The sequence below is a fragment of the Cimex lectularius genome, unplaced genomic scaffold (assembly GCF_000648675.2).
Source record: "Cimex lectularius strain Harlan isolate CLEC.00 unplaced genomic scaffold, Clec_2.1 scaffold62, whole genome shotgun sequence".
Lineage (NCBI taxonomy): Eukaryota > Metazoa > Arthropoda > Insecta > Hemiptera > Cimicidae > Cimex > Cimex lectularius.
Window position 1 is genome coordinate 1836160 of NW_019392785.1, and position 72089 is coordinate 1908248.

General features: G+C 34.9%; 2 protein-coding genes across 3 annotated transcripts; one reads left to right on the forward strand and one right to left on the reverse strand.

Annotated features, from left to right (window-relative positions):
• Positions 1-1659: 1659 nt before the first annotated feature.
• On the forward strand, positions 1660-27631 carry LOC106666433 (voltage-dependent calcium channel type A subunit alpha-1-like). 2 transcript variants are annotated; one of them, XM_014393632.2, is made up of 7 exons: positions 1665-1920; positions 13651-13773; positions 15046-15145; positions 15362-15501; positions 15577-15677; positions 27328-27375; positions 27474-27631. In XM_014393632.2, the coding sequence occupies exons 2-6, from the start codon at positions 13667-13669 to the stop codon at positions 27336-27338; spliced, it is 459 nt and encodes a 152-aa protein (XP_014249118.1). In that variant the 5' UTR covers positions 1665-1920; positions 13651-13666; the 3' UTR covers positions 27339-27375; positions 27474-27631. The 2 variants fall into 2 exon arrangements, with proteins under 2 accessions (XP_024083611.1, XP_014249118.1); XM_024227843.1 differs by lacking the exons at positions 27328-27375; positions 27474-27631 and adding an exon at positions 21697-21758 and having other exon boundaries at positions 1660-1920.
• Positions 27632-31440: 3809 nt separating this feature from the next.
• On the reverse strand, positions 31441-31956 carry LOC112127227 (heat shock protein DDB_G0288861-like). The gene has a single exon (XM_024227845.1). It carries the CDS (start codon positions 31954-31956, stop codon positions 31441-31443), a length of 516 nt encoding a protein of 171 aa, XP_024083613.1.
• Positions 31957-72089: the final 40133 nt, after the last annotated feature.

Consider the following 72089-nt stretch of genomic DNA (forward strand, 5'->3'; position numbering starts at 1 on the left):
CCTGAAAGAATGGAATCTGTCCCCCGGACATAGGAAATCGAAGGAGTTTCTGAAGGAAATCAAACCACCGGGGGACCGCGGTAGCCGAGTGGTTAGAATGAGAGACTCTCACGCCGCGGTCGTGGGTTCGATTCCCACCGTCGCCTCTGGCCCTTTTTTCACGATAACCCCCCCCCCAATTTGAACACATAAAAATTGTCACATGGCTAATTATGCATAGATCATAACGCCAAAAAAAAAAAAGAAGCGAAATGGTTATTCTCTAACTCAAGGAGGGGAATTAGGAGGCTGATAGGTATCCTAACGGGCATTGCCCCTTGAGAAGACACCTCTGCATAATGGGTATCCTACCAGACCCCTTTTGCCGCTTCTGTGAAACAAAAGAAGAAACGGCTCGACACTACCTCGCAGAATGTGATAGGTATGCCAGGGATAGATTTGAAACTTTTGAAGGAGAGGACATTGACAAATCACTCCCCAAGATAAAATGGTCCAAAATCTTGGGGTTTGTAAACAGGTCCAAGAGGTTTATGCAGGACTCGTGAGCCGACCAAGTCCCGGACCTTTTAGGGATGGGGTACGGGCCTACCTAGGCTTTTAACCCCTCGGGTCTTGGTCGCCCACCCTGCATAATATATATACTTTTAGCCTTTATTTTAATGGTTTATTGGTGGTTGATGCAGAGTACAATTCTTTCCACCTCAGTGACCTAAACAGGTCTATTGTGGAACCCTACAGCTTACGGCCATACTTTGGAAAGTGCGCTATTCCTTGGTGCCTCATCGTGGATTTCTTTGGGTATAAGAAATGTTCTACCGATGTGGCTGTTTAATAGTACATCCGCAAAGGATATTTGGCGATGTCTCTGCTTCCTCCTGGCAGAGCCGGCATTTTTCCGTTTCAGCCTTGCCCGTCTTCTTAAGGTGATAGTTAAGAGATTCCTGCCTGTTGAGAGAGAAGAGTTCTTGCCTTCAGTTTTGAGATGTTCAGTTTTCCACCTTAAGAACACATGCTCACGCTAATAAATACATCTTATACAAATGTCTAATTGTACACAGAAAATAATTTCTGTTTTCTGTTCAGGTCTCACTGCGCTCGTTAAGTTTAATTTAATTTTTAATTAGTATCAAATGTCATTGCCATTCTTAATGGTGGCATCGGATTTGAATTCAACTAACGCTTTCTCGAATTGTGCATCGAAAAATGAGTTGTGAAAAAAAACCCTATGTGTATAGTACTATAATTCTTATCTAAAATGGATGGATCTAAAATAAGGATAAAATTTTATGATTTTGTAATCTCTTGTTTGATGATAGTGGTTTTAGCCCATTCTATAGTAATAAAGACTCGTTAACACTTTACCACCCGTATTTTTGTAATATATTTTCCTTAGCTTTCGGACATGACGAAAATAAAGGGGTAAGGGGGCAGAGTGTTAATTTATACCTCCGAGTGCGCTGTAATGGCTCATGACCGGATCGGCCGTGGAGGGTGCCATTTGCCAAAACGCCATTTAAAAAAAAAAAAAAAACGGGGCCGACGAAATTCCCGGCAATTACGATCGTTCCTCACTCCAGACACGCTTCTAATTCAGCGGGATCAAACGAAAATAGAAGAGGGAAAAAGTCGGTCTTGTAATTGGGGCCAGTTGGCGGAGTCAAGGAAATGACATAAGTCCGAGGAGCAGTCTCCGGATTGGGCGTGGGAGGGAAACAAGTAGTGGGGAATCGTGAAGAATCAAACGGCCCCTCAGGATTTTCTGCCTTTTTATTATTTCATTGTTCTCTTCATCATTCATCCAGTACAGTCTTCCTCGAGGACGGTCTCGGCGTTCTTTTGCCCCTAGAAGCTAAAAGGGACGCCTTCTGGGAAAGTTTCACTCCGTCTCTGGAACTCAATATTTTTCTTAGGCCCTACCAGGTAGGTCTTCCTTTGGGAATCATAAAAAATCGTTTTTAAAACACAACAACCAATAAATCTATCAAATCAAATTTCGAATAGAAACACAAACCGCATTTACCGCCTCATACAAGATCGCAATACCGTTCGCAACATTTGTTTATGTGTCAACCTTACAAATATAATCGATTTCCCTTAATTTTTGCTGTTATTTTATTAAGTTAAAAAAAAATCATTATAAAAACAGGTAGAGACGTTTTTAAACAAATACTAGCAATTTTTTGTCTAGAAAAAGATTTTTAGGGAACATTTTTGACTTTGCAGAAAATAAAAATTTTTACATTTCAATAACAGATAATAAGTAAAGAAGTCTATACATTAAAATTAATAATTATAAATTATAAACGTAAAAAATGCCAATATTTAACATCCATTTTTATTTATTTAATTTATTTTGTTTCCAATAGTTTTTTGGTTGGCAAAAAAAAAAAAAAACAATATTCTAAACTAAATAAAGGCTTGCAAAATCAGTATAAACACATTAGTAGTAAAAAAATGTAAGTAGTCAAAAAATTAAAAATGGTCATAATAAATTAATATACATTTGACAAAAAAAATTTCTGAAAGTTGAACCAATGCAACATGTAATAGAAATCTATAGCTTTGAAAAAAAATTAAAAACTGATCTTTATAAATCAATTTCCATTTGACAAAAAAAACCTTCCTAGGGTTGAACCAAGCAACGTATAATATAAAGCTATAGCTTTGAAAAAAATTAAAAATGACCGTAATAATTAATTTTACATTTGACAAAAAACATTCTAAATGTTGAACCAAAGCAACATGTAATAGAAAGCTATAGCTTTGAAAAAATTAAAAACTGATCTTTATAAATCAATTTACATTTGACAAAAAACATTCTAAAAATTATATCAAAGCAACCTATAATAGAAATCTATAGCTTTGAAAAAAATTAAAAACTGATCCTTATAAATTAATTTTTGGATTCTAGAGGAGCGGTCTAGAATGAAGTAGTTTAGAAAAAAAACCTTTTCAATTTTTTGCCGACGTTTCGAACTTTATTCGGGTCATCTTCAAGGCATAAAGTGTAGTGCCATTCTTGAGGTGTCATATCGGTGTTGTGTGAAATAATTGTACCACTCACTAAAAAAAAAACACAATTATAAATCAATTTATATTTGACAAAAAAAATTTCTAAATATGGAACCAAAGCAACCTATAATAGAATTCTATAGCTTTGAAAATAATTAAAAACTGATCCTTATAAATTAATTTTTTGGATTCTAGAGGAGCGGTCAAGAATGAAGTAGTTTAGAAAAAAAAACCTTTTCCATTTTTTTTCCGACGTTTCGAACTTTATTCGGGTCATCTTCAAGGCATAAAGTGTAGTGCCATTCTTGTGGTGTCATATCGGTGTTGTGTGAAATAGTTGTACCACTCACTAAAAAAAACACAATTGTAAATTAATTTATATTTGACAAAAAAAAAATTCTAAATATGGAACCAAAGCAACCTATAATAGAATTCTATAGCTTTGAAAAAAATTAAAAACTGATCCTTATAAATTAATTTTTTGGATTCTGACAAAACAAAAAACATCCTAAAAGTTGAATCAAAGTAAGCTGTAATAAATATATATTTAAGAAATTTGATTTTTACACCCTTAAAGGCAAAAAATGCGTAATTTCGTTATTTGGACCAAAATACAAATAATTTCGCTGATTGTCAGAACAATCACTTGAAGATTGTCGAGGCTCAGTAAGTTTGGTTGTTATCCAAAGGATCACATCAAAATTATCAAAATAAAATGAAGACGAATAACATTACTAAAAATTTGACCTAACAAATACCGATTGATCATTTTTTAATAAAAATTAAACAATGTACAAAAATATGTGTATGCGTGCGCGCGCGTGTATGGACAGGTTTGAACAAGTCCGATGCCAAAACTTTTGAGTGAGTGGTAATTAATTGCTTGTGGTTGTTTTTATTGGCTTGTCAGGTAGGTCAATATGAAATCCTTTCTCGGCTAAGCCACTGGAATGGAAGGAATGACGGCTCCAACTGGTTCGAGTCGGATGTGGCGCACCTCAATTTTATGATTGAAAGTCGATCACACCTTTTAATGTCGTTCCATTAGCGTGTCAAATGGCCTGGACACTCATGCGTGCCGCGTTGGAAATGAGGGGATGCGTCCCGAATAAGATAACGTCGATCTTAATTAATCTTAAGTTTATGTTAAAAAATACAAAAGTTTTATTTTTACTTCATGATTTTGAAAGTTTTGTCGGTATTTTACATCGGGATTTGTTACAAGTCCAAAAGGTCTTTTTAGTCTTCCTTTTTTCTAAAAAAGGCGCTTCTTCTCGGACGAATAAAGTCATTTTCGTTTGAAGCAGTTGTAGAACAAGCTTGTGAAAAAATCTCAAGTAAATGAAAGCTGAAAGTTAAAAGTTGTTCATCCTGCAAGCAGGAGGGGATATGTGTCTAGTTATAGCACAGATTGTCGTTTTGATTTGACTGTGCTGTTCATTCGTTTACGTGAAAAGAAATCAAGGTGGACGCGATCAAAAAGGTTTTTAACGCTGGCGAAGCATTTTAAATTAACCATTCGTTTTACTTACTTAAAGATGACCACACTGGCCACAGTTTATATTGTTTCGAGAAGCTGTTTTTTTTAAATGCCCTAAAATTAACATTTAATTTATGAAAATCTTCCCGCTTAAAAGATCGTATTTTTATTTAGTATTATATTTGTATAAAAAAAGGAAAAAGAAATATGAATATCGTAACGTGAACAGTCTTTAAAAATCATCGCTCCATTGTTTTGAACAGATTTTGCCCCTTAGCGTGTCATGATCCGCCTAGCCTCGCTGCTTGTCATGGCCAGAGGCCTGTTGAACGCACGCCAAAATACACAAAACTACGGCCAGGCGGACGACGCGAAATGATTAACAGGCTGATATTAATTTCATTAATCGTAGACGGAAATGGTATTCCTAAAAATCATCAACGGAAACTAAGTCAGATGCAAATCCTGGAGAGATTTTGATATCGAATTAAATAAAACGTTTATATTATATTATTTATTACATAATGGATTTATATATATATATATATATATATATATATATATACCGTGTGAGTTTTTATAAAAGCCATGGCCTTTTATTTTTACGCTGCCTATTTTATTGTAAAACAGTACTGTTTCAAAGGTAATTTTTAACTTTGAATCTGTTATGTCCTATTTTTTCCACAGTTTAAAAGTCCTTTTTATTCTAAAAAAATGATAGGGAAACACAGAAGATATGTGTCAAAAAAAGCGATCCTGAAAAATTCATAGATTCATTAGGAATATATATTTCGATTTTTTTCTGAAGGAAAACTTCAATATCCCCAGAATGAATCGATAAATTTTTGAGAATGAATTTTTTCACGCATATTTAGCCCTTTCATTATAAAAAAACGATACTAGAAACTCAAATCGTTTGAGATATTTTCGAAGAAAATACTTAATATCCCAGAACGAATTTTGAAAGCGCTTTTCTTTGTAAAAAGATGATACTAGAAACTCAAAAATATATAAATTTTTTCTGAAGGAAAACTTCAATATCCCCAGAATGAATCGATGAATTTTTGAGAATGACTTTTTTCCACGCATATTTAGCCCTTTCATTATAAAAAAAATGATACTAGAAACTCAAAATTTTTTAAATATTTTCGAAAAAAATACTTAATATCCCAGAACGAATTTTGAAAGCGCTTTTCTTTGTAAAAAGATGATATTAGAAACTCAAAAATATATCAATTTTTTTAAGAAGACCGTCAATATTCTCAGAGCGAATCCATGAATTTTTAAGGATGACTTTATTTAATACATTTTAAAAGTCCTTTCCATTCTAAAAATAATGGCACAAGAAATTTAAAAAAATTGTCGATGTGTTCTGAAAATATTTTAGTCTTCAGAGCTCGATAATTTTAACTTATCGTCTTTTTGATTTTTTCCATTGTAAAAAAATGATACCAGAATCTCAAAAATATATCGATTTTTCCTGAAGGAGAACATCAATCATCAGAACGAATCTATGAATTTTTAAGGATGAATCGATGAATTTAATACATTTTAAAAGTCCCTTTCATTCTAAAACCAATGGCACAAGAAATTAAAAAAAAAAATGTCGATTTGTTCTTAAGATATTTTAGTTTTCAGGATTCGATAATTTTATTGATTTATCGTATTTTTGATTAAAGTTATGTTGAAATAAATAATCACAATTTAAATTTTAATATTTTATTCAGCTAAATTTTCAAATTTCCTTTTTTTTAACTGGTTACACGATAAATTGAAATCATCGAGTTCTGAAGGAAAAAACAAAATCTCAAGACTAAATTGTTGAATTTTTCAGAAAGAATTGTTTTCACATTTTTTGAAAGCGCTTTCTTTTGTAAAAATATGATACCAGAAATTCAAAAATATATAGGTTTTTCTGAAGGAGAATATCAATATACTCAGAACGAATCCACCAATATTTAAGGATGACCCTATTTTAGACATTTTAAAAGTCCTTTCCATTCTAAAAACAATGGCAGAAGAAATTGAAAAAATTGTCCATTTGTTCTGAAAATATTTTAATTTTCAGAATTCGATAATTTTATCGATTTATTGTATTTTTGATTAAAGTTATGTTGAAACATATCATCACAATTTAAATTTTAATATTTTATTTAGTGAAATTTTCAAATTTCCTTTTTTTTAAGTGGGTACAAGATAAATTAAAATTATCAAGTTCTGAAGGAAAACAATATCTCAAGAACAAATTGTTGAATTTTTGAGTATGTATTTAGGAAGCTGCCCACATTTCCAAGAGTAGAACTACATGATGGTTTACTCCCTTTTTAATTCTTAAACCCGAAGATGAGGCTTAAAATATAAATATATAACAATATTTCGATCATTTTATTATAAGAATATTTACAAAATGAACGATTTTTACTCAATTAATTATACACAATTTTTTCCGAAATGAAAAATTTGTGTCACATGCGAGATTCAAACCCACGATTTTAGGGGGTCGACTTTCGATTTTTAGATATTCAGTAGGCAGCAATAGTTTACTTAATACTATCTATAGCAACGATAATTTTTAATTTCCTCTTTGTGCCACACTGCTTGCCTTACTTTTGTTGTTTTTATGAAAATTAGTTATTAATCAATTAATTATTCTTTCTAAGGTCTTGGTTGAGATAAAAAAGTTAGTGTCACGAGCGGGATTCGAATTTTTTATCTCAACCAAGACCTTAGAAAGAATAATTAATTGATCGAAAGAAGTAACTTGGTCAATTGACTACGAAAACGTAAATGGATTATGTGTGGTGATTAGTGCAGTCTCGACACGACAAGAATGGCACAATTACACAGTAGACAAACACTTTGAGCCCTGAAGATGATCTCCATAAAGATCGAAACGTTGCCACGATAAAGAAGATGTTTTTCTGAAACCTACATCACACTGCATCTCACGATTTCTAAATAAATCGTAAATGGATTAGTTATTAAGCTTAAATTTATTTTCATAGATATCATTTTAAAAAGATTATTACATATTTAAGTTACCGCTTAATTTTGAGGAACCATTTATACATATGCATATCATGTGGTTCTTGTACAAGCCTATTTAGAAAGCCTAGTTACTACAGTTTAAGATTCCTAAGGGCTGTTTATTTTATGCCGTCCTCAGGTTAATTTTTGAAATATACACTGACAAACAAAACATCCCGCCCACCAGGAATATAACTTGATTTTTATATATTTTTGTACATTAATCAAAGTTTCACGTTTTTTAACGGTTAATTATTGAGTCTTGGTCTAAAAAAAGTATTTAAAAAAATTTAAATAGCTGGAAGCTTAAATAGGAAAATGAAAAAATAAACATAAAATTTTAAAAAAAGACGGACATAAAATTTGTTTGAATTTTGTTTTAGATTTTTAATTAACATTTCAATATCGCTAATTTCCTTCTGTTGCCTTAATTATATCTCGAAGAAGCATCTGTATACTTTCTACCAGTCTGGAAATGTCTCTTTGCTGGAGGTTAGCCCATTCTTCACGAAAAGTCCTTTCAAGATCGTGGAGTGTATGAGGGAGTGATGAACGTGGTTTTATTCCTCTTTTGAGGTTATCCTATAAATGTTCGATGGGTGTTCAAGTTTGGAGAACCGGCTGGCCAGGCTAAGACCCTGATGTTATGCTGTTGAAGGTACGTTTGTACTATGTGAGGGACATGTGGAAGGGCATTACTAGAATAGGATTGTCGCTGATTTCATGGAGGTTAGGCAACGCATGATGTTCCGAAAATTTCATCCACATAGCGAATGGTCGTCGAAGACCCTCCACGAACAACAACCAACTCTGCGACTCTCCATTGAAATTCCCAACCACACCATCACTGGGCTACGTTCAAAAGGTTGTTTCTGGGAAACGTTTCAGGCTTCGTACCTTTCATTTCGTCTTCTTCACTCCTTCACGCCCATCTGGAGATCGTAGAGCAAATCTACACTCATCTGTAAAAAGTACAGCCGACCAATCTTCCAAAGACCAATGGCTGTGTTCTCGAGCAAATGTGACTCGTGCAACTCTGTATAGTCTGTTCAATTATGGCCCTTTTAAGGGGCGAAAAGCCATCAGTCCATACAAATTGAATCTTCTTCTAGCAATGCGTTGAGAAATTCGGATACCTCAAAATTCCTGGAGCTGACGAATACCTTGAACAACGGTAAGGTGCCGGTTTCGCAAAATTCTAAAAATAAAAAAACGGCCATCCTTTGGTTCTGTTATCCTAGGGCATCCAGAACCGGGCCTTCCACGGTAGGATCCAGATTCTTGAAAACGTCTAATGGCGTCTTGCAGTTTTTCGTAGGGAATTCCATGGCAATAGCCGCATACCTGATGGAACGTCCATTACCAATGCCACACCACGCGCAACATCCTCAGCACTAACTGGCATTTTTAAGTTTAAAAATTCAAATTAAGAAAGCAAAGATAAAACCTAAACGGTTTATTGCTTTAGGATTCAAATGAAACTGAATAAACATTTTAAATTCCGTAAAAATTAAACATTGACAAATCCTTTATCCTTGTTTTAGATTAAGGATTAATTGTGTTTACGTCTAATTGACATTCCCAATTTAAAATATAGCATAAACAAATATTTATTCATAAAAACAATGAGACAAATTAAGGGTAGAATTTTCTTTTATCGAGAAAATGAAAAAAAAATCAATTGGGTGGAATTTTTTGTCTGTCATATTCAGTTCAAACGAAGGGGTGTCTTATAAAATAATCAATTTGATTGATCAGGGGAAGTTTATTCCTTAATATTTTTGATTAACAGTGCTCGAAAAAAGTTTCTTTTTAGGGGATAAAATGAATAAAAATTGATAAAATATTAAATCCATTGAAGTGTCGATTGCATATAGAATCTTTTTTGATCATAATGAACCGAGTAAAATTGAAAACACACGAAACATGATCATATAGCCATACAATTGTATAAAATGCTTGTGCAAGTGTGTTAAAAAGACAAAAAATTGGAGCTAATTGAGACATTTATGTACATTAAACCATCGGCATGTCCCGAGTGGCAAAAGGCTAGTTGAGTCCAATTCAGGGAATACAAAAACAAGTGAAACATTTATCCAATCTACTCTTTTAGTAAAGCTGACAACTGAAAGCTTTTTCCAAGGATAGTAAGCAAATTTTGTAAGACTCAGGATTAGTTTAACTTCTGTTCCTTCATATATAGTTTTTGTTTTCGGGAAAAACCTAGAGACACTTTTATTTTTTGTATAGTGTTTTTGCGTTCTACGAAAACGTTTTGATCTAATACTCATCAATGTGCATGTTTGAAAACTGGTTTACACGCTGGTTTCGACGGTGCAAACAGTTTTTAATTTGGATCAACTGTTCTCAAGTTATTTGAAAAATACTGTTTCCAAACATTGACTTGCGGAAAAACGAAATCTTCTTTAACTTGTTCAACCATGAAACAATTAACTTTTTTCATTTTAATTTATGTAAATTAATTGTTTTACATGTTAACTAATATTGAGATTTGTACCAGACTGAATCGTGCTTTGATGAGCTACATCCAGAGCGTATTGTTAATCGACGTTACTTGAGGAAATTGTTGCGAAATTTTTCTTTCGGTAACTCCACCAATTAATTTGCTATCAGTTAAAATGACAAATAAATAATATGGCTCTGGGTTGAATAAGGTGGAGGAGAAATTCGTATTTTCGAAAATCAATGTTTGGAAATTGTTTTGTTGCAAAAACTTGAGAACGGTTGGTTCAAATAGAAAACACAAAATCTACCCTGGCGAGTATGTTGCTAATAGAAATAGTTAAGCTTCTATTCGTATACCACTATCCTGGAGAGTTAGATCAAAACTTTTTGATTTATGAGAAACTGAAGAAAAAATAAAAGTTCATTTTTTTTAAAACGCTTTAATAAAAAATAATAGGGGAGAGAACAGAAATAAAATTCACCCTGTAAACTATTAAGTATTATAGAAGGAACCAAAATTAATAACGAAATTGACCAACCGTTTCACAATAAAATAATACAAATTATCATATTTTTATTTTTAAAAAATTAACAGCTATGAAGGACATTCAGCTTAATTTAAGTTATCTCATATCAGTCAAATTGGCTCATTTTGTTTTACTTTTTACTTCTCACATGAAATAATGAATATAACGTTAACAGAATAAAAAAAATTAGAAAAAATACAAAGGCTTAAAATAATTGAAAAGAAATCTGACTGCTACAATTGACCAACCGTTTCACAATTAAATAATATAAATTATCATATTTTTATTTTAAAAAATTAACAATTACGAAAAACATTAAACTTAATTTAAGTTATCATATATCAGTGAAATTTGCTAATTTTTGTTTTACTTTTTATACTTCTCACATGAAAGCATGACTAGAACATTAACCGAATTAAAAAAAAGAAAAAATAGAAGAAATATAAAGGATAATTGAAAAGAAATCTGACTGTTACAATTGACCAACCGTTTCACAATTAAATAATATAAATTATCATATTTTTATTTTAAAAAATTAACAATTACGAAAAACATTCAACTTAATTTAAGTTATCACATATCAGTGAAATTTGCGAATTTTTGTTTTACTTTTTACACTTCTCACATGAAAGAATGAATAGAACGTTAACTGAATTAAAAAAAAAAATAGAAGAAATATAAAGGCTTAAGATTGAAAAGAAATCTGATTGTTACACTTGACCAACCATTTCACAATAAAATAATATAAATTATCATATTTTTATTTAAAAAAATTGACAGCTACGAAAGACATTCAACTTAATTTAAGGTATGTCACTCAGTCAAATTTGCTGATTTTTGTTTTACTTTTTACTTCTCACGTGAAAGAATGAATCGAATGTTAACTGAATTTAAAAAAAATTAGAAAAAATATAAAGGCTTGAATCTGATTGTTACAATTTTTTAACTGCAGCCTTTTTGGAGGGGTTTATTATTTAGATTTTTTTACAAATTGAGGAAACGCAAATATTTAATGATTTAGATCCGCACTTAAACACAATTGATGGCAAATTCTTCTTTTGCGCATTTTACCAAAAGCATACATCAATTGAAAATATGATTTATGCTCTTCTATTGTGCCCAGTACAGTTTAATAGCATTTTGAAGAAGAAAAATAAACAACATAAACAATAACACACAATTATGTTTTAACCTTAGCAATTGATAAAACGTTAAAACACTTTTAGTACGAAATTATGCCTTTCATTTTTAATTGGTAGCATTAATAAAAGTCGAATATAAATAAGTTTCCTATTTTTCATCCTAAAGTACCCCGTCAGCAATGTGCATTTGTCTAACAAAGCACCTAAAGTTACTGTGGCAAGTTTATCATTTAAAACTTGACATTTCTCTTTTTTCCAGCGATAAATGTGGAAAAAACCGAATACATGTTTGTTAATATTTTTTTATTAAGTTAACTAGAAATAAACTGAATGAATATTAACTGGATGTTATATCGGGTTGTCCGGAAAATAATGCAGGATTTTAAGTTTTCATTAAAAAAAATCTATATAAAATATTCTGTTTACGTTTACAGGATTACTCATTTGTATGAATGTCAACACTTATTAATCCTCTTCCAAATGATATTGTTTGTTTACCTCTGTAGCATTCCGCTACTTGGAAATAATTCAGTCATCCTTATAATGTCAAAGCGAGATTTTCGTACGATTTTCTTTTACGAGTTTAAACTCGGCCGAAGCGGAGCCCAAACGGCTAGAAACATTAACCAAGTCTGGGGCGAGGGTTGTGTTAATGAGTGCTCTGTGCAAAGGTGGTTTAAAAAATTTCGGGAGGGAGATTTCAGCCTTGAAGATGAAGAAGGTCGTGGAAGGCCTTCCTCTCTTAATGATGATGTTCTGCGATCAGTGGTGGAAGAAAACCCCAAAACAACTGTTCGAGAACTTGCAGAGCAACTCAAAGTCAGTAAAACGACCGTCGCTGACCACCTCAAGGCGATTGGAAAAGTGAAAAAACCCGAAAATTGGGTTCCACACTCATTAAACGATCGCCAAAAAAATCAGCGCTTTGATGTTTGTGCATCACTTCTTTGTCGAAACAAAAATGACCCATTTCTGGCCAGAATTGTTACATGTGACGAAAAGTGGATTCTCTACGATAACACTAGACGTTCTGGACAGTGGCTCGACAAAGGAGAAGCTCCAATACATTTTCCAAAGCCCCCAACTCATCAAAAAAAGGTAATGGTTACGGTATGGTGGGCTTCATTTGGTTTAATACACTACAGCTTCTTAAATCCTGGCGAAACCATCAATGCTGAATCATACTGTAACCAAATTAATACCATGCATCAGAAATTGGCAGTAATGAAGCCCTCTTTGGTCAATCGGAAAGGGCCCATTTTGTTGCATGACAACGCTCGACCACATGTGTCACGTGTAACGTCACAAAAATTATTGTAGCTTGGCTATGAAACTTTGCCTCACCCACCCTACTCTCCGGACCTCTCGCCTACTGACTACCATTTTTTTAGACACCTGGACCACTACTTACAACACATAATATTCAAAAATCAAACGGAACTGGAAAATGCATTTATTGACTTTATCAATTCTAAAAATTCTGAATTCTACTCAGACGGAATTAATAAGTTACCAACACGTTGGGAGAAATGTATTGAGAGTATGGGAAATTATTTTGATTAAAGAACATTGCTTTAAAGTAACTAGTTTCTTTTTTTTTGTTTAATACCAAAATCCTGCATTATTTTCCGGACAACCCAATAATATTGTTAATTATAAATTGTACATGTACGCAGCATTTTTTGTGTGAAATTTTAATATTAAATGTTAGCATGCAGATGACCTAGGTGTTTTGGTTTTCTTTTTATAAAACGTAAATAATTTTTCAAGTAGGTATAAACATTTTTCATACCAACACAATTTTGGCCGACACTTTCTCTCTCCATAAATAATATATTTCAGGCAAATTCGGAGGTTCATTTCAGGGAGTCAAGCGAGCGGACTAAAAGCCATTGGGCACGGATGAACTCTCTGAAACTGTTTACGCCCGGTTTGCTCGATCTGTCCCAAGTCGAAAAGTTGACATTTCATACATCGATCGTTTGTTTTGTTGCAGATTCAACTGGATCGTTATGTCGGAAGGAGCGAATACTGATCCGTCGGCGTCGCACACGGCCCTCTTCCTGTTCAAAGAAGACAACCCGCTGAGACAGAAGACCAAAGCTATTGTCACATGGCCGTATCTTTTTCAAAAATTTCGAACATCAATCGAAAAAAAGCCTATATCTCTTGATTTTTCACTATAAAGGACACGTTTCGCACACATACAGCAAACCTCAGATCCAGCCACGTCCTGACTCGTATTCCTATCAATAATACAAACATATTAATTTAATTTTAATAAATTGTAAACACTATGTTTTTATAATACAATAAAACATAACAAAAACTATATAAAACAATTTGAAGCTATTTCAACGCGTAGTAGGGGATGAATGATGATAATAGCAGAATAAAGTAAAATACATAAATAAAAAAAATAATTTATTACAATTAATTATGGTTTTTAGTTGAGATGAAAAAAAGTTAATGGCACGAGCGGGATTCGAACCCACGATCTTCGGCTTGATACGCCGCTCCTCTACTACTTGAGCTATCGTAACTTCGATCCACTCGGACACCAAACTCCCATCTCAATCACACCTTTTGAATTTTCCCTCCTTTTTGCCATTTTTCAAATGTCGTTTAATCAATTTGATTCTCGGCGACAAATCCAACGTATATAAACTATAAAACACATTTTTCACATCCTATATGAAATGTATGTGTATTTGTATAATTTAAACAATGTTTATAAATCCCAGGCCCTGAAGATGATCTCAGTAAAGATCGAAACGTTGGCACGATAAAGAAAATGTTTTTCTACAACTTACGTCACAACCGACCGCATCTCACGATCTCCAAATAATCATTAATTAACGGTCACTAAACACCACGCACTTTTAAAAAAAAGTTAAATCCTAAAAACTTACAATCTGTGGGTAATATCCAACTAAAAAACAGTTTAAACACCATACTTAATCCACGTTTATCATTTATTAGACGCATGTTTGTATTAAGCAATTTTTGTTATTAAAAAAAATAGCAAAAATACTTTCCTTTCAGCCTAATCGAGTTGCCAAATCCTTATCCAACAGAAACCACCTTCATATTTCCGCAGACGACTAAGGAGGCGATCGCCTCGCAATATAAATATCTCGCCTATAATTGTGAGAACAATGGTTGTTAACTCCCCTCACGACATATGATCCATGCCATTACATAATATAAATATGGTTACGGATTGTAATAAATATATTAAATTTAAAAAACTTCGTAGTTTTTAACTGCTTGTTTCGTAAGAACCTCTACGTAGATCTACGATTTTATGTAATCTAATTGCATTACGTAAAATGTGATATGTTTAATACACGCATTTTTAATATATTGACATATCTTAACTGAATCTTAGACCATTCGAATACATCATTCTCGTAGTGATCGTCATCAACTGCGTTATCCTCGGGTTCGGACTCTACTTGCCAGAAGATAACAAAACTGCACAAACTCTGGTAATAAAACGGATGAGTATAATAAAAATTAAGATTTTATTTAGTGGGAAAAGCTTTTAGCTAGTCAAAAATAATCAGATATAATGATTTCAAACTATAAGACTGTAGATTTTTAAGTCAATTGTTTTAATTCATTACAAGTTAAAAAATCATAGTTTATAATTATTTTTGTTATATTTTGTACATACTTACATATGGATAACGTCAAATTTTCAGGAAAAGACAGAGATCTACTTTCTTCTTATATTCATTTTTGAAATGGTGTTGAAATGCGTCGCATTCGGTTTCTGCCTTCACCCCGGCTCGTACATCCGAAACCCCTGGAACATAATCGACTTTTTCGTCATTGTCGTCGGGTACGGAAAAGGAGAAATCCTTGCAATTTGACTCTGAAATTTTTAAATATATTTGTTATTTTTTTAATCTTTCAGAATCCTTTCGTTTTTCCCGCTCGGGATCGAGCTCAGCGTTCTCAGGATGCTCAGGGTTGTCAGATTGCTCAGGTTATTCCGCCTCGTTAAGATCCTCCGTAGTAAGTAACATTTATTTATTTGCAATAAAAGTAAAAAAGATAATACTGTAAACGTTTCGTAATTGATAATTTTTATGAGTCATCATTCAACGTTATTTAAAAATTACAATTAATTAAGGTTTTTAGTTGTGATAAAAAAGTCAATGACACGAGCGGGATTCGAACCCACGATCTTCGGCTAGATACGCCGCTGCTCTACCAGAGGTCACGATAGCTCAAGTGGTAGAGCAGCGGCGTATCTAGCCGAAGATCGTGGGTTCGAATCCCGCTCGTGCCATTGACTTTTTTATCTCAACTAAAAACCTTAATTAATTGTAATTATTTAAAAAAAAAGATAATTTAAACAAAACTTAAACACCGTCTAAAATCACATTTATACTTCTTCTCGTATTTAGTTATTTTAATATAAACATTTCAAGTTTGTGATATATATTTGAAGGTTCAGACCGATTGAATAGATCATACAAAAATAACATTTTCGCCTAAGTTAGTTTACTTCGTTATGTTTTTACAAATGAGCAGTAATTTTTCAAATAAGTATGTTTTTGAATAACCGCCACGTACATTTTTTCCCCCGACTCACGACCTTACATGTTCCACATCATCACCAGCGTTTCGTCCCATTTCCCGGCGTTCAACATGGTGTCATTAGATCTAATACTCCTTGCAACATACACTCACAGGCTCAACTGAAAATAAATCCAAAAAAATCCTATACGGAAAGTAAGATTTTAAACATTCTTATATTATAAAAGAAATAACGACAGTGGCGTTTTCAATGACGTTATAGTTCTTCTCAACCAAACTTTAATAAAGTATTATAAATTATATACATATGTTTTACATTAGAAATAACAATAAATTTTGGCATAAGGATAACTACAAAGTGTGATTAAGCGGACCATAGATAAGTAGATAATTATATTAGGTTAAGCATGACTCATTATAAATTTATAAAAAGATTCATAAAAAAAACAGTGAAATTAATTTAAAGTGATCATTATTTCATTATATATCGTGGTCCGATTGACCAAATAACTTCTTTCAATTAATTAATCTTTGTGTAAGGTATTGGTTGGAACGAAAAAGTGTCACGAGCGGGATTCGAACCCACGACCTTCGCCTCAACGTTTTTGTTTTTTTACTGTTCAGTATTAATTGTGATGATTTTGCTGCAGCCAAAACGTCAACGTAGTGTTTGTAGAATATTATATTCTTTCAATTAATTAATCTTTATTGGATTTAAATATTACTTATTTAATGGATTTAATAAGTAAAACGAAGTTTATCTTCACTAAGAGCTCTCCGTCGCCATTTTATTTGTCGCCGAGAATCGAATCCTGATTAGAAAAATGGCAAAAAGGAGGGAATATTCGAAATGGCTGTGGGTTGAGATCGGGAGCTGGTGTCCGAGAGGATCTTATTCACTCAAGTGGTAAGAGCAGAGGCGTATTGAGCCGAAGGTCGCGGGTTCGAATCCCGCTCCTGACACTAACTTTTTCATTTCAACCGACACCTTACATAAAAATTAATAAATTGAAAGAGGTTATCATTATTTTTATGATTAAAAAAAAATCAGAGGATGGCAATGAATTTTTTTTTACAAATAATTTTATTCAGAGTTGTCGGGGGTGCAAAAAAAAAAACAAAAAAAAACAATATCAATGTTATATCTTGCTAAAAAATATTTTAAGTTTAAAAAGCAACAGATATATATATANTTTTAATTGAATATATTTTATTTATTTCTAGGATTTGTTGTTAATGTTTCATTATATTAATTTCGTTATTAACTGTGTTTTTTTAAAAGTTGCTTGTTTGAAGATCTTGCCAGTTTCTTTTTTATGAAGAACAGAAAAAAAAACAGTTGTTTTTTGGTTGTAAATATTTCGAAGTACCCGCATTTCTTCTTCAACATACAAATATTTATTATTACGCTATTTTATTTATTTGTATGTTTTGTTCGTACAGCTTCATTCAATTTTATTTACACCTGCGCCAATTGCTGCGCTTATAAATTTCGTAACATGTTAGAAAACAATATAAAATTTACACACAAAATACACATAAGACAGAAAAAAGAGGAACTACTAATTAGTAGTCACTCTAAAACATCAGCGTTATTCACTTTCACTGGGGCGTCAGTGGCTGCAACGGTTTAGGCGTTGACACGGCGCTCATCACTGTAAGGTAAAGGACCCGGGTTCGAATCCAGCGTCCCTGCATTCCAACCCGACATACTTACAAATGGCAAGGGTGCGGTTTCCGACATGGGGGGTTGTGTGACTGGTTAATTGCTTGTGAAACTTCTTGTAGCGGTTTTTCGCTATCTCACGTATATTGGATATTAAGATCATTGTGAATTGAAAGAGTGGATAACTTTAGAAAAGAACATTGACGATGTTTCGAAGGATTTTTGATCGTAGGGATTCGTTGGAGGTTGGAACGTTTTGTTGAACACCAACGTTCAATCCGTTTGTCTCAAAATAATTAAATGAATCTTTTGTTTTGTTCAGCAATCATTTATGAAGCCTGAAACGTCTTTTCAGCTCTTTTTTTAAAATAGCGTATGAGGATGAGCGTAACTCGTTTGTCAATGTACACCTAAAGTAACGGACTACATTGTATGGTGGGAGAGGAATTCTATTGTAGTAAATGGGAGCAGTATACTTCTCCGAAGGGTGAAAGTGACATGTTCACATTTCTGTATATTTATTGTCATCTTCCACTCCTTGAACCACTGCTCAAGAGATGTGACATGAGCTTGCAGGTTTCTGGTTGAGATGACAGGATCTTTATTAGAGAAAAGGATGGCGGTATTATCCGCATAGGTGGTAATGATTCAGGAAAGTAGATATATCTGGGTATATACAGGGTAGAGAACGGGTCGTTCTTTATGGTCTGTGCGATAGAGAAGGGCCACTCGAAAGTATCTGTCGGATAGGTAGGATTTTAGAATCAGGTAGTAGGCAAAAGAGAGGACTCGCTAAAGCTTCCAGAGATACTCGATGGGAAGCTTCCTTCACATCTAGGAATACACCGGACCAGCACTTCTTGCGCTCCAGAGCGGTAGGGATGATGTATAAACGCAATGGCACTGCTGAATAGTGGAATGAGAACGTCTCAACGCAAACTGCTGGCTTAAATTAACTTTACTCTAATCTATCTAACTTATCTTTAATCGGACTAAAACCGAAAATGGCCCATTGGCTATATACGGCAGTAATAAGACCCAGAATAACCTACGGATCACTAATCTGGTGGAACAAAGCTCAACAAAAAGTAGCTACTCAAACATTAGGCAGCTTACAAAGATTAGCAAACCTATGTATCACAGGGGCGATGAGAACAACCCCTACAAACGCATTAGAAACCTTGCTAAACCTACCTCCACTTGAAATATTCATACAAGGAGAGGCTAGGAAAAGCTCATTTAGGCTCCAAAAACAATTAAATTGGAAAGGAACCAAACAATTCGGGCATACAACCATAATCAATAAGATCAGACACCCATTATTAGAAATGGGGGCTGACTACATGATTCCGGAAACAATCTTCACAACTTCCTATAAAGTCTCAACAGACTATAAAGGAGAGGAAGAACACAGGAAAGCACCAGATACAATGATATGGTATACGGATGGCTCCAAAACAAACGAAGGAACCGGATCAGGCGTTTTCTGTACAAGCCCAAAATATGAGCAATCAAACTCATTAGGGAAGTATACTTCGGTCTTTCAAGCAGAAATACATGCCATCAACGCTTGTGTCCTGGAAAATCTTAAAAAAGGTTACACTGACAAAAAAATCCTCATAAGATCAGACAGTCAAGCAGCTATTAAAGCATTGGCATGTAAAAGAATTACATCAAAACTAGTCAGTGAATGTATCCAAAATCTCCAAAACCTGGGAAAACACAACAACCTGATGATATCTTGGGTGCCAGGGCACAGGGGAATTCTGGGTAACGAAGAAGCGGACAAACTGGCCAGAGGAGGATCTGCAAGACCATACATAGGCCCCGAACCTATCCTTGGGATAACAAAAACAAACATAGAATCCTCCATCGCAGAATGGATCCAAACAAAACAAAGAGAGAAGTGGATAAACTCTAGCGGTGCTAGACATAGTAAACTTATGATGAAACAACCCTCACCAAAATTGACAAAAACACTGCTGCAATTAGAGAGGGCAAAACTCAGAGGAGTGGTGGGACTACGAACCGGTCACTGGTATCTGAGAAAACACCTACTCAACATGGGTATATACAATGATGATCCCATTTGCAGATTATGTAATGAGGAGGAGGAAACAGCCACTCATATCATCTTCGAATGCGAAGGAACAGCTCAATGGAGGTTTAACCTAACGTACGAAAAAGACTCAGGGAACCAAATTGCAGCAATAACAGTCAATGACCTGATACTTCTAAGAAGAAGGATTGAGTCTATTGACTAAACTAGGGAACTGGGAAGGTACAATAAGCCAGAAGGCTGCAGTGCCTGGGGAACACAAGCCCCGCTTCCCAGCATCCCTTCCACCATACCATACCATACCATACTTTAATCCATTATATTTCGTGGTCTGATTGACCAAATAACTTGTTTCAATTAATTAATCTTTATGTAAGGTATTGGTTGAAATGAAAAAGCTAGTGTCACGAGCGGAATTTGAACCCACGACCTTCGGCTCGCCGCTGCTCTACCACCTGAGCTATCTTGACTTCGATCCACTCGGACTCCATTTGTCGTCGAGAATCGAATCCTGAATACGCATTTGAAAAATTCCAAAAAGGAGGGAAAATTCGAAAGGTAGGTTGAGATGTTGATGTCCGAGTAGATCGAAGTCACAATAGCTCAAATGATAGCGTTTTCATTTCAACCAATACCTTATATAAAGTTACTTTTCATTATTTTTGCATTATCTCCAAATCAACTCTCAACAAACTTTTAAAAAATATATTGGCGAGCACGTATATAACTATTTGGGAATCTTCTATTAGATTCGGCCAAATTTTCGTAATCTGCAGATCTTTAGCCATGTGGCCCAGTTATTGAAACGGCGTTTTAATTAGTTTTAACTCGATAAGATTTTAGATCAGTATCCTGCACACGCTTGAACCAAGTTTTGTATTCCTGCTAGGTGTAATTAATCATATAATTCGTAGGAATTTCCGATTTTCCATATTTAACAGCCAAAATTAACATTTAATGACACAGTCTACCGGGCTGCCGTGGTTTGCAGGATATCGTATATCTTATTAATTTGTAAATGTTTTGTTTATTATTGATGCATGAAAGATTATATTACAATTATGAGAGGAAGGCTATATAATTTATGTTTGTCAATAGAAAGAAGTAATAATTAAATCGTTAAAACAAGGATTTGAACCAAACTTTAATCTATCCATTACAGTGCTGATTGTGAGAATAAAAATAATTAAAATCTGTTCACTTAAACAATTTTTTTTGCCTAAATGTATTTTTCATTATTTAATAGGTCGATAAGACTAAAAAAATATTATTTATTTGTTTGACGCTAATTGTCTAAGCGGATCATATTTATATCATCAGAACGTTTTACACTACAGTGCAATAACCGAGAGCGTTTGTTATTTCTCTCAGCTGTCGGCGATAGAGTTCAGAAAATCTTGAATTTGTCAAATACTAGATTTAGTCTCATCTGTGATACAAGCTGCGATAAAAACCTTGGCAGAGAGGACCACACAGGTGTTTCCCCGGATCCGGTGCCAATTTTTTTCTTGACACTAAACTATGACTACACAGATCTACGCTTTAACCACAAAAATAAAAACAAATTCTTAGTCTTTAGCACGCAACTTTTATTGGAAAACATCAAATGAACACTATTAGAAACAGGTTCGCCGACAAGGGCAAAAATCGCAGAAGTTTTTAAGCGATAAAACAATTGATTATCTGTTAAAAACTACACGGGATTATAACTTGTTTCAAATGTTTATTTTCCAAAACTTTTATTGCAATTTTGAATTATTTTTCAGCTTCCAAACATCCCATTATTGCAAACCTTATGTCAGAGTTTGCGTAAATGTAAGTAAATCTGGGTGTTAAAAACATTTTCGATTGTTTTTTGAATTTGCTGATTTGTGTTTGTTGAAAATAACATTAGATTTTGAACATTTTATGTAGTTTTGCACATTACGTCTTGATTTCATGTTTGTCTGTCGGCTCGTTAAAATGTTGTTTTAGGCATAATTGGATGTTGCCGCCTTAATGCTAATTTGCTCTATAATATTAACTCCTAGGTCTATGTTTGTTGAGTTAAACTAATTGTAATCATCTATAAAATTTAACGATTTTTAAAAAAATAAATTTTTATATTATTATTATATTTTTAATCTTGCTTGTTATGCAGACATGCTGAGTGTAGGGTTTTAATAAACGGAAACAACCTGGTTCCTGAAAATTCACATTAAATGCAGTTTCGAACCTTTTCGGGCTTTCTCTTCAAAACTATAAAAATTATTTAGTTTTAAATTTATTATTATCAAAATATTTTACCTTGTTTCAATCATTTCTGAAACCTAAACTTTAATGTTAAATTACTCAATTAATTATACACAATTTTTTCGAAATGAAAAATTTGTATCACAGGCGGGATTCGAACCCACGACTTTCGGCTAAATACGCCGCTGCTCTACCACTTGACCTACCGTGACTTCGATCTCCCATGCAACATACTTCTCATTTCTACTCGAATTTTTTCAAAATGAAAAAATTGTGTTTAATCAATTGAGTAATTATATAATTAAGAGTAAGTTGATAAAATTAATTCAAAAGTTAGTTTTAATTTTAAATGAGAAAATATTTTATTAATGTGTAGAGATTAGTGATCGTTAATCGATATCTGAATAACTGTTTTATTAATGTTAACTTTAGCATTAAATTGCTTTTATAGTCCTCAGGAAGTCCGAAAGGCTTTAGAATGTGTTATAAATGCGGTCCAGAAGCTTAGGAGAAGAGCCTCCGTGGACCCTTTAAAAAATCTAATAAATAAGATAAGAGTTAACAGGGATAACAGTGTTGGCATGAGTTCACGGTCAAATAGGGATAGCCGGGAATGAAGCAGAAGACAGGATGGACTAAGAAGAAGCCGGAAGACCGCCACGACGTTTCCCATCGTTTACGTCCAGCGGATTTAAAACTGTTAATTTAAAATATACTAAAAGGAGAATGGAAAAACTGGCGAACTCGTAAGAATATAAATAAAACTGCCGAACTGTGCCAGATTAAGATGACGGTCTCTGGTCCACGCAGAACTGGTCGAAAAGGGTTTTCACATACGGACAAGACTGCGCATAGGCCATATAAGAATAACTCACGGGCACCTTCTGACCGGAAAGTGACCGCGTAGGTGCCCATTGTGTAAGGAGAAAAAACAATCGAGAACATTTTCAATTGCGTACGGCTCGTTTGTGGCAATATTTTAGTATATCGTCTTGAGCGTAATCTTGGGGAAAGGCGGCGATCACCAGTTCCCTGATCGTGTACCTCAGGGCTTTGGGGACTTGTAAATATAGAAATTTATGGTGTTTAGTGACCGTTGGTTAATGATTATGTGAAGATCATGAGATGCGGTCTGGTGTGGCATACGTTTTAGAATAATGAAAACCATTACCATGGTCGAACCATTACCCTTTTTTCCCATTGTCGGCTCCTTTCACTTCAAAAGAAGGCGACTCCTCATATAAAAATTTCTGTCTATCCCGACTTCCTTCCCACCCCTTCAAAATCCAACATGTATAAACATAAAATATCAATACTATCAAATAAATTAATTTTTTCACATCCTATATGTATTTGTATAGTTTAAACAATTTTTATAAATCTAAGGCCCTGAGGATGATCTCAATAAAGATCGAAACGTTGGTACGATAAAGAAAATGTTTTTCTAAAACCTACAACATTCCAGACCGCATCTCACCATCTCTGAATAACGTACATAGAGTTTGTGTTGTGTCTGTGTTATGGTTATATTAATTTATTGTATTGAATGTAATTTATTAGCGTAAAAGAAAGAGGTTGTTTAACCCCACCCCGAGGAATATCGAGACTCCGGGATGAATGCGTCTGTAGGTAAAAGTAACTTATTAGCGAGAAGGGAATGTGATGCGACCAGATTTCTAAGTTTATATATATGAATATACATAGTATTATTGTTTAGAGTCTATTCTGTAGTTGAAAATCTGAGGTACAAATGAGAGGCTAGCATTTTAGAATATAGACTTAGTTTTCCGTGAAAATATGTGTTTAATATTTTTTAGTCTAGTTTCAAATTTTTACCTTTTTTTGGAGAAAAATTATACAGGGTACCTCAGGCCCGGTTCAACTTCAAAATTTTGAATAAGAAACTTATACACACTGACACATTTTAAAAGATCTTTTACGCGGATATCAAGTTTAAGTTGATCAAAAAATGACAAAGTGATAGCCGAAAGTTTGCAAAAACGCATTTAGTTTGATTCATTGTTAATTCCAATAATTTGCTTCTTCACTTAGGTAAAAATTAATTGACTTTATTGTTTACATTCATGTTTGTCAAACATTTCGGATATGCCCGACTGCTTTATTGATAGTGGTGGCATCGTGCAGTCGTATTGTACTCCCAGAAGTTTCCTGATCGCCCCAGTGTAAACCATAAAACGATTTTACGGATCAGTTGCTGTTTCATAGCCAAGAAACCAGCAACATAGTTTCGAGAAGGAGCTTCATATTTATTCTATATTCGCGAAAATTCGAATTCCTCTCTCCGGACTTACAAATTTAAGCCGTATCGCTTTCATCTTCCAGGGTCTTCGGGACTCTGATTGTGACAACGTTCATTGCACAAAAGTCGATTTGAGAAGCCTGAGAAAACGTTCTTCCACACATCCTAGAGTGTCTTATGGCTTACTAAACCGTTGGAATTTTCGAACGTGGGAATAGGAAAATCCGAGAATTTCGTACTTTTGTCATTTATACGAAAATAAGTTTTGTGCTCAGTTACTCAATATTTTGAGGGAGATTTTACAAACTCTATTATATGATGTTCCTCTGTAACAACGACAAAGAATGATTCTCCAGCTTGATGGATGCCCCGCGCACAATTCTTTGCAGGTGAGACGTTATTTGAATCGTGACTTCCGGGTGGATAGGACCCCACAGCCCGATCTGTTGGTCTCTTCGGTCACCCGATTTAACTCCACTTTACTATTTTCTATGGAGCCATTGAAAAAACACTGGCAATGCCAACCCAGCAACCTCAGTTCAAGCACTGCGGAATAGAAAATCATTCTCAAAGTCAATCCATCTTTCCTGACTATCTCTCTGAGCACCGGTGAAACGAGGTTAAAAAGAGCAAATCTTTACTTCTTTACGCAAGGCAGGCAATTCGAACATGAAATGTGATAAATAAATAGGAAACCAATAATGACTTATTTTCTTCCAGATTTCTACCATAACTTTGTCTTTTTTTTTACCAATCAAAAATCCGACTGCACCATTGCTTTCAGCGTAAAAATTCCTTTAAAATGATGGTTCAGAATCTTTAGGGTCGTACATGAAATTTATAAGTTGAACTGGTGTGGTATCTTGTATAATTGTTCTATAAAAAGGTAAACATTTGAAACTATACTAAATAAATATTAAAAACGTAATATATATCATTATTAAAACCTCACACTTAGCTTTTATAAATGTGACTATAATTGCTAACTTCTGATATTAAACTTATTTTATTTTATTTGTACTGATTAAGTACAACTTGAAAAAATAATAAAAAACCTAAATTTGTTTATATTGACACATTCTTTCTTTAATAAGTCAAATTGTAGTATGATGCTGTTTGTTGGTTGTTTTGCCGGTTCTGTCTGATGATTAAAGACCGTATTTTCTTGTAGGACGAATCCTCAAAGCGTGCAATAAAAACATCGAAATATGCAAAAACGTGAAAAAAATCCTTAAAACCGTGCAAAAAGTGTAATAAAGATAAAAACTCTCATTTAACACAGTAAAAATTTTGTTTACACAATAAAATTAATTATTGCGTTTAAAATTGTTTAAAATTGATTCTTTATTTTATAGTCAATCAATGATGTCCTTTTTTTAAACTCAATATGTACAAATGTACAGTTAAATTTAAATTACAGTAAAATAACTAAATTTAAAAATATACAACTAGATTAAAAAGCTAATATTGTGATTTATATTATAAATTTAAAATATATTTTATTCTTATTTTTCTCACTAAAATTTATTTTTTTGCTTTTGGTTAAAAAAATTTGTTTTTTCTTAAAATCCACGGTTTGTAGTAATTATTATCCAAAGGTTGAAAAATCCCAAGTTCTCCGTGGTTGAAATATTTAATTTAATTTTGTCTATTACATGAATGTTTCGGGCTTACGGCCCATCATCAGCACCTAAACATGGGAAACCTTATGGTACAATTGTCATCGGAAGATGTACACATAAGTAATTTACAATTTTTTAAATAAAAATAAATGTACCAGGACTATGCCATAGATACATATATATTTCCATCCCATTTTGAGGGGGATGTCGTCAAAATGGTTAATAATAACAATAATTTTATTCTAGTCCCCTCATGGGTTAAAAAATGTTTGCCATTGGTCTTCGGTTCCCGGTAGTCCTGTAGTACCAGTACGAACATTAGACAACACTACAAACTTAACAGAGTTTGTTTTTTAAGTGGTTCTGCTTTGCTGCCAAGCCGAAGAAAGATTGAGAAATGAAAAGTATGAAATACGCAAATGATGAAACTTTTTTTTTGCCTTATGATCTTGCATATTAGCCATAGTACGAATTGTTGTGTGTTCAAATTGGGGGTTATCGGGAAAAAAGGGCCAGAGGCGACGGTGGGAATCGAACCCACGACCGCGGCGTGAGAGTCTCTCATGCTAACCACTCGGCTACCGCGGTCCCCCTTTTCTATTACTTTCAATTAATTAGTCTTTCTATGTAAGGTTTTGGTTGGGAAAAAGTCAGTGTCCAGAGGGATTCGAACCCACCGAGAGGATCGAAGTCACGGTAGCTCCAATCCAATCCGATTACACGACATTTGAAAAATGGCAAAAAGGAGGGGACATTCAAAAAGTGGGGTTGAGATGGGAGGTTGGTGTCCGAGTGGATCGAGGTCACGATAGCTCAAGTGGTAGAGCTCCGGCGTATTTAGCCGAAGGTCGTGGGTTCGAATCACGCTCGTGACACTGACTTTTTTATGATGAAACTTAAAAGATTTCTTGGAAGATTTTTGGATTTGAAAGTTGAAAACTTCGACGAAGCGCATTTTATTCTCAATCCGTTTACCAAATACTTTAAACCCATAAAAATGATGTATTTTTACGGGGTTTTTTCTGCAAAACAATAATAAAAGTAAAAAAATTATAATTTCGTGCAGTAAACCATAAAATAAAAAGTAAGTACATGCAAAATAAGAAACGACCTTTTCAAGATACGAATTTAAGTCTTGTTTTTACTGCGATCCGATGAGCAATGAAAAGATGCAATTCCACAGGAATACAGTCTTTAGTGATCATAACATTAGCTAACATTTTTTCCGCTGTTTTTATTTATATATATAACATAATGTATAACACTCCCGTTATAATTTTCAGACAAGAACTAAACATTCGGACTGGAGGGCGGCGAACAACTGCACAGAGGTAAATCTGGAATTGGAGAAAACCTTTTCTGTTGACCCACTGCAAAATGGTTAAAGCAAACATTGTTAACGTACACGCATTATCATTTGCTGTTTCAGATTCGCAGATGGTACAAATTCTGCTTTGACCCGCTTTTTGCAATGTACTGTATTTTGTTATGACAATGTATTTTATTATTATTGTTGCATTATTTTGTTAACGTAATGTGTTCAACAGTGAGTTGATTTATGTAATTTAATACATATGTACTATCATACTTTCTTATATAATATATATTTTAGGTAAATTATTTCGCCTTAAATTTACCCCCTCTCTAGTTCTCAATGCATTTCAACCTAAATGTGTATATATATTTTTTCTATATATAAATTTCTACTTGCTTAATTTAAAAAAATGTAGAAAAACGGTGGTCGTCAAGCCAAATTGATAAAACGCTTCCCACCGGAGATTCCCGGTCGATTAAAATAGAAAAGGTAAAAAGCTTTTAGCCCAAGGGGACAATTTTTAACATTTACACATCTACACCTTCATACATTCAAAGCGACATCTACAAGAAGTGAGTTGTTTTGAAATCGCTTTTACATTTTTAAATCGCTAACAAAAAATTAAATTTTTCACATAATAGCTATAACTTCACTAATTTCGTCGCTTGACCAATCAATATATTACAATCAATTAAGGTTTTTAGTTGAGATAAAAAAGTCAATGGCACGAGCGGGATTCGAACCCACGATCTTCGGCTTGATACGCCGCTGCTCTACCACTTGAGCTATCGTGGTATCGCCGAAAATCCAATCCGATTACACGACATTTGAAAAATGGCAAAAAAGGAGGGAAAACTCAAAAGGTGGTGTTGAGATGGTAAGTTAGCGTCCGAGTGGATCGAGGTCACGATAGCTCAAGTGGTAGAGCAGCGGCGTATCAAGCCGAAGATCGTGGGTTCGAATCTCGCTCGTGCCATTGACTTTTTATCTAAACTGAAAACCTTAATTAATTGGAATTTTCGTTTATCTTTAATCCATTATATTTAGTGGTCTATTGACCAAATTACTTCTTTCAATTAATTAATCTTTTTATGTAAGGTTTTGGTTGAAATGAAAACGTTAGTGTCAGGAGCGGTATTCGAACCCACGACCTTCTGGTCAGTCAATACGCCGCTTATCTAACTACTTGACTTCTATCCACTCGAACACCAACTCCCCATCTCAACTTACAACCTTTCGAATTTTCCCTCTTTTTACCATTTTTCATTTGTCGACGAGAATTAAATTGATTACACGACATTTGAAAAATGGCAAAAAGGAGGGAAAATTCAAAAGGTATGATTGAGATGGGAGGTTGGTGTCCGAGTGGATCGAGGTCACGATAGCTCAAGTGGTAGAGCAGCGGCGTATCTAGCCGAAGATCGAGGGTTCGAATCCCGCTCGTGCCATTGACTTTTTTATCTCAACTAAAAACCTTAATTAATTGTAATATATTAATTGGCCAAGCGGACCACGAAATTAGTGAATTTAAAGGCAAATAATGTTTACTTTAATGAAAAACCTAATTATTGGATTTAACAACGAAACTAGTTTTTTCAAACATTTTGACATAACTGTGCCAATTTTTGATCAATTTAACATTGTTTTCCGGATAAAAAATCCTTAAAATGATATATCAAAATGGTCGTATTTGACATTTTGAAGTTGAACTGGGTTTGAGGTACCCTGTATAGTTTTTCTCCAAAAAAGGTAAAAGTTTGAAACTAAACTAAAAAATATTAAGCACGTATTTTTTTTGTCAGAAAGTTAACCGGGTCATGTACAAAGGACACCCTGTATTTGTATAAGTTTGATAACACTATGTATTGGGTTGTCCGGAAAATAATGCAGGATTTTGGTATTAAACAAAAAAAAAGAAACTAGTTACTTTAAAGCAATGTTCTTTAATCAAAATAATTTCCCACACTCTCAATACATTTCTCCCAACGTGTTGGTAACTTATTAATTCCGTCTGAGTAGAATTCAGAATTTTTAGAATTGATAAAGTCAATAAATGCATTTTCCAGTNACAAATGAGTAATCCTGTAAACGTAAACAGAATATTTTATATAGATTTTTTTTAATGAAAACTTAAAATCCTGCATTATTTTCCGGACAACCCGATAATACCATAAATATGTAATGTTTTACATAGACATTTAATGATAAATTTACTAAAAATATTTTCTATTCTACTTGTATATTAGTATCAGAACTTTGTGGAAATGCAATCGCATATAATAAAATAAAAATACTTACTTAGTGTTTAGTGAATTTATTTTAAATTCATTGCAAACAATTATAATAAATGATTGATTACATAAAAAAGGTAAGTATTCATAAAAAAAATTGTAATAATAGTTACTTAACATTTAAGATGTTAGTTTTTAGAATGATGAAGAAACTATTTAATACTCCAGCATATATTTTTTTGATACAACAAGACATTTCACAATATTTTTCTACCTTTTGCTTTTCATGCTCAATAAATGCTATATAACTTATTAATTAATATTTATGCATATTATATTAATATTAATACAATATATTAAATCAATTTTAGTTGATTTATTACAAAATTTATAAATCACACTTATGATGTTCACAAGTTTTAACTAAAATTAGCCAGGTTTTATGTTTTAAAAAATGAATCATCCTTGTTAAAATTTAAAAAAAATCTTCCTAATTTCGGTCATTTTTTTAAAACGTCTGTTCCAATTGTTGCGATACGCGAAATATCTTAGACGAAGCATTAATGATTAAATTAAATTAAATTATTAAAAGATGTTCTCAGACAGAAGATCTCAGTAAGAAAACTTAATAAGCGCTCCACCACTTTTCAAATCCAACAATCCTCTGTCATTTAGCCCTTGATGAAAACCCACCGAGAAAGGGCCGAAAAGTATATTCAACAGCTTAACATGTTCATACTTTTTCGGACAGGTGCCCAAATATGTAGCCCTCTTGCAGCCCCATATTAGAGGGGGAAATTGCTTTTATTGGGTTGTCCGGAAAATAATGCAGGATTTTGGTATTAAACAAAAAAAAAGAAACTAGTTACTTTAAAGCAATGTTCTTTAATCAAACCGGTATCCACTCACCAAACTAACTATTGGGTTGTCCGGAAAATAATGCAGGATTTTGGTATTAAACAAAAAAAAAGAAACTAGTTGCTTTAAAGCAATGTTCNATACAAATGAGTAATCCTGTAAACGTAAACAGAATATTTTATATAGATTTTTTTTAATGAAAACTTAAAATCCTGCATTATTTTCCGGACAACCCAATATTTGACAGGAGCACATCGCACACCGGCTATCCTTCCACAAATCGGGCTATACTTGATCATTTGCATAAAATGGACTTTCCTCGGGTCGCACTTCTTCCGGTATTTTTAAATAACGACTATTTCAATTATTAGCGCGTATATAAATCGGAATCTGAACAGATCCTTGAATCGTCAATAATAAATGACATTATTAACAACATATTAACAGCATTTTCATTTATAGCAATAAGTGTAACTATTGAAAAATGTCCGAATCTTCACTGAAGAAATTAAAAAATCCGCCGAGCACTCGATCCCAAAACCAGGAGGAACACTGAAAGTAAGCTGCGAAAATACAATAACTTTGGGACTTAACAGGGAGGCCCCACTGGCAGAGATTTTGCACAAATTAAACTAATCAAGAGTAAAAGTAAAATGTAAGCAACACCAATATTAAGAAAAAAATTTTAATCGAGGAATCAAAAGACGTGACAGAGTATGATCAAACATAGGTGGGTGTGCTTCAGAATTGCCACATGACTTTGATCTCAAAGGCAAACACCCTATGATTGAGGCATAACATTTTTGGGCTGGATCAGCCAATGGTTATTTTTCTTTTCCGCCGTCGTCCAGTGTTCCTCTAAAAAATGCGTAACTCCTTCAAATTACGACCTTGGCTGATAGGATGACGGTTGAGATTGCTGTTTAGTTAATGGGTCGACCATTGAGGTTGCTGCTTGGTTCAATGGATGACAGTTGAGGATGCCGCTTGATTCATTGGTTGACAGTTGAGGTTACCGCTTGATTGATTGGTGGACTGTTGAGGTTGCTGCTTGATTGATTGGTGGACGGTTGAGGTTGCTGCTTGGTTGAATGGTTGACAGTTGAGGTTGCTGCTTGATTGATTGGTGGACGGTTGAGGTTGCTGCTTGATTCATTGGGTGACGGTTGAGATTGCTGCTTGGTTGATTGGTTGACAGTTGAGGTTGCTGCTTGATTGATTGGTGGACGGTTGAGGTTGCTGCTTGGTTCATTGGTTGACGGTTGAGGTTGTTGCTTGATTGATTGGTGGACGGTTGAGTTTGCAGCTTGGTTCATTAGTTGACGGTTGAGATTGCTGCTTGGTTGATTGGTTGACGGTTGAGGTTGTTGCTTCATTGATTGGTGGACGGTTGAGGTTGCTGCTTGGTTCATTGGTTGACGGTTGAGATTGCTGCTTGGTTGATTGGTTGACGGTTGAGATTGCTGCTTGGTTGATTGGTTGACAGTTGAGGTTGCTGCTTGGTTCATTGGTTGACAGTTGAGGTTGCCGCTTGGTTCATTGGTTGACAGTTGAGGTTACCGCTTGGTTGTTTGGTGGACGGTTCAGGTTGAGAGACTGAGAGATTACCGTGATTTTTACGGTGCACTTTATAGTAAGACAAATATTAAAGAGTGATCAACATTTGTCAAACTATTTCATGATTTCACTTTTTACACAATTTTTACCTTTTAATGCAAAAGATTGAGGTGTGCAGTAACAATTTTTATTTAATTCATGTCTATTGAATTGTTTTTCTTACTTGACATGCCGAATTGTTTGGCTGTAAGCCGGAAAAGAAGTTTCGATTTTTATATTTGTAGTATGGAGTTGAGTAGCGTGTCGGGTCCCAAGTCAATATGATTTGTCAAAGAACAGACTTGCCGACATGCAAGGTTTGATTTGATTACGAGAGAACTGTTTCTTGGCATCGCCGAAAATCTACTTTTGATGTCAAACCGTCCCAAATTAGTTGGCTGTTTGGTGCAGACGAACAAAAAGTCGGATCCCACATGTGTGTGTATGTTAGAACGAAAATAAATTGTATAAAACAAGCTTCGAAATTAATACGAATGACCAAATAAATTAACATTAAATCATACAGTATCAAAGAGAAACCCCGATTAATTATAAAAAGATGGGGAGCACTAAATAATTTTTTTATTTGTGACAAATTGACTAGACTCAAAAAATATAGTACCAACCAAATTGCATTTGGAAAGTTATTGCGTCATTATCTTAGTGTATTTATTATAATAATATTAGATATCAAAGAGCAATTTTCAAAAATTGCAATTGAAAAGTTGATTTAGTTAACATAACCCAATAAAGTGGATTCTGAAACCGTAAAAGTTGTTATATTAATAACTAGAAGCCACATCGTGGATAATTTACTGTGCGATATTTTTTCCCTTTCTGGCAGTATGTGACGACTGAGTTTAATCATAATGTTGTCGTCAGTTGGACACACGGTTTTAGAAAATAAATGCCAAATTGTTTTAATTATTTGTAATTTTAAACTAATTACAAATAATTATAAGTAATTACTAATTACTTGAATTTTATACTGTTCTATTGTAATAAACAGCAGGTCGAATTATAAATTTCCTGCGTAAGGAAATAATTGTATAGACAAGTGAAAACCCCAAATAAAGATATGAAACACAGAATTGTCTATAACAATTTATAATATAACGTGTACTGCTCAGCGCTGGGTGGATTGACTTTCTCAATTGTTTTGAATATTAATTTGAGAAGCCAACTGTTGAAGGGCTTAAAGTTGACAAGTTAGGCGGAGGCAACAGTTGGTTGGATCGCAGTTGATTTCGTATCCTCGAAGAAATGTTCCATTTCAGAATGTGTCTGTCGCCCTTGCTGGTAATTGAAATTGTTAAAATTTCTGTTTTAAAGCCACCTTGTTTCATGGAATTTTCTTAAATTCGACTGGTCGTGTTTGATGTTTAACACAATTTTTTTAAATTAAAATTGGTTAGAAAAATCTAACAGTTGTAAAAATGTAGCATGATGAAATCGATATCGCCAATTTGACGTTTATATACGTTAAATTATATGGTGTTTTGTTTAAAATAATTTATTGGAATGAGTATAATTTATTAGCGTGAACGGAAGGGTTGCTTTATGTAGGAATTGCGAGTATTCTGGGGTGTGAATAAACTTCCAGACTTCTATGTTTGTGTACTATGAGTATACATATACATACATATATAGCATGTTTTATGTCTATACTCTAGTTGACAACCTGAGGTGCAAATGAGAGGCTAGCATTTTAGAATATTGACTTAATTTTCATACAAAAACAGAGAATGAGTAACAGATCGAGACCTCCCCCCATTTGAGAATTTTGTTTTATGTAGGAATAGCCTAATTAAATTTCTGGATGGTGTATTTGACAGATTTTAATTGTTCCATCAATTTACTTATCAATACTGATACGACACACTATATCCTGGTTTGCTTTTCAAAATCAGTCTCACCTTTGTATTTTTCAGTTTTATTTTATTTACTTACTATTGTGTACTTTGTATTGCTTTGTACTTGCCAGCTTTATTAATTACTATTTAAATATATTTTTACATTTACATATTGTTTTAATGATACCAACAACAACTCCCAGCAGACGGTTTGCTCCTTGCTTTCATATATTTTTACATTTTTTTAGAAGCCTTTTTGTCATTTCATGCATTGAAGTTATTTTTCATTGGTTATTCAGATATCGTGAGATGCGGTCGGGTATGATGTAGGTTTCAGAAAAACATTTTCTTTATCGTGCCAACGTTTCGATCTTTATTGAGATCATCTTCAGGGCTCAAAGTGTTTGTCTTCTGTGTAATTGTGCCANTAATAAAAGATCGAAACGTTGGCACGATAAAGAAAATGTTTTTCTGAAACCTACATCACACCCGACCGCATCTCACGATATCTGAATAACTATCGATTAACGGTCACTAATCTCTACACATTATTTTTCATTCATGAATTTTACCTCCTTTTTGCCATTTTTCAAAAATTCGAAAATGTTGGGTTGAGATGGGAAGTTGGTATCCGAGTGGAAGTCACGATAGCTCAAGTGGTAGAGCAGCGGCGTATTTGGCCGAAGGTCGTGGGTTCGAATCCCGCTCTTGACACTGACTTTTTTATCTCAACCAATACCTTACTTAAATGCTAATTATTTGAAAGATGTTACTTGGTCAATAGGACCACGAAAACTGGTGAATTTAGTAAAGTTTGTTAAAGGAGCCTGGAGTTACAGGAAAGTTACAATTTATAGTTATAGTTACACTAGTAAAGAATTTTTTATTTCACTTAGTATTATATTTAACAGGTCTTTTTTCCTAGGGTTTACTAATGAGATGCCCTGCACAAATAGTTAGAATTTAGTGTAAATAATAGTTTCATGCTCTTGTTTATTTAAAAAATTTAAAAAAAAACTTTTTACCCGTTTTTCGGCAGACAGTTGAATGAATGAATGAATATACATTTATTAAAAAAATACTTATACATTGTGTTACATAGCATTCATTAAGCAGGGGAAGTGGCGGGGCACTTTTACGTCCTATTTCAAAACTTTTTCCTATCAACGCACCTAGTCCTAGTTTGTTATTATTTTTTATTAAGGTTAATTATCAAATAGGATAACAATTAACAAATGAATTAACAAAAATGTGTTAACAAAATTATAAATAAATAAATGAGAATAACAAGAACAATGCTACACGGGTAATTGAATTATCACAAATTTTTTTATAGTATCACAGCTCTAGAGGAAACAATAAATATATCACAGATCCTAAATTTATGTATTGTGCTTAATCCTTCTATGTTTCCATGGAAAGTTTACATCATACACTCCTATATCCGTACAAATAGTGTTCTTGCTGGAGGAGAGACCCTTAAAAAAATTCCTGGACAGACGTTTTAATTCGGAATTAATATACTCCACTCCCGCTTTCTCATGGAGGAGGCCAATTCTGGTGTATCGAGTGAGGTTATAAACCTTAGAAATTTATTTTGGACCACTTGCAGTTTTTTGATGTCCGATTCGCACGTGTAACTCCATGCTGGGCAAGCATACAGCAGCAAAGGTTTAATAGCTATTTTATATATAATTAGTTTATTTTCACTCTTTCGGGCCATCAGCGGAAATAAGTTTTTTATTGCTGTTTTACCTTTCGTTACTATATTGTTTATATGCCGAGAGAAGTTAAGTTTTCGGTCCAGAGTTAAACCCAAGTACTTTACCCCTTCACGCCATTCTATTTTGTGTCCGTGAATGGACATGGTTTCCTTGAATATTGGGCGTGGTTTTGTGAAAAATCTGGCCTCAGTTTTCGGGACATTAATTCTGAGTTTCCAGCGGTGACAAAACCTGCAAATCCTGGTGATGCTGTCATTTAATCTTTTCACAATTGTCTTAGGCCACCAGGATGAACAACAGATAGCAATGTCATCCGCATAAAGCGCAATTTTGCAATTTCTCAGTGAGGGGAGTGGATTTATAAAATAGAGGAACAAGCATGGCCCTAGGATTGAACCTTGGGGAACTCCGGCGGCAATTGGGAAAGGTCTGGAAGTTTCATTGTTTAGGGAAACACGGAAACAACGGTTTTTTAAGTAGGCCATGACAACTGTTACAAGATATCCAGGGAAATTCATTTCAATGAGCCTGTATACTATACCGTCCTGCCAGACCGAATCAAAGGCCTTCTCCATGTCTTAGAGGACCATCCCAGTATGTTTTTTGTTGTTGAACATGTTGGTCACATAGCCATAGTGTGCTTTTATTAATTTTTATAACTTAACTTTTTTGCAGCCCATTTAGAATCCACATTTACTCATCATGAAAACATAAGCGATGCCTCTCACACACAAGATGTAATGGNTATCCAGCGTATCCAGTCCTTCCAATCAAAAGTCCTCAGACAAATCGTCAAAGCTCCTTTTTACGTCCCTAACCTCACTATCCATAAAAACCTCAACGTTCCTTTTGTCCACGAACTGATCCATTTCCGATTCCAAAAATTTCATACCAACCTATCGATCCATCCTAACCCTACCGCTAGAGCCCTCTCCACAAATTCCCAGCCCGAGAATCCACCACGTCGCTTAAAACGACGATGGCCCCGAGACCTCCTTGCCCCTTAATCTATTAAAATGAGTGCCAGCACTGGCTGGCTTCTCATGGCATGCGTCCTCAGGGTGCAGCGCTGGCATCAGTGTTAGTGCTGTGACCGAGCGGTGAACAATATACATTGTGATCACATTTGTATTATGTACAAGTATGTATAGGTTACAAATAAATAAATTAAAAAAAAAAACTTTTTTGTAACTCATATTATTGAATGAAGTTCATTTTCATTTCATTTTCGTATACGAATTAATAGGGGAGGGCCATCTTGTCGTTACAAAAAAGAAAATAAATTATAAAAAAATATGAAAAAAATAAAAAGTTATTATGGAACGAGTGTTTGATAGTTGAGCTTCTTTGATATATTCAATTTTATTTTTATTACTGTTAATTTTTTAGTCTTAGAAAATGTTAAGGGTTTGTACTACTTGTTTTTTTTTAAAGTTTCATTACAACAAGATGTCATTTACTAAGAATTTATTTTATTTAACATTTTTAATGGTCCTATAACAACGTTTAATATTGTTTCTAATATATCGTTATTTTCGTTCAAATTCCCTTATTTAAATTTGCTTAATCAAACAAACGTTAAAATTTTAAGTAGGTTTTATGTAATACTACAGGACGGGATTTCTAATTTAAAAACTTTTAAGACAGGGACTTTCAGAGAATTCTTCGATATATCGAATTCTTGTTCTGATGAATGGATTAGGACACCAATTCCGAATACATTTCACTCAACACCCTTGGAATCGAATTATGTATTTGAAAATGAAGTGGGAATGAAATCCGATTTCTGTGATGATCGCGGTAATCGTGGTAGGCCGTACGGCAAAATCCGCCACCCCAGAGTATCGCTCGTTCGAAATCTTACGATCCACTTTCTAACCTGATCTTTTTAAAATACTTAGAAAGAGGTTGTTCTGAATAATTATAATTAACTTAATACTAATTCCCTTTACTTTTTAAAGCTAAAATCCTGAGTGTCATTTAAACCGACGCTTTCATAACATTAAGTCCTTTTTATGCTTCACTCCTCTTCGTTCCTTCGTGTTTTTTAAATGAAATTGTTGAATTATTGTCACAAAAAACAAGTATTGCGTTTTCAGTATTAGAATTGAGTCAAAACTATCTCAGGACAATGTCCAACAGGTCGACTGTAAGTCTTAGCCACTGGTATTCCGTTTTTGCACTTTATTTTCCGCGATAATAGTTTCAATCTTTCTTAAATAACTTTTTTATTAAGTATTGTATCCTGTACATGAATTATACGCGTTACATGCTATAAAATCCCGGGCAAAACTTTAAAGGTGGCCATTCACGATCGCTCCTAGCAGTCCAAACGGAGCGACCCTGTTCCAAAAACCACGTCAATGGCAAAACTGGCGTGCCCGGCTGTGCCGAATATTCGACCGGTCCAAACTCCATCGCGTCATTCCAAACATCTACGGCGCAACGACGTGAATGAGAAAATCTGGCGTGTACGGTGGAATATTGGAGCGCTGGCTTGGTCGTGAATGGGACGCGTTTTTTTGGTGCAGTCTCCGTCTTTCTGTCAGAGAGCAAACTTCTCCTCATTTTGTTTTCTAATCAAGGGGGTAACAAGCTAGAGTAAATATAAATAAGACGTTAATTTTTTTTTTGTAAGGTTTTGGTTGACATGAAAAAATAGTGTCACGAGGGGATTCGAATCCACGACATTCGGCTAAATACGCCGCTACTCTAACCACTTGAGAATACTTACCACTTCGATATTTCGATCCACTCGGACACCAATTCCCCATCTCAACCTACAACCTTTCGAATTTTCTCTGTTTTTGCGATTTTTTGGTGACCGAGAGGTTCGAAGTCACGATAGCTCAAGTGGTAGAGCAGCGGCGTATTTATCCGAAGCCCATGGATTCAGATCCCGCTCATGGCACTAGCTTTTTCATTTGAACCAAAACCTTACAAAAAAGATTAATTAATTGAAAGAAGTAATTTGGTCAATAGAACACTAAATATAAGGAATACATAAGACGTTTCATCCATCCTTAAATAGTTCCTCCAATCAGCTGGTTCAAGGGAAAGATCTTTCATCAAATTGATGTGGGTATTACGGCTTCTGTTCAGGAGCCACTTCTTACACCATTTCCTCTTCGGGTTTTTGATTTTAATATATAAACAAACAGCAGCGTAGCACAAGAGATCGTCATCCATTTTGAAAAGGTAATTCACTAGATGACGTTCGACTGGCTGTGGAGCGGTCGTGAATGCCCCCTCAAATTTCAGGCACTCCAAATGGAGCTTCCAGCTTGGTGCGGTTCCATTTGGAGAGATCGTAAATGGCCACCTTAACAGTAAGGCTAGTTCTGGATTCGGAGACACGGGTTATGGGAATGCTGTCACTCAGTTTGTTATGCGTTGTTGTTGTAACGCGAGGAGGTCTCTCGGGGCAATCATAGTTTTTTACTTGGGGAATTGGGAATATAGAACAGCTTGAAAGGTTTAATACGGTGGTAAGGAGGAAGGAGCTGTTTATGTTTGGTATTGCTTACGTCAGGTTGGGGAGTAAAGGTGTAGTCAAAATGGTCACCAAAATCGTGTTCTCCAGGTTTTTGTGAACCGCTGTCTGCCGCGGATTCTCGGAATTTTGTGGCCTGAACAAATTAGCAATTTAGAGCTCTGGAAAAAAACCGGCCAGTGTCCAATAAATACTGAAGTATGCAAACAAAAATGGAAATGGTTAGGACATGAATTGATCAAAATGAACGGCACCGTCGAGAAAAGTGTCCTAGAGTGAACCAAGGGCAGATTAGACGATCGAGGCAAACGTGGAGACCATCATCGGGAAAGAAACTCAGGACAGTCAGAAAGTCGAGAAGAGAGGCCAAGATTCTGCAGCTGACAGAGAGGGATGGAAGAACTTTATGCTCGCCCTATGTTCCACTGTGACAAAAATTAAATAAATGTTCTACAGGTGGGGCGGTTAATTTCAAATATCTTGCAATATCTTTTTACATCGATGTTCCAATAACGCAAATATTGATACATTTCATTTGGTTTCAATTTATCAATTTGACTTAACGCATGAGAATTGTTAATTAATGTTTGATTTAAAAAATAACAGTTATTATAGTACAAAAATAAAATTATTTCATTAACTTTAATGGCATCCTTTATAAAGTGATTAAACAATAACTCAATATTTAACTAAATACTAAAGCCCGTTGGCCCGGAATGGCCGGGAATCAAGTCTAGAATTAAATTTACGCTTTTCTGGTCTCGGAAAGTAAGTTTGGATTAGGTAGAAAGTTGATAGCCGCCAACGTTTACACGTTTTCAATTAAGAGTTTTCTACCTTTAGAAGCGGACACACTTGGCGAAAAAGATGACAGTACCTGATTTGCATTTAATATGAGAAGATAGTAGTAGTAATGAAAGCGGTCATAGTAATTAATATCATTATGACCCCTTAGGAAGAGTCGTGATACGTGTTTAAACAATTGGAAACAACACATCCCTCTTAAATTCATGTATGCAACTTATGTATTGCAAACATAGTACCCATGGGGCATGACCTAAATGAGCATACTTTTATACATTATTTTTGTAAACTGACTAAAACTGTCAATTGCACGGTGGGGTAGATGGATTGACTCCTTTGACTCGCTATTTTTGAAATGAGAAACCAATCAATCTCAACGTTTGTCAGTTATACAATGAAGAACAGCTAAGCTGCAGACAAAGGTGCAGCATCTCGTCAAAACACCCAACTGAATATGGCTTTACCCGTTGAAAAACTGGAAAGACAATTAAATTAGTCATTTTTAAAAGGAGGTTATCAAAGAAGACCAGAGTTTTCCAAACCATTTTGACTACACCTTTACTCCCCAACCGTTTCAATAAATTCTCTCTAATGCTATTTCAAACAACAACTTATAAATCAATTTGGATTTAGAACCCATCATTCCACTACCTCACAAGGCTACAGATTTCATGTCTCAAGCAGAAACTGTACGCGACTGGAGTCTTTTCTAGATGTTTCTCAGACCTTCGACAAAGTAGGGCATGATAGTGTCAGTATTTAGGACTTTCATTTGATAGAATACAATAGTAGTTCAAATTTGGAATTACAAGAGAAGAAATCAACATTTTTTCTTAATGCAACGACTAAGTATACTTGTGTTCAGTTGATATATCAATCAAAAATCAATAATAATAATAATAAAATAAAGTTATAAAAATGATATTGGTAATTGTAGACCAATTTGTACACAACCTACTGTAGTTAGATTTTTCTGAAAGTTTCTGAAAGTGTCTTCAATTCCTTGAATCCAATATTCAAAAACTTTATCTCTTCAAATCAACCTTCAAAGTCACAACGTATCACCTTTACACTCCGCAGTGAGACTTGTCCTCGCACATACTTGTACAATGAACCTGTCCCTTAATCCGACAAAGTAAACTATTTTGGACTTACTTTTGATAGAAGACAATCGATTAAAAAGCAGACAATCAACAAACGGTTTAAAATGCTTTATTACCTACTCAACCTACAATCAAAATTACCATTAAAATCAAAACTTTCGACATACATATACCTACTCAAACCTATTTTGATTCCAATATTCAAAAATTACAAAATTTTCAATACAAAATTTTAAGACTTATTGTTTCTGCTCTTTTTTACGTAATCAATGACACAATTCACAGAGATCTTCAAATCCCAACAGTTTTTTCATCCATCAAATTATATTACAGACGTTTTCATAGTAAATTACAAAATTACATTAACACACCAATACGATTAATCCATTCTCCACAATTACTAATTACTACGACTGAAAAAAATTCGGATAAGAGATCTCTTTAATGATTAATATCATTTTGTTAATCCAGAGCAGGTGCCAATGGGTAGTTTTCTCTATAATGCCACAATCATAAATTGAATTCCAATCTGCTGGTTGTATATAATACATGTTCTGTTGTAGATAAAAATAAATGGAGTAAAAAAAGATAAATATTCTCACGTTTGTTTTTTCTGTAAGAGATTTACGGCGATGGACCCGCACTTCCGCCCGGTTTTGCGGGTTTAGTCTACTCGAAAGGTTGATGCTTTTTAACTCTAGCTGAATTGATGAATTTTTTATTTTAAAAGCCAGTAAATATTTCAATGTAATTACACATTTAGAACAACTGTACTTTTAAATAAATTCGATGACAAAGCCTACAAATAAAAACAACGGAAGGATCGACGAATAATGCGTATTGTTTTAAAAGCTTACACTAAAAAATTAATAAAGGTTGATTTCCGTTCTGTCCGAATGTTAAAAAAGTACATCATGCAATATTTATATAGTGTTTAGACTGTCCACTGTGAAATAATTGTTTTTATATTTTATACAATAAAATTTAGAGAGCGCGTAGAAAGCCACTCGATATGAGAATTGTTCTTGAGCACGGCAGCGAGTATGGGTCCCCTGTTCATTGTATGTAGTGCTGATATTGTTTTATATCCTAGCGGATATTGATGGTAAATGTATTTATTGGCGTGAATGTGTGCGGGAAAGCCAATGACCACGAGTACTCCATCGACCCTAATTTAGGTTATATTATTAATACTGCATGAAGGTCGATAGAGGAATATCCAGTGAGTACTCACTGACTAATCAGAATGAGTGCATGAATGTATTTCTTTGTGTGACAGAATCGTACAATTTAATTTGGCATATAATTAGGGTAAATTAAAGTTTACATGGGTTTGGGGCTGAAATGAGCTAGCTGTCGATAGCCCTCGTCGGAGCCTAACCCGTTTGTAGGGAAGCGACGATCTCATGGGAATTAGGCTTTAGGGAGATACTAGCGACCCAGCAGAAATAATTCTCTACACCGTAATATAAATTTTACATTGGAAATTGGCAAAGATTGTTGTTTGAACTTTTTAGACCTAAAACTGTCCATAATAAACAACCTAATAGAAATAGATGTATATAGAAAACCCACAACTACAGACACTATGATACCAGCGGATTCTTCCCACCTATGCTTCCAAAAGGCTGCTGATTTCATTTGGCTCATAGACCGGATGTTAGAACTTCCGCTAACACCTGATAACTATAAAACAAGAATTAAAAACTATTAAAACCTTAGCAAAAAACAACGGGTATCAAGAAATATTTATTGATAGGTTGCTAGGTAAAAGAATAAAAAAATTAACTTTAAACGAATCAACAATAGAACTCAGCCACATCACCACAAATGAATCATTAGGTTTCCTTTTTTTGCCATACATTGGTGAATTATCGGAAAAAGTTAGTAAAATTTTTAAACAAGAAGGTTTTATTGGGTTGTCCGGAAAATAATGCAGGATTTTGGTATTAAACAAAAAAAAAGAAACTAGTTACTTTAAAGCAATGTTCTTTAATCAAAATAATTTCCCACACTCTCAATACATTTCTCCCAACGTGTTGGTAACTTATTAATTCCGTCTGAGTAGAATTCAGAATTTTTAGAATTGATAAAGTCAATAAATGCATTTTCCAGTTCCGTTTGATTTTTGAATATTATGTGTTGTAAGTAGTGGTCCAGGTGTCTAAAAAAATGGTAGTCAGTAGGCGAGAGGTCCGGAGAGTAGGGTGGGTGAGGCAAAGTTTCATAGCCAAGCTCCAATAATTTTTGTGACGTTACACGTGACACATGTGGTCGAGCGTTGTCATGCAACAAAATGGGCCCTTTCCGATTGACCAAAGAGGGCTTCATTACTGCCAATTTCTGATGCATGGTATTAATTTGGTTACAGTATGATTCAGCATTGATGGTTTCGCCAGGATTTAAGAAGCTGTAGTGTATTAAACCAAATGAAGCCCACCATACCGTAACCATTACCTTTTTTTGATGAGTTGGGGGCTTTGGAAAATGTATTGGAGCTTCTCCTTTGTCGAGCCACTGTCCAGAACGTCTAGTGTTATCGTAGAGAATCCACTTTTCGTCACATGTAACAATTCTGGCCAGAAATGGGTCATTTTTGTTTCGACAAAGAAGTGATGCACAAACATCAAAGCGCTGATTTTTTTGGCGATCGTTTAATGAGTGTGGAACCCAATTTTCGAGTTTTTTCACTTTTCCAATCGCCTTGAGGTGGTCAGCGACGGTCGTTTTACTGACTTTGAGTTGCTCTGCAAGTTCTCGAACAGTTGTTTTGGGGTTTTCTTCCACCACTGATCGCAGAACATCATCATTAAGAGAGGAAGGCCTTCCACGACCTTCTTCATCTTCAAGGCTGAAATCTCCCTCCCGAAATTTTTTAAACCACCTTTGCACAGTGCACTCATTAACACAACCCTCGCCCCAGACTTGGTTAATGTTTCTAGCCGTTTGGGCTCCGCTTCGGCCGAGTTTAAACTCGTAAAAGAAAATCGTACGAAATTCTCGCTTTGACATTATAAGGATGACTGAATTATTTCCAAGTAGCGGAATGCTACAGAGGTAAACAAACAATATCATTTGGAAGAGGATTAATAAGTGTTGACATTCATACAAATGAGTAATCCTGTAAACGTAAACAGAATATTTTATATAGATTTTTTTTAATGAAAACTTAAAATCCTGCATTATTTTCCGGACAACCCGATAGAATAGCTTTTAGAAGTACGGGTTCACTTAAAAACATCCTCTCAAAACCTAAAGACAAGTAGACAACTTGGCAAAAAGCGGGGTTTACCAACTCAATTGTAATGATTGTGATATTAATTATATAGGACAAAGCGGCAGAGAAATAAAAACAAGAGTAAAAGAACACTTGCCTAAATCGAGCAAATTTTCGGAATTTAAGGACCATCTAAAAGAAACAAAACATAATACTTTTTAAAAGGATAGTTCCTACTAACTAAATCAAAAGCTTAAAGTACGGTTCACTTAAAAATAAAAATACCCATAAAGATCCAAAAACTCCAGTTAAATTTTACCCAAGGGTTATAAACTTAACAAACATGGCACTAAATAAAGAAGAAACCAATTTATTAAACAAAGGCTTAAAATTTGTCCCTAAAACAGAATTGGATACAAAAAACTACTATCTCTTGGTTCATCGGTGGATTGTAGTAACATAAATACAAATATAAAATATAAATGTGCTGAAATAATTAAACAAAACTTGGTAAACTTAAACGTAAATAAATTAAATATCCCACGTACAATTAGGTCTATTGATAAAAAGTAAAAAAGTATCAACAACGTTGTTTTAAAAGCCGATAAAGGAAAATAGTATAGTTATAACTGAAAATCAAAATTACGTTTCTAAAGTTGAAGAATTCCTAAATAATAATGAGTGTAAAGAAATACAAAAAAATCCCACCTTAAAACTAAAAACTCGAGTTCAAACAGCCTTAAAAAATAGTGATTTTTTATTCTCAGATGACCAATATGCAGTTAAAAAACTAATACCAATGAACCCGAAACCCCCAATGTTATACGGTACAGAAAAAAAAAGTGAGTAGGAACTATCCTTTTAAAAAGTATTGAACACCACACTCACTCCAACAAAACATAATTTCAATTCAAATCTAAATAAAGGAGTGTTACATAGTTTCAACAAAGGGAAAGAATTAGATTGGTTTTAGAAATTTTAAATTAAAAAATGTAAAATTGAACATGGTGATAAATGCATTAATAATATAACAGATTTTGATCTACCTCCCATTTTAAATATTTTAATTGCTATCATTTTTATAGTAATCTAATAATATTAAGTATTTACTAGTATAATATTTATTTGTGTTATAATTTCCGCGTTTCGCACGTTCAAATTGAGCGCCATTAAAAAATCAGCTGCTAATTGGAACGTCGCGCTGGCGGAGGTATCAGCGGGTTCACTTTGGCAATTCATGTCGAGAGACGTGGTTGTAGAAGTCCTTCAACCTGATGAGCTAAAAGGCTCGAAATCCGGATCGTTGCAAAACAACTTACTGTGAGTAGGAACTATCTTTTTAAAAAGAATTGACCTAGCTGCTGGTAGTCCCTGGATCACAACCATGGCAGCTGGAAGAATAAGAGCTAGGCCTGACCCCGTCTCCCAACACATTTATATTTTTAACAATAGAATTTAGAGAGCGGTTGGAATGCCACCCGATAGAATTGTTCTTGAGCAAGGCAGGGAGTATCTGACTTCCCTGTTCAGATACTTGGAGGAAACAGTTGTTTTATTATATATAGTGCTGATATTGTTTTGTACGGTAGCGTGAGGGTGAATGCATTTATTGGCGTGAATGTGTAATGTGAGAGCTAATACCGGAATGTTGAGTACACCATCAGATCTCTATTAAGTTAGATATAAATAGATGTAAAGAGTGATGGAGGAATATCAATTACTCTGAGTGAATATTATATACATAAATAAGAACGTATGTAAGAGTGCATGAATTTAGGGACTGATCGCGTTGTGGGTTGAAATAAGTATTATTACATCACAACAAACATAGAAGTATACAAGTCTGATCACATTCATCAGAGTACTCGGTATTCCTTGAAGCGGGGCTGAACTCACTCCATTCTCGCTAATAAATTACTTTTATTCTCCCGACGTCACACACTCACCCGAGAGTACTCTATATTCCTCGAGATTTAAACTTACATAAATCAGTAATTTCTAAACAATAAAATACTTCGTAGATAAATATTGTCAATGTCTAAACTATTTTTTATTTAAAAGTCTTGAGTGTTGCTGATACGACAATGGAATAACGCTCAAAACTCCTCCGCTATTGAAGGAAATCATGACGTTACAGCTTTCTTACCAAGATTGACGTTTGAATGATTTTAAAAGGAAAAATTCTTGCGAATTATTCTATTGAATTTTACCGAGATAGAAGAGAGTCGACTTTCAGCATTATTAATTATTAAATTATAATTTAATATCACAACTTTGTACATTATCCTTTTTCCGACGGAGAGCCATTGTGTTCCCCACAAAACCCCGACACGAAAGTCTTAGGATTAAATATTTACAAAGTTAAAGTCACTGTTTATTCATAATCCAACAAATTAAAACAATTTATTTTCATTTTTATGTCAGTCATCTTTTTTCATTATTAACATATACGACCTTTATGAATATCTAAATCAATATGATAGATCATATGTGATTAATAGATAATTGTTTTTTAAGTAAATATTGATTATTATTACTTGAATATGTAAAAAACGAACACAACGACATTTTAAATAAAGTAATGGAGACAAAAAACTGCGGAGTGATCTGCTAAATGCGGTTTCCAAGTTTGCAAGATCGATCTTGCATCGGAAAACAACATATTTACTTCTCTTCGTGAAAATAGGGCAAGAAAAATAAAATACTCAAATTGAAATAACGTTTTTTTCTTACATGAAAGGTATAATTTACTTTTCAGTGTTCATTGTTTTTCAGTCCATAAACTCTCGGCTTATTTGCAGTTATTGAACTGTTTATTTCACTATGGCTAAGCAAAAACGCTCGGGCGAATGCTTAGGAATATTTTTTCAAAAAGTGTAAATTAGCAAGCCTGATTCTCATACATGTTGTTGTTACCAAACTAAATAAAACAACGCTTATTAAATTAATTAGTTTTACTCCATATCCAAAAATGTACGATTAAGCGACGGTCCATTTGATACCCTCAAACTAAACATTAAGTTAATAAATAATATCAACTTCTTTTAAAACACACACATACACATGAAAATAACACAAAAAATGGAATTTGTACAGCAACTGTATTGATAGCAGGTATATAGTAAGTCCATGGAATTTATTTTTGACTGTCTTTTCTTATTTCTGCTTAAAAGTAAGGTTTCTTCAGGTACGAGTTTTAAATTTTATCGCAATTTTATTTAATTTTTTTTTACAACAATACACTCAACACCAATAGGACATCACAAGAATTGCACCACAATTTATACCCTGAAGATGACACGAATAAAGTTCGAAACGTCGGAAAAAATGAAGAAGGTGTTTTTCTAAACTACCTCATCGGTACCTGAACTATCGACCACTAAGAAAACAAAACAAATTCCGACCTAGATATAACATCCATATCTGAAATTGCCCAACTTTGATTCTACAATTTCCAATATTAGATAACCTATATTTCACACGATATGTATACAGATAGGGATAAAAGAGGTGGCCCAAGGCCTACTACACCTCGACCTGAGTAGTTCTATCATGCTCCTGTATTTATATAAATCATTTGTTAGCTTTACGTTGTTAATCAATCCTATTCCTACATATTGGAACCTCCCAAACATAAGACATCGTGAAGAAGGTTGAAGAAACTTACTACAGGCCGAATAAAATTCAGGATCATTGCAAGTCAGCTAACCAGACATTGCCGACTCATTAAGAACAGAAAAATATTGGTAGTAGGAAAAAGCTTGGGAGTTTTTTAAGTGTTTGATGATATGGGATTGAGGGGTAGGGGATAAAAAAGATGTCCACAATGCCTTTCGCCTCTCGACGAGTAGATTGTGTTCCTCTATTCTTTTATAACCCACTATCCAGCTTCATGTTTTAGTCGATAACTTTTCCAGAGGCTACTTGGTGTAGGATCTTGCTTGAGGCTTTCCCTCTCATAGGTGCAGGAATCTACACCTATATAAACACTTGCTGAAACATAAAACGTGTTTTGCGGTGTTCCCTACTCCCTGGCAATATCTGTACAGTGTTTCTTCTCTCTGTATCCTATTCGCTCTCATATGCCTTTTTAGGCGGTAGCGCAGTGTCAGGATTACGACAAGAATCCTAGTTCTGTTGAGGTTACCAGTATTTCACACAATATTGCCCCTTTTGCATCGTAAATTTGACTTACTTGACCACATGCTGCAGCAATTATATCACCATACAATATCCTGACAAACTATTTACTCCGAGATTATTGTACGATATAAACCCCTGTCTCTGGGCTATGAAGAAAAAATCAGAAGGGAATATTGCCAAATTTATCATTTTAAGTGACAGTCAAGTGTCCTTAGAATCAATTATTAATTATAATAATCATGGCTTTTTGCCTGAGCAAATAAGGAAAATTATTCAAACTCTAGTCAAACAAAATGTTAATGTACAACTAGGCTGGGTTAAGGCTCATTGCGGAATAGAGGGAAATGAAGAAGCTGACAGACTGGCCAAATTAGCATCTACTGACGAAAGTTTGAATTTGGCATACACCAAACTTCCAAAGTCATCTATTATAAATAAACTTTTCGAAGGGAGTATGGAAAAATGGGAAAATGCTTGGTCAAATACAAATAATGGAAGGCAGACAAGAAAGTTCTTTCCCAAAGTTGCCGATAGATTCCAGCCGCACATCCACTATCCGCACCACTAACCCACATCTTAACCGAACACGGCCCAAAACAACTATTTTTTTCGCTTTCATCTAATAGAATCTTCATCATGCTCATGCCTGCCTAATTTCCAAGTAGAACAAAGCATTGAACACCTAATATATGAGTGCCCAGTAATAGAATCACTGCGTAGTGTTTGGATACCAAAGTGCCTATTGCAAGACAAGAAGTGGCCACCTGATGAAAAGGAGCTCATGAAGAGAGAATATTATGAACATTTTGACACATTCATTAAATAGATTTTAATGTAATCTAGTTAAATGTTATGTTATTTGTTTATTTAGTTTGTAATTAGTTTCTCCTTATTAACGTTATTTATTATTATTTAACACTTTCAGTAATTGTCTTTTCGCCATAATATCTATCTGATATCCCAATGCATGTATATAAATATATGCATTTCATATAATTTATATTTATACTTATTGTATTACATGAAATATTTTGTATGAAGCATGTAGAATAAATATAATTAAAAAACCAAAAAAAACCCTGTCTCTCGCTAGCGTAAGTAAATTGTGATCACTCATCTTATAAACCGGTATCTGTATTACATTTTCAATAATTTAAAAAATTCCTTTCTGAGTTCATTTAATGTAGTCTAAAGTATGATAGCCAATGGTTAACTTCGTTGATTGGTTTTTGAGCCCACCATGTTGGTGAAACTAACTTTAGCACTAACTGGAGGACCGTCATACATGCCATTGTGTACTCATTGAATCACTATTTTTAGTAATAGCATTATTTTCATGTCCAGTAGTAAAATAATAAAATTGATTTTAATTAACTTTTTTTTCAAGAAAACTTTTTTGTTTATGTTTTATATAATGGTTAGTATCAAAAAAATATAAAATGTGCAGAAATATGAAGTTATTGTTAGTATAATTATAGAAAAATTTCTGTTGATGTATATACATATAAGTGGGAAGTTTATGGGCCAACAAACAGTTGAGGTCATCGCCGGCCCTCTGCGTGTTTTCCATCTTTTTTTTTCTTTCGCGCATATTTTGTTTTAAACTGCAGCCATTTGAGCATCTCGATCTGGTTACTGACTCTCTGATTTCAGATATATACTACGTTGATATTCTATAATGCTAGTTTCTCGTTTGTACCTCAGGTTGTCAAATACAGAATAAAAATAAAACATACAATACATATATATACATCACTACAAACATAGATGTCTGGTCACATTCATTCCCCCAGAGTACTCGATATTCCTCGAGGCGGGGTTATAAGCAACCCCTTCCTTTCACGATAATAAATTACTTTTACTCTCCAGACGTCATATACTCACCCCAGAGTACGTGATATTCCTCGGGGCGGGGTTATAAGCAACCCCTTCCTTTCACGCTAATAAATTACATTCGACAACACAACACTCGATAGAAACATAGAGGTCTGGTCACTTTCACTCCCCCAGAGTACTCGATATTCCTCGGGGCGGGGTTGAACCCTCTCCACTCTCGCTAATAACTTACTTTTACTCTCCAGACGTCACACACTCACCCCAGAGTACTCGATATTCCTCGGGGCGGGGTTAAATCACCCCTTCCTTTCATGCTAATAAATTACATTCATTCCAATAAATTAACATAAAGTCAAACACAGACACAACACAAACACATAAAACTATATACATTTAAAAATCCCTATAGCCCTGAGGTACCGGAACAGCGATCTGTGCCCGCTGCCGTGCCCCAAGACTACGCACAGGTCCGATGATATGCCAAAATATTGTCTATATACATCAAGCCTTCTGCACTTGAAGAGGTGCTCGACCGTTATTCTATCCTTACATAACGGGCACCTACGCGGTCGCTTTCCGGCCAGAAGGTGCCCGTGCGTTATTCTCGTATGACCTATGCGTAGTCTTGTCAGTATGGCCTTTTCCCTTTTCGAACCGTTCTCCGTGGACCAGGGACCGACTTCTTTCTTAACCTGCCACAGTTTGGCAGGGTTAATTCTATTTCTTCGAGCCCAGCGGGTTTCCCATTCTTTTTTTACTGAGTTTGAAATTAGTAGTTTTAGGTCCGCTGGGCGTATAGGTTGGGAAGCGTCGTGGGGCATTCCAGCGGCTCCTTTGGCCGCCCTGTCTGCTTCTTCGTTCCCGGCAATCCCTATGTGGCCGGGAACCCATGTCAACACGACCTTCTTCCCTACTGCATCGATCCCTTTTAACTGTTCTTTTATCTTGTTTATTAAGGGGTCCACGGAGGCTCTTCTCCTCAGCTTCTGGACCGCACTGAGCGAATCGGTACATAACAAAAAAGAGTTGTCGTTTTTATTTTTTATCATGCTCAGTGCGAGGGATATGGCGTTTAGTTCCGCCGTGTACACACTTGCGGCAGGAGGGAACGATAATTGTTTAAATTCTCCCTCCGTGTACACGGCACATCCCACGCCCTCTGCCGTTTTGGACCCGTCTGTAAACACAGGTGTCGCATGTCTGTATTCATCTTTTAGGGCTTCAAACATTGCTTTATATATATATTCGGGTGTTTCGTTTTTCTTTAATTTGGCCATATCCCACCGTACGAGGAAGGAGGGGAGTAACCAGGGGGACGTTTTGGGAAGCTTTTCTGCATCCACCCAGTTCAGCTCTACTCCCCACGCCGCTAATATTTCTTCGGCTCTTATGGCCAGCGGCCTCGTACGGGTTCTCAGGAGGGCGTATCTTTCTCTGGAGTTAGGTTCGAAAAGGGTCTAATATAAGAAATGGTCCTGCCTTGCCCATTTGCTCGCATAATATTTCAGTATTATTTCATCTCTTTTTAGAGCAGGGGGGAGTACCCCTGCTTCAACGCAGATGCTATCGAGCGGGCTTGTCCTGAACGCGCCTGTTATTAATCTTAAGCCTTGCATATAAATAGTGTCTAATTTTTTCAGGCGCGTTCTTCTTGCAGAACCGTAGGCCATACAATCGTAGAATAATTTCTGGCACAGCAGCGTTTTAAAAAGGGTCATCAATACCTCCCGTTCTGCTCCCCATCTGAAATTCGACAGGAATCTCAGGAGGTTGATGATCCGTTTGCACTGGACTTCGATATTCGTGATATGTGGTTGCCATCTTAGTTTCTGTTGATTTCCAGAAATATATTATATTTTTTTATATACATCTATATTATAATATTAACAATGCTTTCTCTTTCCGTAAATATTCACATATTTTTAGTTTAATTCTTAACTTGACAATAAAAGTACGATTTTTTGATATTCATTTGTTTTGTACAAAGTCGGTTATACTACCGCCATGATGAACTGAATATTAATAAGGTTTTTGGTGAAGGAAGGTCTAATGAACATAGTACCCGTTAAGTTTTCTTCAAGTGATACGACTATGGTTTTCAAATCAACCCCTCAGAAAACATCACCTTCAGTGGACGAATTTTTGAAGGAAGATGTGAAGGAAAAAACGACCTCATCAAACCGAGCCCTTTCAGCACATTTGCACTAGTACACTACAGCTACAGTTAATAAAATTAAATTTAATCGTAAAATTGAAAAAGTACTAAAGTTTACATAAATTAAAAGGTAATTCAGATATCGTGAGATGCGGTCGGGTGTGATGTAGGTTTCAGAAAAACATTTCTTTATCGTGCCAACGTTTCGATCTTTTATTGAGATCATCTTCAGGGCTCAAAGTGTTTGTCTTCTGTGTAATTGTGCCATCCTTGTGTGTCGTGTTGAGAGTTCCCATTTTTTTTTTTTTTTTTTTTTTTTAAATTACAAAGAATCCCATGTTCTTCGTTCTTCTCGTGTAGAAATGTGTAGTGATTAGTGATAAATTAAAAGGTAACGATGAACTAGATTATCGACCTGCCGGAAACATGAAGTCTTTTCGGAGGATCTACGGAAGAGGTCAAACACAGAGAAAACTTCCTTTCGGTTTTCGCCGAGCTTTCGAGTTTTATACTGTCATCTTCAGGGCCTGTTTTATTATCATATAAAAAAACAATTAAAACATGAAAAAAACAAATTGCACAAAAATTGAAATGTCTTACTTAAACCTGAATGGGGAAATAAACGACATGGTGTTTTAAATAAATCATTTAAATTGTAAGATAAGTTAATTGTATATATTATATATTTAAGAAACGCACTGTGATTGCATGTACCTGAAAAACAAAGAAAGGAAAATTTTACTAGTTTTTAGACTTTTATGCGGTAACCTTTCTCGACCACGTTTTAATTCTTATTGTAATTTTAGTTGTAATTTTAATTATTAATTTATTCAATTTAAATAATGTTTAGATGCTGAGCCCCAAAAAACATAATGTACTTCTGTGCCCAAAACACCTTGTCGTTTATTTCCCCATTAAGGTTTAAGTAAGATATTTCAATTTTTGTGAAATTTGTTTTTTTTCATGTTTTAATTGTTTTTTTACATGATAATAAAACAGGCCCTGAAGATGACAGTATAAAACTGTCGAAAGCTCGGCGAAAACCGAATGGAAGTTTTCTCTGTGTTTGACCTCTTCCGTAGATCCTCCGAAAGACTTCATAAATTAAAAGCTAAAACGCCGAAATAATTGATCATATATGGTAATCAACGACCACCAAGGTTGGTTGATATTTCGTTTCGTTACCTAGTTACTTGCCAAAACAGAATATAGTGGAAAAATATAGTGGTGACTGATCTCTGGTTGGGCGCATCCATTTTTCTGTTACACCGAGGGAGGAAAACAATCAGAACGACGTCGGACTGCAAAAGTTTGATCAAATACAGACTTCACACGTAAACTAAACTGCTTTAGAATGAATAGGGCTATTTGTAATTCGGATGAAATAAAATAGAAAATACAAACAAATGTTAATCTTCATTTTTAATAACGGATTTACTTAAGAACAGTAAACATGAAGATTACTCATTTTTCCCGTGTAGAAATGTGTGTTGATTAGTGACCGTTAGTCGATGATTATTCACAAATCGTGAGATGAGGTCTGGTGTGGTGTAGGTTTCAGAAAAACATCTTCTTTATCGTGCCAACGTTTCGATCTTTATTGAGATCATCTTCATGGCCTAGGGTTTACAAACATTGTTTAAACAAATACATATAGGATGTGGAAAAAAGTGAATTTATACAATGAAAAAAAAAATTATATTCAATCAAAGTATTTCTACACACTCAGTGTTTGTTTTCTGTAAGAGTGCCTGTGATATTGATATTTTATGTTTATATACGTTGGATTTGAAGGATCCGCCGATAAGGAAGTCGGTATAGAAAGACATTTTTGTATAAGGAACAGATACATGTAAACTCAGTCGCAGCTACGCCAATATCATTAATCAAATTCAATATAGATAACATACATATATCATCACATCACACAAAACACATATTATAACATATAAAACATTCATCACATTCCATACATCAAACATTTTTACATAGTCTAATTTTTCAACAATTTAGCTTTCCTTTTCCTATTTATCCTCTTCTATAATCCTGAAAGGATAATCTGGCCAAACTATTACCAACGTTTTTTTCCCTTCGTCGGATCTTTTCACCTCAAAGAAGCCGACTTCCTTCCCCACCCTTTCAAAATCCAACGTATATAAACATAAAACAGCAAAATCTCACTGGCACTGTCAACACGACACGCAAGAATGGCACTATTACNAATAAATTACATTCACACATTCATTCAAACTATCCAAGATTAGTCGGTAATTTGGAGTATTTCCCTTCCTTTCACGCTAATAAATAAATTCGCTCCAACACATAGCACATATCACTTATGAGCGTATAAAAATCTACATACAATTAAAAATATTTATGGCCATTAGACATTGAATCAAAGATCTGTGCGTGTTGCCCTGGTCCATGTACGCGAATAGGTCATTGGAAGGAATGCCGCGTTTGTTTCTTTTCAGCCTTAGTGTTTTTGCAGTCTGTTTTTATGTTTTTTACCTTTCGAATTTTTCCTCCTTTTTGCCATTTTTCAAATGTCGTGTCTTGGCGACAGATGAAGTGGCCACAGGGGCTGTTAGTGAAGTTTACTTCGTTTTACTTATTAAATCCATTATATTTAGTGGTCCATTGACCAAATTAATTCTTTCAATTAATTAATACTTTTTTTATGTAAGGTTTTGGTTGAAAGGAAAAAATAGTGCCACGAGCGGGATTCGATCCCACGACCAACAGCTAAATCTATCGAGCTAACGTGACTTTGATCCAATCGGACACCAACTCCCCATCTCAACCGGCAACCTTTCGAATTTTCCCTTCTTTTTGCCATTTTTCAAATGTCGTGAAATCAGGATTCGATTTTCGGCGACATATGAAGTGGCCGAAATGAAACATGGCAAAAAGGATGGAAAATTCGAAGGTAGGTTAAGATGGAGAGTTGGTGTCCGAATGGATCGAAATCACGATAGCTGAAGTGGTAGAGCAGCGGTGTATTTAGCCGAAGGTCATGGGTTCGAATCCCGCTCGTGGCACAAGCTTTTTCATTTCAACCAAAACCATACAAAAAAAAAAGGATTAATTAAGTGAAACAAGTAATTTGGTCAATGGACTTATTTGAAAACTTGGAAATACATGAAACTGAAAAATGTGATTCGGGAAATTGAAAAGAAAACTAAGACTTTTTCAAGGCCACCATACCATAAGTTCAGTTCTTCGGAGGCGGCGCAACTTAGTCTGGAGGCAGAGTGGGGGCGGCCGTTCCGAGGGAATCCAGTAGTGTTAGTCAAGTGCGTGCGGGGCCAGCGGCTCTCGGCCTTACGAAACGATGGTGTGCTTGTGATTGTGTGAGTGACTGAGTAGGCCTCGGCAGCTTAAGAGCGTCTCTTCTAGACCATCTTTCGGGTAAGAGGACAAAATCTACAGTCAAAATATCACCACGTGGAAAAATAACATATTTAGCGAAAATTTTGCAACATCCGTTTGGCGGTTTTGTTCGAACAATAGACGTTTTCTTACTATAAACGTCCTCTGTAAAATATTTCTCTCTTGAAATCCTCCCGCTTTGAAGTTTACACTGTAAAATCACCTAACAGGTGGTTTTCTTTTCAACTCCTGCAATTACGAACGAAAGAAAAATTGCTTATGCTTTATTTTCCGACTAAATGTACTACATGATGATATGTATAAAACAGGGTAAAAGATTGATTTTATACTTTATAGAAACTATACTTTGAAGTTGCATATTAAATTACTAAATTTAGAACATTTTCAAAGTAAGAAGCCACTTTTTTTTCAAAGCATATGGAATAACCGCTATCATTCGGTCGGCGTATATATTTCAACAGATTACTATAAATTTCCAAGTTTCCCACATTTAAAAACCAAAGCCTATTAAAGATAAAAGATTTTGTAAAAATCTTTTGTTTAAATTATCTTTATAAAGTTATTTTTTTCATTATAAAACTTTATACACTCGATACCTCAATAAAAGGTGGAAGATGATTGGATTAAAAAGCGTAAAGCAAAATTGACCATTTTTTTCATTTATATAATTAAATCGTTCATTTTTTACATCAATGTTTTGTTGTCATAATTTATTTGTTTCATTTTATCGCTGAAAAGTGAAAAAAAGAATTATTCAATTTTTATTTGTTAATACATTTCTAGTCATAAACGTTAAAAGTTTAGACACGCAGTTTTGTGGAGAAACGACTACGTGAATTTAATTGCCGGAATTTAATGTGATAATAAAATTTCCAAAGAGATTTTCTTGCTTCTTTGTGAAATTTCATCGAGTTTATGCCATTACACTAAAAAACATTATTTCCTTTGATGTATGTTGTTCGTATCAATTTTCTTTTGTTTATTAAAAAACAAAACGTAAAGAAAAAGCTTTATAGATCAGTTTATAGGAAAAATTGTATATAAAGTTAAATCTACTAAATATAAAAACTATAAAAATCAATATGAAAACATAAATCTGCCATTAGTTATTTTCCACTATTTTTTTTTTACATTTTCCTTCTAAACACAGCTGATATTTATAAATTTTATTATATAATAAAAATATTTTATTTTTTTAGTTTTTGGGCCCGCAAACTGTACGGTCATCGCCAGAATTCTCTTTCTTAGCTTTTCTTTTCTTATATTTCTCGCGTTTTACACCTACTAATTTATTTTGCCATTTCTCTAGCCAAGTTATGAGGTTTTATGACATAACGGCAACCAACTTTCTCTTTTCTTTATCTAATTGCTAGCCCCTCTGTACCTCAGAGCAAAGTCAATTGTGGATAAAATAACACAAATAACTAACTCAAATACACAGAAACAAGATAAAAATATGATTCTCTGGTTAGAATTCATACTACCCCAGAGTACTCGATATTTCTCGTGGTGGGGATATGCCCTACCATTCACGCTAATAAGTTACATTCATACGCCACAATTCATTCAACTACCCCAGAATACTCGATATTCCTCGTGGTAATTGTGGTATTATTAAACAAGTTATTTACAAATTGCATGTACGTTGAAATATAATTTATACTTTCTAAAGACATTTACTTCATGTCAATCTGCAGACATATTTAAGATTGTTTGCTCTGATGATGAATTTAAAATAGATCGAAAGCTTGACTGTAACAAGAAGACTACCATCCAGAATATTCGTGAGTAGAAAAATAGTGGGCACATCTAATACTTAAAATTTTAATTTTCGTAATTGTTGTTGACGGCCGCAACGGTTAAAGCGTTGATACGATGTCTGATCACTGGAGCGGCCTCGGGTTCGAATCTCAGCGGCCCTGAATTAAACCTAAATGGGCTTTTTTCTAAAAACACCGGAACCCGAAGAAAACATAACAGATATTTTTTGTGATTCAAATGTTATTTTATTAACAATGCATCAAAGAACTACCTTGTTCAAATTTAGAAGGGAAAAAAGTGACTGGGAATCTAGGGAGGGAGGCCGAAGAATTTTTTTAAATAAAAAAATATAGACGTTTCTTTGGTTTTCGTATGAGATGTATTACCCCATATTTTCGCACCATAACAAACAACTTTACATATTGAGAATTTAAATAAGTTCATTTTAGTCACTACAGATGGCTGCTCTGCTCTACAAAAAAAAAGTGGCGCGTGTTGAAATTTTGATATTTTTTTAAGGACTTGCCTTTTCAGTAATATTATAGTAGCGGCGTAGCTAGCCGAAGGTCGTGGGTTCGAATCCCGCTCGTGACACTGACTTTTTTATATCAACTAAAAACCTTAATTAATTGAAAGATGTTAATTGGTCAGCGGACCACGAAAACTAGTGAAAATAATATTAACGCAGATATGTTTTAAATCTAGAAAATTGTTTTATTTAACTAAACACACAAATGTATTTTTATGCAATATATTTCAGTTGTTCATGCATTTCGGGTCACGTGGCCCAAAACGCAAAAAAATTAGACTGATATTTTTTAAAATTCGGGTATTTATTAAAAGAAATGGCTAGTGTAAAAATGAAAATTATCTCTCAATAACAAACAAAAAAAAAATTAAAAAATAACTTTTGTGTGTGAACATAAAACATTATAAAAAAATTTAAAAATCTTTAATAGGGTGTATTATCTCCTTTTACTCTTATTACACACTCTAATCTTCTCAGCATGCTAATTAAGCCTTTAACCACTTATTGAGGAATTTCATCTCAAATATTTGCCAACTTTCAGTTCAGTTAAGGTTGTTCGAGCTCGTTCGCTTTTACCCATCGTCCGAGCTCGTCCCAAACGCCAAGAGCCCATAAGCAAATGGCACAGCATATTCCTCAAGAATTTCTGTCACTTAGATTTCTGCGTTAAGTAACGGCCTATTAAAAACGTGCAACTCCGTTTATGCGCCCAGACAAATTCTACCCTAAACAATAACTGAACCACCTCGGAACCACCCTATTCCGACAGGGTTGCATTGATTTCTTACCTCCGTTTTTAAAAATCATCATTTCTGATTTATTTAAATATAACTTTAAGCACCACAATTCAACATATTTGGTCATGGAATTAATCAAGAATTGCAAAGCCTGCGGACTCTCGTGCAAGCAAAATATCTTCAGAGAAAGCAAATAAGTGATTAATATAAATATGAATATTCTATATTGCATTGTGTAAATAATAATAAATCTTTAAATGCAAGAATGTACATTACATATAAATTTGCAACAAAAAATAATATTTTGGTACATCCCTGCCTGCTGTCAAAAAGCAAAGCGTGTACTAGACAGCAGAAGTTTTTGGAGATCATCAGGGAAATAAACATAATATATCTTTAAAAAGCATAATGATAAACAAACATAATACAGAATAAACAGGTTGCATGAAAGAAACCAACCAAAATAAATCTTGGCTTTAAAATATCTTAACTGCAACTTAAAATTTTTGAAATTATAAATTTTTTGCCTTGTTTGTATTTTTTTGAAATTTTGGCTCCTCTCTTTATAAAAAAAGAAGTGCCATGGAAAATTATAATATTGCTTAGTTTTTACATTGTAAAAATGTGAGTTAGCGAATGAATTGTGTCTTGTATTATATTTACTGATGTAACAAGTTACAAGATTATTTTTAATACATTTTTAAAAAGATAGTTCCTACTCACAGTAAGGTTTTTGCAACGATCCGGATTTCGAGCCTTTTAGCTCATCATCAGGTTCAAGGACGTCTACAACCTGATGATGAGCTAAAAGGCTCGAAATCCGGATCGTTGCAAAAACTTACTATGAGTAGGAACTATCTTTTTAAAAAGGATTGAACACCACACTCACTCCATCATTTATCATTTCTATAGATTATTTTTATATTTATATATACAAACATGAACATGTTTGAAAGATTTGGTGTAGATTCGTTACTTTAATTCACTGTATAATTTTTTCGTATTATATCTGTACGGTTTACGTAAAATAATTTTAAGAAGTGAGTTTATAGTTATGTCCAGAGTCTTAGTGTAGCATTTATTAGTACCTCCCCTGGAAACAATACCATAGGTAATTATGGATTATGCAAAAGAAAAATAAATTGCTCTTAAAAGGTCAATTTTTATAAAGTCGCGTAAAATTGTAAATTTGTAGAAGGGCTTTCTCAGACTAGAAACCAAAGAATCAATATGTTAATTAAATCTCAAATTTGAGTCCAAAGTCACACCAAGATATCCAACACTGAGCAAAAGGGATTAGGCAAGCAAGAACACACATATCATTACAAGTATGAAAAGCGAATTTTAAATTATTAGTATTTAATACTTTCTTTAAAGAAAACTGAAATACATTACATTTTTTGTGTATAAAAGTAGAAAGTTTGAGTTTAACCAAAAGTTAATAATTTTCATACAATTACTTAAAGTTTTAGTTAAATTAATTAAATTATCACCTGATAAAATGATACAAGTAACATCTATATAACTAAATATTTCCCTTAGATTTTAATTTTCAAAGAATCGTTAATATACAAAAGAAACAAAACTGGACCTAAAACTGTACGTTGCGGTACTCCCGATTCAACGCGAAAAGCAGAACTATAAACTGTCACAACTTTTGTGACTAGAGTTCTGTCCGATAAATATGATTCAAGGAGTTTAAGGGGGATATTGATACCAATACACTCAAGTTATTTTTAGCAGCAATTTATGATCAACAGAGTCGAAATTCTCTTAAATTTTAAAAACTTGAGTAAATGTCTGTAATCTGCCCTTTTCTGCCGTTTAATAAAAGTGCTTTTATTGAGTAAAATATACGGTAAAACTGCTCTACTAACACAATATTTTATATTGCATCCAGTGATGTACTAACGTATTTATATTTCGTTAAGTAAACAACTGTTGCCCTTTGATTACAAAAAATATGTACATATTTGTACATGTATCAAATTCCTGAAATTTAAACGCACTTTTAATAAATTATGATAATAATTTGTAAAAGCATGTAATATAAGAGTTAATTAGCCAGAAACGAATTCAGTTAAAGTTAGGTTCTATCTGCTAATTGTCATCGTTTGAGACAATTCACTCAGGTCAATCTGAACGCGTTTTACAGCATATTTGAAACTGAAAGGTCCGAGGGAAGTTGCGTTAAAGGGACAAACAGGTGAAAGGGGTAAATAAGTTAGTTAATACATCCTAAATTGAATGTTTGTACACGGATTTTGCAGTAGTGCGGACTGGCATAACTTTTCATTGGTTCAATCACAATTTTGCAAAAGTCCTTCATGGACATGTACGGTTCGAGGTAATACTAGTACAAATTATAAAGGGTAAAATAATGACATATTTAAAAAAATATTCTTCTAAAGTTTTTATTCAATAAAGCAGTTTGCTCCAATTTTTTATAACCATTTAACTTTCTGTAATTCAATTTGTAATTTATGTAATGCAGAAATTCACTAATTTCGTGGTCCACTTGACCAATTGATATATATAATTAATTAAGGTTTTTAGTTGAGATAAAAAAGTCAATGGCACGAACGGGATTCGAACCCACGATGTTCGGCAAGATACGCCGCTGCTCTACCATTTGAGCTAGCGTGACCTCGATCTACTCGGCCACCAACCTCCCATCTCAATCACACCTTTTGAATTTTCCCTCCTATTTGCCATTTTTCAAATGTCATGTAATCGGATTGGATTCTCGACGAAAAATGAAATGGCCACAGAGAGCTTTAGTGAAGTGTACTTCATTTTAATTCATTAAATTCACTAATTTCGTGGTCCGCTTGACCAATTAATACATTACAATTAATCAAGGTTTTTTGGCTGAGATAAAAAAGTCAATGGCACGAACGGGATTCGAACCCACGATCTTCGGCTAGATACGCCGCTGCTCTACCACTTGAGCTATCGTGACCTCGATCTACTCGGCCACCAACCTCCCATCTCAACCCCACCTTTTGAGTTTTCCCTCCTTTTTGCCATTTTTCAATGGTGGCCATTGACTTTTTTATCTCAACTAAAAATCTTAATTAATTGTAATATATTAATAGGTCAAGCGGACCACGAAATTAGTGAATTTAATGATTGAAAATGAAGTATTCTTCACTAAAGCTCTCTGTGGCCATTTCATTTGTCGTCGAGAATCCAATCCGATTACGCTACATTTGAAAAATGGCAAAAAGGAGGGAAAACTTAAAAGGTGCGGTTGAGATGAGAGGTTGGTGTCCGAGTGGATCGAGGTCACGCTAGCTCAAGTGGTAGAGCAGCGGCGTATCTAGCCGAAGATCGTGGGTTCGAATCCCACTCGTGCCATCGATTTTTTTATTTCAACTAAAAACCTTAATTAATTGTAATGCAGAAAGTTGATGGAAATACAATCTCTGATTTCATTACTCGATTAACAACCAAGATTGTACGATGGCCTCCCAAGAGTCTAATACGGAAAAAGGGATCGTGCTCAAATGTTTGAGGATAGGCCATTCCCGACTGTCACTGGCCACATGCTTTTGGGGTAAACCCCGCGGAGGTGTACCGCTTGTAGAGAAAGACAGTTGTGTCACCATGTTCGGGGAGTGCCAAGCCTTGGCTCATTATAGGGAGCGAGTCGCCATGGCACCCGCTATTAAAATAGTAGTTGGATATGAGAGTTTGTTATTGGGTTTTTTAAGAAAACCTTTCCCTACATTAACTTATTAAATATTGTATGTATTAAATATTTATTGAATATTATTTTCCTGTGATTATACAATTTGTATGAATGTGGTTGTGCTTAATTATCTGGAATAAAAGTATCATCTATATTCATATAATAGTAGTAATTCATCTTCATGTTTATCTTATTCATCATCTAAATTCATATAATAGTAGTAAATATTTTGCTAACGATTTGAAAATTTTCTCAACAGTTGTAATTAAAAATACAAACAGTCAAATGTAACAGCTAAATTCGATTTGAGAATAGTTAAAAAGAGGAAATTTTACTTCCTCAGTAATCGTTTACCGTGGCGTAAAAAGGTCGATTTAATCCCTTTTTTATTCAAAAAAACATCCCAGCTATCTAATCGCCGACAAGGATAAGAGATTAGATACCGTTTCTGGACATAAACGCAGCGGTAAATTCTCAAGCCACCCCCTATAAAAAAACCAAATCTGCTAGCTCGAGTGGAAAAAGTTACTTGTAATTTACTAATTGTTTATATACTAAGCGCAGATACATTGTGTGTCACGGCTACAAATTCATAAAATTTGACGTAAATCATAAATTTAATTGTGATCTAAATCTGTACAAAATTAACAAAGCTTGTATGATACTTTCAATTAATCTTTATGTAAGGTATTGGTTGAAATGATAAAGTTACTACTCGGACAACAAATTCCAATTCGAATTTTCCCTCCTTTTTGCCATTTTTCAAGTTGGTTGTTCGAGTGGATCGAAGTCACGATAGCTCAAGTGGTATAGCAGGGGCGTATTGAGCCGGAGGTCGTGGGTTCGAAACCCGCTCGTGACAATAACTTTTCCATCTCAATCAATACCTTACATAAAGATTAATTAATTGAAAGAAGTTATTTGGTCAATCGGACCACGAAATTGATACTTTGCAACAAAAAAACTGTTTTATTTTTTACATCGTATTTCAAGCTCATTGCGTAGTCCAATTTTGTAATTTTGTCTTTGTCATTTTTCTGTAAAATGTAACTTGGAAATGACGTTGGGCTTAGGATTACAAATGTTCAACATTAAATTAAGTTCAGTTCAAGCTCTTGGGACATAGTTATATTGACTTTTTTGTCCGTTACGTGGCAGTTGAGGGAGGGACCAACAATCCATCAACCTGAGAGACCCGCAATCATCAGCTTTTGCAATCGACACACCCTATCATCCACGTAATCACGGATGATCACGTTTTCCTTTCACGTTTGACTGCCGGAATTGATATTTTGATGTAGTATTAAAAGGATCTGGATTTATTTAATTGTGTCTATTAAAATGAAATGAAATTATGTATTATTAACTTTGTATATTTTTTTTTCAATATATTTATAGGCACTTAATATGTTCAACACAGAATATGTTCTCTTAATTTAAAATTGAGGACATATAACATCAAACTTTTAGAGGAAACTCACCCTGAGATGCTCGGAATTTTTATAACCTTGCATACTCGTTTATTATCGATTTAGGAAAATACATGACTACCGAAACTTCCGTAGGACACCTGCATTCATACAAAAATAACGACCATATTACGTCAAAATAATTCAGCCAAATAATTTAGCCGAAAGATTAAAGCCCATGACTAAGTTTCAAATATTTTGGAAATATTGTATTTTTGGAAAAATACTATTATTAATTATAGTAACACAAATTTCTGTGATTACACAAAACTTAGGTCTATCAAGTGGATAGATAACTAGATAAATTATAGGGGCGTCGGTGTCCTCAACGGTTTAGGCGTTACACGGCGCTTATCACTCTAAGGTAAAGGTCCTGGGTATGAATCCAGCCACCCTAGATTCGAACCCGACATACTTACAAATGGACCTTTTTTCAAAAACACCGGCACCTCGTGGCACATTACACTCGTAGTTGAAATAACCTTGAAAAAACTAGAAAATTAGGTATTAGGTAAAATTATGTTGAAGTATGTATGTAAATTCCACTAGCTTTCGTGTCCGCTTGACCAATTAATATCTTTCAATTAATTAAGGTATTTAGTTGAGATAAAAAAGTCAGTGTCACGAGCGGGATTCGAACCCACGATCTTTGGCTAGATACGCCGCTGCTCTACCACTTGAGCTATTGTAACTTCGATCCACTCGGACACTAACTTCCCATCTCAACCCCACGTTTTGAATTTTCCCTCCTTTACAGAGCATTCCTTTGTCCGGGTTGACCGAAGTCACGATAGCTCAAGTGGTAGAGCAGAGGCGTATCTAGCCGAAGGTCGTAGGTTCGAAGCCCGCTCGTGACACTGACTTTTTATCTCAACTAAAAATCCTAATTAAAATATGTATGTTATATTAAAGTAAAATTATGTTAATTATGAGAAAATAAATGATGTTGAATTATTGTTTAAAATTATATATAAATTTCCTGTAAACATCAAAAAGCAGGATAACGAATAGTGTCATTTCAGGGTTACGGCAGTGAGGAGACATAAACACAAAGAGAGAGAGAGAGAGAGAGAGAGAGAGAGAGAGAGAGAGAGAGAGAGAGAGAGAGAGAGANATATATATAAAACCCTTGATAATTATATTTTATTTATAGAATGAATATATATTGAATATCCTTATACCATGAAAATTTAACTCTTCTGCCGAGAAGTATCAAATGGCATTATATTGTAGAAACTTCTAAAATATTACATGTCGTAAATCTGTTTTTTTTTAATTTTAAACGAACATTTAATTAATTAAATAATTAGTAAAAGGTAATGTTAATGGGTCAATTCACTCAAGAGATTAAATCATTTGAAATTCTACCGACGCAGATTAAATTTTAATTTATCTTTTTTTGAAATGCTCTGCGGAACATTTCATTCCTTTTTCAGAAAGAGGGGCTTTACGTTGAAAGCGGATGAAAAAATAACGATTTAAAAAGCTAAGTAGTCGAGTCGGCTCCTTCAGAAAACCATGTTTTCCTTTCTATATTTTTACGTTCGAGTAGGGCTCGACTTGACTTTTAGATTGTATTTTTCAATGCGCATTACACATCTGCAAAGGAAAGGTTAACAATAACTAGTGAAGTTTATATTTTTAGTATAAATTTAATTACGTTTTATGAGTTATGAATAACTAGGGCTGAAATTATTTTTTTATGGTTGAACTTTTGTTTAATCTGTCATGTAAAAGATTATCGACTGATCAGTTGTGGTTAACTGAATCAAACACACACACGCGCGCGCGCGCATTTCTACCTAACGAGCAAGCTTCATGTAATCTGGTGAGAAGTCATCCTACCTCGTTTGCAGTAGTTCCCTCAGTGCTTTGTGGGCTCTAAGGGACAGATTCTCTGTGGATCCTCTCGTGCTTTTGTTCTAATGGTATTATTTGTCTGGTTACTTCTACTCTATATAATGAATTTGATAAAGGAAAGGTGGCAGCGTTTGCGGACTGGGCGTCCGAGATGTTCGTCAAGAACACGATTGCTAGATGACCTTCGGAGAGTCTAAATCGTAGAAGGATCATCCTAATCCGATTCAGGCTTGAAACACGAACACTTATTTTTGTGCCAAAGCCCTCGTAGGTGCCCGGTATGCAAAGAAAGATTGTTCTGTTCACACAATTATTGGATATTATTCCTTGGCTCGATATAGGGAACGTGTAGGAATACTGCCATATATAAGAATTGGGCTCGATCAGTACAGCTTATCTTTGGGCCCCCTGTTCAATTTCAGGAGGAAAACGGGATATATCTGTGTATGCACATATTTTATTACAGATAATTCTATTTATGTACATATACTAAATTTGACAGAGATTGTATTTATATGCGTGAATAAGTATTTAGTGCAAGAGTGCCGACGGCGGATATTAAGTACTCTATCGAACATTAATCAGACTTAATATGGTAAGTATAATGGCGGCTTGAGAAATCATAGACTTGGGTTCTGCACATTTATGTACAAAAGTTCATATATAGGGATAATTCAGCTATAAATAAATAAATAAAAAAACACAAACGCATACGGTTATTTGCGCGCCATGCTTGGTTACTATATTGGCCTATGGGTTACGTCCATGACCATAGAAATTATTTTTCTTTAAATATTTTCGTTGGGTAATTTTCTATTACAGGTAAATACATAATTATCGCTCATTTTATCACTTATGAAATTCTACATATTTCTTTAAAAATTGTTCAGAATAAATCGGCTTTATAATTTTATATAAAAAAGAATTCCACACCTAGTCCAAGAATCGTTTGACCTTTAGACAGGCATCGTAGACCAATAGGAGACAGTAAAAAATACACTTGTTTACAACATACAGGCCTAAACAACTGATATAATCGCTTTTATGCTTTTAGAAGACTTAATCATAATACTTCAACTTCAATAATGGGTTAAATGATGTTTGGATCGTCCATAGGAGATAAGAAAAATTACCAATCCATATAGTTATAACAAATAGATATCGTTTAGAATAACTAAAGAAATTTTTTGCTATCCTACCCCACAAATATGAACGGTGGCTCGTACACATTGTTTCGCGAGTTAGTCAGATTTTACTCCGACAACGGGTTTGGGAGGTGACCTAAATATATGGGGACGAGGGAGGAACCCAGTTGTGGAACGAGGGATGGAATGAGAGTTGGGAGAAACCTGTTGAAGAAGCAACAAGTGCGGGGTGGATTTACCGAGAGGGTTGCACATTACCAGCATCCCGGCCGTAACTCGATTATTTTTCGAAGAAATCTGTCAACTTTTGGCAATTGCGACGCTTATTTCAAATAAATTAAAACTGGTTAAAAATGGATAAAATTTAAAATTTAATTTGTGTTGATTTTTTTTTAAATTTAACTTTAAACAACAATAATTAGTTATACGATAAATTGAATTTATCAAAAAGGAAAAGATTCACGAATGGATGAATTTTCGAGAATGGATTTTGTCACACATTTTGATAGTCTTTTCCATTAAAAAAAATATCAGAAACTCAAAAATTTATTGATTTGGAGAGAGTGAACTTTTCGTTCAGAAATTGACCATGTTAATTTATCATGGTTATTGTTGACGACAGCAACGGTTAAAGCGTTGACTAAGTAACTTGACGGGCCAAGGGTTTGAACCCAAAGTACTTTCAAATGGGCTTATTTTTCAAAAAACCGGAATACCGAGGAAAATATAACAAATATTTCTTGTCATTCGAATTTAATTTTATTAACAATCAGTAAATGTGTGCATTGCAAAAAATTGTCATAAAGACAAATTAATTAAGGTTAGTTTGTACGATATTAGCTTTTCAGTTCATTGGATTTACATTGGATCAGAAATTGGATCAAGAATTTACAAAATAAAAGTCCAGTCAATATAGAGGAAGGGTCATCCGATTAAGTACAGTCCATGCGAGGCTGACACACGTCTGCTTGCTTTGGGGCAAACGCCGCGTATATGTCACATAGAAAAAGTTTACACCTGATTCTGTGGTGCAATTCCTTGGCTCTATATAGAGAGCATGTAGGAATGCAACCCGATGTGAGAAGCTTGTTCGAGCTCCGATTTTTTGAAGAAGCATCTACTGATACTATTCACCCAGGGATTTGTAGCCGATTTAATGTCGAACTACAAGACGACAGGTGGTACAATGTGGTTAAGGCTCGGGGCCCAAGAAAGGTGTATCTCGTGTCCTCATCCACGTCCTTCTCTCAATCCAGGTTCCTTCATTCTTCTCTGTGACCCTTCCCAACCCTTGGTTGCAGGGGGTGTCCGGGCGCAAAATAATGATGTAGCACTGAGGGCGTGGCAATCTCTCTAAAGCACAAGCTGTATTCGTGTCGGCCTCGGGTCGGTATGGGGAGGCGGGTGCTTTATCAGAGGCACACGTGGGTTAGGTTACCAGATCCTGTCTGCATAGACGGGAGACTCCCCGGGGGGAGGGTGCACAACCATCTGTACTACGGGGTAACAGAAATCCATGGTTCAGCCCCTGTTACACTGGGAATGGATTCGTAGTGGTTCGTGGTGACGCCCCTGGCGGGAACTTAGAGAAGAGGCTGTCTTGTGTTTGTCCATCGTTATACACCCGGCCTCACGGGATATGGCGAATCGGACCGAAGCGTATAAGTGTTGAGGACGCTGACAGAGTCCCTCGAATGCCTGAGTAGTGGCGGATGGAAATGGCTAGTGAATCGGTTGCTCTTATTCGAGTATGCTTTGCACGCAGGTGTAAGCTGAGATCGCTTGGCGGCTTTTACCGTAGGCAGTCTCCTCTCCGGGGTGGTTAGCAATTCCACTTTAAACAAAAACGCGGCCGGAGCGAATCCGGTAGTTTCTACGCTGGGGAAGCCCCAATACTCTGGGAGATAGAGTGGCCTTCTCCATCTACGGAGTGCGCGGGAGACCAGGCTGATGTATTTCGGCTTAGGTAGCCCTTTGCGCATGGCATACGGTTCGATGCTTAACGCGGACCCGAACACTCCGGAATGGGCAAGCGGAGCGAGCTTGTCTTGGCCCCTCGAGGCTGAGCTGCCTCTTCACCAACGCTGGGGCAGGAACACCATTCTGTCGTATGCGGAGGTGCATCAGCTCTCATCTTGAGAATCAAAACATCCGATAAGGCCGGAAGGCTAGGTGCGGACGTTAAAGATCCTCATTGTCCTTTTAAGGACGACCGAGTATACGGGAAAGCAATGTATGTAATATTGATAGTTTTAGATACCTAGCATGTGTTGAGAGTAAATGTATTTATTAGCGTGAAAGTGTAGTGTGAGAAAGCCGATGCGGAATATTGAGATCCCATCGACCCTCATTTAGGTTAGCTTATAAAATGTCTAAAGGGTGATGTTGGAATATCCACTACTCCACCACCATAATTGAGTGAACGGTATGTCAATAGGATAGGATGTATTTAATGATGAATGAGAATGATAGTGGGTTAGATCTACGAATTGCAATTGGGTGTTGAATAGATCTAGCTGTTGACAACACCTGGAGCTCATTCTCGGCGACGAATAAGCCGAGGTATTACCTGGGACTACCCACACCCGGGATGGGTGATTCTCGAAGAGAAACGGTAATTAATTGTAAATTTCTTGAGCTGGAATTGCTGGTTGACTGTGAAAAGAGACAGGGTCAAGTCTGCACACGTGTGCATATATGTACATGTGCGGATTTGAGCTTATATAAATCCAAATTTAGTGACAATAATTAGAGTTTATAAATAAAAACGAAAACAATACAAACAACGCTTAGGAGGAAGGACGTTACGAACAATAGAAAATAAATGAAAAATAACTAGTTATTCCATTATGTTATTGGTAATCTAAAAATATAATAAGTGTAAGGAAAAGTTGTGCTTTTGACCGTGCTTTTCGCTCGCTGGTCGATTGGCTGTCGCAATGGAAAAAGGTAAAAGGGTCAAAAGGAAGGATCAGGAGACGTCAATGGAGGGGCGGTTAATTTATCAGAGATTGTCACGAAATAAGAACCAGCAGGTCTGAAGGATGAGCTTTAATCTTGGAAAGAACGTTTACGTTTCAAGTCCTTTGTCTATATCTTCAACTGTTTGTTGCTATTTCCAAAGATTAGTCATTCCTGGTTTTATCGTTAGATTAGTCGATCGTTAGAGACATTTGTCTTTAAAAAAATACATATTTTATTTTGTAAAGGTCATCCTCACAGAAGTTACCAAAAATTAGTCAATTAATTATGTTGATATTCTCGTGAGAAAGGGTGATGGTAATTAACAATGGTGAAAATCAACATCCGATTCCTCCGTGAAGTACGGAAGAAGATAAATGGAAGAAAAATGTAATTACCCGCCATTGGAACGGATGAAGTTTACTCTAAGCCCCTCCCTCTAAAAGCTTAAGGATTAAAAAGAGTAATAAAGAAACGTGTTCAAAGGTCGGTACGATTCCATCACGAAAAGAGGCTTCTCGACATTGCTTTTCTTATAAATCCTAGTGGATTTTCTGATCAGCCCTTCTCGGACTGCCAAATTATTACTTTTTCTCCCATTTTTCTTCCTTACTAATTTTCCCGACACTCAATTCTCTTAAAGCTTATGAAAAAATCTAATTTATGATTTTTTTAAACAATATAGAAGATAATGAGATATCATCTATATAACACAAATCAACAGCCATAAATTATGTTATAAGAGTGTAAATTATAACGTTTGTCTTGGCTCAAAAGTAAATTCGTGTGATCAAAACTTCGGTTGCCCGTTTAGTGATCACTGCTAGAGATTTATTGCAAAATTTACGATCAATACTAGATATTACGAATTTTTATATTAAATTATAAATATACACTAGAACAAAAGCACTGTAAATATAAAGTGTTTTGACGATATTATTAATTTCACCCTTTCATTCTCCTGTAGTGCCTGGCTTATTTTCGGCATCTACGGCTTTTCAAATATCTCTAAAGAAAATAATCTAGCGGAGACAGGCCAGGTGATGGATGAGTGTGCTCAATATACTACATATCGGTGTGGAAAGTCTTTATCAAGATATTGACAAACTGTTTGCGTGCGTAAGTAAATATTGGAAGCACTATATGATTAAAAATTTGTAGACGTTGTTAAAAAGGAAAACCTACTTGAAACTTGGATAACCTTTAAAAAATTTATATCCTTTAAATGAGAAACGTGGAAGGTTTATGGGCAGTAAAACACCTGAGGTCATCACGCTGTCACTTTTTTTTAATAATGTTTTTTTATTGCATTGCAAGGGCCCGGTGTTAGCCTTTCTGTTACCCTCCAGACCTGTGTTTCTGGGTACCCGGACAATAATCATCGTTGGCCGAGACATTTCACTTTATGGTTTTTCTCCAACCTCCATATTGAGTTCCGTATATAGTCATTAGCCCTTAAAAGTACATGAGGAACATGCCTTTTACATACACAGCATACAACATCCGCACCTAGCCCAATGGCTTCATAGGACGTTTTGATTTTCAAGACGCACCTCCATTCGCGACAGGGTGTGGTTAACCACACTATCCGCTTGTCCTTTCCGAGTGGATGGGCCTGTATTAAGCACCAGACCGTGTACTCACGGAAAGGGATACAATAATAGGCTGAATTTCATCAACGAGTCTCCTGCCGCGCTCCCTAGATAGAGAAGGCAACTCCATCTCCTTGAGTACTGGGGCTCCACCAGCGACAGAACTTCCGGATCCAATCCGGCCGCGGTTTTGTTTAAAGTGGAATGGCTAACCACCCCCTAGAAGAACTTTGCCTTTGGAAGGAAACCAATAACGTTACTCCTGAATAACAGGTTCACTCTTAGTTCTCGCCAGGAGCCTCACCACTAACGTCCGGACTTATCCCCGAGGGGACTTCTCCGACGCCCAGGGCTCTCAAAGAGAACACCAGGAAGATTTTACATGCATGTACTTGTCACACCCCTTGGCTAGCGAGGTGGTGCAATGCTAACCAAGTTCAGAAGTTCCCTAAAACAACACATACAAGGACCTTGAACAAGGCAGTGTTTTGATTTTCGGCACGGCCTTTCAGCCTTCCCTCGGAGAGGTAGAGAAGACAATCAATCTCCGGCTCCAGGTGGTCGGTACCCTCCAGC

What these genes read in the sequence shown, in the direction of transcription:
- LOC106666433 (XM_024227843.1), top strand. Translation starts at nt 13,667, where the DNA reads ATGTCGGAAGGAGCGAATACTGATCCGTCGGCGTCGCACACGGCCCTC. An exon ending in AAAGCTATTGTCACATGGCC is followed by an intron (nt 13,774 to 15,045) that starts GTATCTTTTTCA and finishes ACTGAATCTTAG; the next exon opens with ACCATTCGAATACATCATTC. An exon ending in ACAAAACTGCACAAACTCTG is followed by an intron (nt 15,146 to 15,361) that starts GTAATAAAACGG and finishes TCAAATTTTCAG; the next exon opens with GAAAAGACAGAGATCTACTT.
- LOC112127227 (XM_024227845.1), bottom strand. Translation starts at nt 31,956, where the DNA reads ATGAACCAAGCAGCAACCTCAACTGTCAACCAATCAACCAAGCAGCAA.